Source organism: Mus musculus, chromosome 13 (genome assembly GCF_000001635.26).
Source record: "Mus musculus strain C57BL/6J chromosome 13, GRCm38.p6 C57BL/6J".
Lineage (NCBI taxonomy): Eukaryota > Metazoa > Chordata > Mammalia > Rodentia > Muridae > Mus > Mus musculus.
Window position 1 is genome coordinate 65,655,627 of NC_000079.6, and position 69,198 is coordinate 65,724,824.

General features: G+C 40.4%; 1 protein-coding gene, 1 long non-coding RNA gene and 1 pseudogene across 2 annotated transcripts in view; 2 read left to right on the forward strand and 1 right to left on the reverse strand.

The window, feature by feature from the left end:
- Positions 1–4,492, forward strand: part of Gm19448 — a 20,351-nt gene extending 15,859 nt beyond the window's left edge. Inside the window, exon 4 of the long non-coding RNA XR_001780986.1 lies at positions 4,410–4,492. This is a non-coding gene — a long non-coding RNA (predicted gene, 19448). The remainder of the gene's footprint in view (positions 1–4,409) is intronic.
- A 29,486-nt stretch (positions 4,493–33,978) lies between these two features.
- Gm53057 (predicted gene, 53057) lies at positions 33,979–43,575 on the reverse strand. The gene is made up of 4 exons (NM_001384230.1): positions 43,451–43,575; positions 37,249–37,375; positions 36,988–37,048; positions 33,979–35,803 (listed from the first exon to the last, which is right to left on the reverse strand). Exons 1-4 carry the CDS (start codon positions 43,451–43,453, stop codon positions 34,852–34,854), a joined length of 1,143 nt encoding a protein of 380 aa, NP_001371159.1. The 5' UTR covers positions 43,454–43,575; the 3' UTR covers positions 33,979–34,851.
- Positions 41,311–41,526, forward strand: Gm19118 (predicted gene, 19118; annotated as a pseudogene).
- Positions 43,576–69,198: the final 25,623 nt, after the last annotated feature.

Below are 69,198 nucleotides of genomic sequence, written 5' to 3' on the forward strand. Positions count from 1 at the left end.
AATTCTCTTTTGTTGCTGAGTCTTTATTGACTGGATATTTGAGTTAACATGGGTTCACAAAATAAATCAGCCAAAGTTTCTTCTCTTTCAATATTGTTGAATACTTTGAGGAGTATCCTCCTTCTCCTTGAAAGTCTGCTAGGATTCTACCCCAAAACTCATGGCCCTGAGGTATTTTTGGTGGCAGATTTGTAATGACTTCTCTTTTTCTAGGTTTTTAGGTCCGTTTAAGTTACTTATCTTAGTTTGATTTAATTTGATAAGTGGAACCTATTGAGTAAATTATCCATCTCTTAGAATTTCCAATGCAGTGGAGTACATGCTTTTTAAAACTATGTCTTTGTCCTTCTCTGGAATTCTTCATTGTCTTTTATTTTGTCCCCATTTTCATTTTAGATTTCGTTAATTTGGATATTCTCTATTTTTTAATGTTTTTGTCTATCTTGTCTAATAAAAGGCTCAAAGGCCATCTCCATGTTTCATTAATTCTTTGTAGTCTTCTCTTTTTATTTTATTGATTTCATCCCCAATTTGATAATTTCCTGATGTCTACTCCCTTTTTTCATTGCTCCTTCACTTCTTTCTGTTCTAGACTTTAACGAGTGCTGTTAAATTGCCAGTATGAGAGCTCTCCATTTTTTTTTCATGCAGGCATTTTGTTCTATGAACGTTTATCTTAGCACCACTTTCATTTTCTTTGTGTTCCATAAGATTGTGCATGTTGCTCAATTGTCGTCCTTTTCATTGAATTCTACAGAGTCTCTAATTTTTCCTTTATTTCTGTCTTAACATTTCTTTCATTCAGTAGTGAGGTGTGCAGCCTCCCTGAGTTTGTAAGCTTTGTGTTCTCTTTGGTTTTTTGATATCTAGTTGTAATCCATGGTGGCCTGATAAGATACAGTTGTTATTTCAGTTTTCTTGTATGCCTAGAGAATTGCAATGTGTCTGAATATGTGGTCAGTTTATAAATAAGTTTCATGAGGTGCTGAGCAGAAGGTATATTTTCTTATATTTTAGTTGAACATTTTCTAAATATCAGCTGAATTCATATTCATGTCTTCAGTCAGCTGGAGTATTTCTCTGTTTAGTTTTGGTCTGAAGAATTTGTCAATTGGTGGAAGTTGGGTATTAAAATTTCCTAGTATAAATGTATGACAGTCCTTATGTGATTTTAACTGTTTCTTTTACAAAGGTTGGTGATCATATGTTCAAGGCATAGATGTTAAAAATTTAAATGTCATCTATGGTGATTTTTTCCCATTTGAGGAATATATAGTATCTTTCTCCAATTCTTTTGGTTACTTTTTGGTTAAAATCTATTTTGCTGTATTTGTAAATGGCTGTACGTGCTTGCTTCTTTGGTCCATTTTCTTGGAATGTCTTTTTTCCACCCTTTACCTTGAAGTAATGCCTATCCTTGATGTTGAGCTATATTATTTGTATACAATAGAAGGATAGATTATGTGTTAGCATCCATTCTGTTCGCCTGTGTATTTTATTGGTGAACTGAGGTCATTGTTATCAATACCAATGAGGAGTGATGGCTAACTCCTTGTATGTTGTCATTGTTCTTGCTGCTGGTGGTCATGTTGAGGTGTGTGTGTGTGCTTTCCCTTTTTTGCAGCTAATACAACATTATTTACTATTTATTATTACTTATTTACTATCTCTGTTTTCATGTGTATCATTAACCTCCTTGCGTTGGATTCTTCCTTCTTTTCTTTTTTTCTTTTTTAAAAAATGTTTTTTAGATATTTTCTTCCTTTACATTTCAAATGCTATCCCCTTTCCAAGTTTCCTCTGAGAAAGTCCCCTATACCCTCCCAAGCCCTGCTCCCCAAACCACCCACTCCTGCTTCCTGGCCTTGTCATTCCCCTGTACTGGGGCATATAATCTCCGCAAGACAAAGGGCCTCTCCTCCCAATGATGGCTGACTAGGCCATCTTCTACTACATATGCAGCTAGAGACACGAGCTCTGGGGTTACTGGTTAGTGGATATTGTTGTTCCTCCTATAGGGTTGCAGACCCCTTTAGCTCCTTGGGTAGTTTCTCTAGCTTCTTCATTGGGGGCATGTGTTCCATTCAATAGATGACTGTGGGCATTCACTTCTGTACTTGCCAGGCACTGGCATAGCCTCACAAGAGACAGCTATAGCCAGGTTCTGTCAGCAAAATCTTGCTGGCATATGCAGTAGTGTCTGGGTTTGGTGGTTGTTTATGGGATGGATCCCTTGGTGGGGCAGTCTTTGTATGGTCCATCCTTCAGTCTCAGCTCCAAATTTTGTCTCTGTAACTCCTTCCATTGGGTATTTTCTCTCCCCCCCCCCCCCGCTTTCTTTTTGGATAGGGTTCCTCTGTATAGCCCTGGCTGTCCTGGAACTCACAATATAGACCAGGCTGGCCTCGAAACTCAGAAATCCACCTGCCTCTGCCTCCCAAGTGCTAGGATTAAAGGCGTGCGCCACCACTGCCCTGCTTGTTCCCCCTTCTAAGAAGGAACAAAGTATCTACACTTTGGTCTACCTTCTTCTTGAGTTTCATGTGTTTTGCAATTTGTATCTTGGGTGTTTAAATTTCCAGGCTAATATCCACTTATCAGTGAGTGCATATCATGTGTGTTCTTTTGTGATTGGGTTACCTCACTCAGGATGATATCATCCAGATACCCAATTGCCTAAGAATTTCATAAATTCAATCTTTTAATAGCTGAGTAGTACTCCATTGTGTAAAAGTACCACATTTTCTGTATCCATTCCTGTATTGAGGGGCATCTGGGTTCTTTCCACTTCTGACTATTATAAGTAAGGCTGCTTATGAACATAGTGGAGCATGTGTCCTTATTACAAGTTGGAACATCTTCTGGGTATATGCCCAGGAGAGGTATTGCTGGATCTTCTGGTAGTACTATGTCCAGTTTTCTTTGGAACCACCAGACTGACTTCCAGAGTGGTTATACAAGCTTGCAATCCCACCAGTAAAGGAGGAGTGCTCCTCTTTCTCCACATCCTTGTCAGCATATGCTGTCATTGTTTTAGCTCCCTTGTCAAAGATCAAGTGACCATAGGTGCCTGGGTTCCTTTCTGGGTCTTCAATTCTATTCCATTGGTCTACCTGTCTGTCGCTGTACCAGTACCATGCAGGTTTTATCACAATTGCTCTGTAGTACAGCTTGAGGTCAGGCATGGTGATTCCACCAGAGGTTCTTTTATCATTGAAAATAGCTTTTGCTATCCTAGGTTTTTTTGTTATTCCAGATGAATTTGCAAATTGCCTTTTCTAATTCGATGAAGCATTTAGTTGGAATTTTGATGGGGATTGCATGAATCTCAGATTAATTTTGGCATGGTAGCCATTTTTACTATATTGATCCTGCCAGTCCATGAGCATGGGAGATCTTTCCATCTTCTGAGATCTTCTTTAATTTCTGTCTTCAAAGACTTAAAGTTCTTATCATACAGATCTTTCACTTTCTTAGTTAGAATCACACCATGGTATTTCATATTATTTGTGACTAGTGTGAAGTGTGTTGTTTCCCTAATTTCTTTCTCATCCTCTTTATCCTTTGTGTAGAGAAAGGCCTTGGCTTCACTCAATATACTGTGACCAGGGTACATGAGTAAATCAACACTTTTCTCACATGTTTCTTTTGACTATGGTCAAAAATACCTTCATGAAGTTCTCCAGGATGGCGCCCTATATGTAGACATCATTTTCTAAAAATATAATGGCCACCAGATGAATGAAGAAATGAGACATTAATGTTCATGTCTAAAATATCAATGATTAAACAGACTTACCTTCATGTATGGTATACAAGAAACTCTTTTGTGATTATAAACTTGCATTTATGATCGAACTACCAATAGCACCTTTGAAAAAAAAAATGTCACAGAGAACGTGGCCATGCTTAATCGAGCAAGGAAAACACACATGTGAGGTTTTTTCCCTAACAGATTCCTGAAGCTTCCTTTTAAGTAGCTAGAAATCAGTCTGACATTAAAATAGCAGTGACTAAGGAGATTAAAAGCTCATCACATAACACAGTATTATTAAAATGCTGTCCCAGGGACTGATTTCTGTCAAATGCCATCTTCTGCTTTCTTTACGTATGAATCTTATTTGGTCTTATTTAACATTGTAGTTGGAATTACATACACCACTGTTGCACTTACCACAGTTGCCTGGCCGTCGCCTTTTTTTTTCTTTGCTATTTTCTCTTAATTACCATTATCTGACCTTCATGTTCTGTTGTAGTCATCAGAAAAATATTAATTTGATATAATGTAGACATCTTTCCTCTTTTTATTAATCATTTTATTTGTTTACAATTCAAATGATAACCCCTTTCCCTCTTCCCCCTCCACACACCACCCATTCCATCCCCCTCTCTGCCTCCACCCACTCCAGATTCACACTGCTCTAGCATCGCCCTACACTGGGGCATCAAGCCTCCACAGGACCAAGGGCCTCCCCTCCCACTGATGCCAGATGAAGCCATCCTTTGCTACATATAGAGCTGGAGCCATGCATCTCTCCATGTATACTCTCTGATAGGTGGTTTAGTCCCTGGATGCTCTTTATGGTCCAGTGGGTTGATATTGTTCTTCCTATGGGGTTGCAATCCCCTTCAGTTCTGTCAGTCCTTTCCTCTTCTGATGGGGTCTTTCCTGTCTTTAGACAGAAATGATTCTAGGTTAAAAGTTTTGATATGGATGGGTGGCTCAATCCCTCAACTGGTGCCCGTGCCTGTCTACTGGATGTGGCCTCTATACGTTCTGTGTCCCCTCTGTTGGATATTTTGGCTAATGTCATTCCCCTTGGGTCCTGGGAACCTCTCAATTCCCTGGTTTCTTGGACTTTCTAGAGCCTACCCCCAGTTCCCCATCCTCTAGTGCTACATATTTATATTTTCTGATCCTCTGTACTTCTCTCTTGTCTCTTCCCATACCTGATCCTACCCTCCATTTCATTATGTCCCCTTCTACACTCCCTTTTAGGTACCCATGAAGCAACTTCATTGGAAACTTTGCCCCAAGGAATGGCTTATAGCTTTCCATTATGTAAAAAATTTTGTTGCTGCTTCGATACAAGAAGTCAGGACATTGAATCTTTCAGTGTCTATTGTTCATTATATTGATATTTTATCAGCTGATCCCTCTGAAGGAGTTTTACTACAAGCCTTGGCTCTGATACAAGGAGCTTTAAAATTTTGGAGTGGTTGTTGTTCAAAGGCAGTATCTTCTGGCCTCCTCCAAGGGGCTGGCTTCAAGTCTCCAGCTCTGCCCTCTGCAGCACTCTAGGCTCAGGTGGATCCACTTCACTGATGCTGCTATTCTTGGAGATCATACCATGGTACTGGCATCTCTAACAAGTGGGGTCTTCTGCTTCTAATAGGCCCCACCAATAGCCTCTCATAGGCTCTCATCATGCCAATCCTCAACTCTTTTTCATGACCTCTCCATTCTTGAGCTGTCAATTAAAACTGAGGCGGAACCTTCACCAATAGCCCCCATGCCCTGATCCCGTCACCCATGACTACCACGTGCCACAGTGACACCCCACCGAGTGACTCCTGACCCAAAGACACCCCAACCCTGCACTGCTCCTCTGCGCCCCAGGCAGCATACAACCTTAGCAAGGCTTGGGATGAGGATGGGACACAGAGTGGTGAGTGACACCCCTCCTTTCCCGGGAAGACTGGGCCTAGCCATGTGACATGGGGGGGGGGCGCGGAATTCCAATGTCACCAGGGAATCACTGATGCATGTGGTGGGGGCTAGGGGTCAGAACCTGGAGTGCATAGTGGGCAGGGCAGAGGCTGGTTTGGAGTGTGGTGGACAGTGTCAGGGTCTTGTCAGGGTTATAGGACAGTGTCATCCTGGTCACAGGGCAATATAGAGGTCATGATGGGTTCAAAGGTTGGGGTTTACATATGATGTCAGGGTCAGGTCTAAAGTTGGGGTCCAAGTATAGGTAAGGGATCACATAGGTGGCTATTGGTCACTGCTGCCAGGGACCGGGATGACCATGCCATCCAGGAGACCTTGGGTGAACTCTGGCCATCCTCCAGCCCTGCCCCCTCGCCCCGCCCCCAAGACAGCTGTGTGACCTAAGCCCCAGGGGGAATAGAGAGGTGGGAGGGTGTTTAAGGGAGGGCCCTGGCACTGGCAGGACAGACCCGAGGGAGGACACAGCCATGGGTGTGACCCTGCCTGACCCCTATGCTCTCCAAATGGCTATGCCTTTTGCTGGGATCCTGCTGAGAGCTCAGGGTCGCTGCCCTCACCGTTCTGCCCCGCCTCCCTGCCTGTCCCACAGACCCCCGCCATGCCACACGCGTGAACGTGCACAAGTGCTCTGTCCCTGCACCTGGACCCCCATGATCCTAGTTGCGGCAGGCGCTGGCAGCGCTGGTGTGGCGCTGCTATTTCCAGTTCCCATCCCGGGAAGGTTGCCCACTAGTGATGAGCTCTTCCCATTACAGCGCCTGTCCTTGCTTCCCTTCCAATCCTATAAATGCAGCGTCTCTGTCTCCCTCTGAGCGGCCCTGAGAGCAGACCCTCAGCTCTTGAAGACGCCTGGAATGAGAAATGGAAGCAGGATCGCTCATCCAGTCATCACTCCCAAATCTATAAGAAACTTCCATAAGGAATTTTCTTTTCTTCTTTCTTTTAAAGATTTATTTATTTATTAAGTATACAGAGTACTGCCTGCTTTTACACCTGAAGGCCACAAGAGGGAGCCAGATTCCAAGACACGGAGTCATCTGTCCAGCCACCAAAAGAAGGTACAAAATATCACAGCACTGCTGGAATTCAAACTCATGACCTTTGGGAGAACAGTTTGTGCCCTTAACCGCTAAGCTACCTGTTCTCAGTTTTTACATTTGACCTTTTGGCGTCATGGCCGCCTGAGGCGACAAGAATAGGATTGGGAATCTGCGCATGCTCACTCCCCAAAGGCGGATTTAAAGTCTTGTCTCAAGTATTTTTCTTTTTGGAAGAAATGAACATTTTACTTAAACTTTAGAAGAGATGAGAAAGAAAACCCACGTTTTCCTGGGAAGCCGTGAGCGAGCGCCGCAGCCCCCGCCGAACTCCTCCCCTTTCCCCGCGCCAAACCGTGGTGGAGGGCCGGAAGCAGAAACCGAGTCACAGCTTTTTAAAAGATTATTATTATTGATAATTAATAAAGTTCAACCTCTGTCTCGCTGAAACCTGGAAATAAAGTTTCTTCCTCGGTTCATAAATGACTTACAGTGTCCACAGGGAGAAAACAAAGACCGAGGATCTCTCAGAGGCCATGAAATGAATTTCTAACCTGGAGCCAGACTCTTGATCTTGAACAGCGGAGGAGTCTAGCCTCGGCTCAGGATCGGAGTTACACCTGGAAGTGGGGCTATCTGGGAGGCAGGTAATAAACAGACACAGACTGCTTTTTTGGGTGCAAGCTGACAGGTGGCTTTTCAAGGCTTAGAGTTTCTCTCTCACTCTCTGCACTCCTTGCTTGCTTGCTCACAGCTCAAGGCTGCGCGCTCTGCTTTCTTCTGTGTGCTTTTCACACACACGCCTCACATGCTCCTCACACGAGCCTCACAAACACGTCTCACACATGTTTCACATGCCTCACACACACACCTCCAACACCTCACACATGACTCTCACACATGTCTCACATGCCTCACACTAGCTTCACACACACATCACACACACCTCACACACATACCTCACAGGCCTCACACACACACCTCACACATATCTCACATACCACACACACACACACCACACACCTCACACACACACCTCTTATGCCTCACACACGCCTCACACACATACCTCACAGGCCTCACACACACCTCACACATGTCTCACATGCCTCACACTAGCCTCATACACACACGCACAAACACCATACACGCCTCACACACACAACCTCTCATGTCTCACACATGCCTCACACATAGGCCTCACACTAGCCTCACACACACACCACACATGCCTCACACATGCCTCAACATATGCCTCATACGCACCACACACACACACACACACACACACACACACACACACACACACACACTCCGCATGCATTCTTCCTTCACTCACTCGCTCTCCACCGGCTCTTCTCAGGCTCTCTCGCCTTCTTCTTGCCCCAGTCTTTTATTGACACTCCAAAAGCAGGTACAAAAAAAAAGCACTGTATATTCATTGGCAAATCAAATTCAAAATCTGCCAGGCATCAGCCAGAAAGAATCAAGTCAACCCTTAACTCAGCGGTTCCACTGGCTTTCCACCTCAGCACACTGCACACAGTGACCCTCCCGCTTCCCTGTGCTCTGACATAGTTTTAAGAGTATAAGATTTTAAATATTCCAAACTTGCTCATCCAGGAACCACTCTCAACTGCTATGCAAAACTCATTTCATAAGTTATTTCCTTTCCTGGAATCCCGATGTTGGCTGTAGTTCATTTTCTAATCATTTCTCTCAAACATTCTCTGCATGTTAAGCATGAATCCGGAATTGCTATTGTGCAGTTGTTGCATTGTATCCAAGATGAGAGTGCAAGCAAGCACCCGGGCCAGTAGGACTGCTCTTCACTGGGCCCCAGGCCTCAGTTTTTTAATCTTTTAAGAATTGTGACATCAGGGAACATCTAGTTTCACAGAACTCACATCGGTATAATTGAATGATTATGCACATCAGGGGCAACTGAAAAGCAGTCACACACGAATGAAATCTATACAGGCACTGTCCAGGGCTAAGGTTGGAAGATATGGGAACAACTGATTTTTACACGGAGCTGCCACAGGCTCCTGAGATATTTCCATCCTGGCCTGCTGTAGGCAGTCTCTGTCGTGGCATGCTGTCCCCACCAGGCCATTTTCTGCGGAGCCATTCCTCCCAACTGCCCCCCACCTACCATGCCCCTGTGCCCATAGCATCCTGTAGATGACCTCTCTCCTCCCTGTCTCAGACTTCTCAGGCCTCATCTCTGCCCCTCCCCAGTGAGAATCCATCTTTGCTCAGGCAGTCTCTGGCTATTTTACACAGACTGTGAGACGTCCTGTGCCATGTAGAGGATAGAGGTCCCCACGAGTCATCTTCATCTTCTGAGTCATTGTCCACCACACTCACAGGGACACAGCCTGAAAATTCACCCCATGGCTGAGCTCGGGGGACACCAGCAACAGAGCAAGCAGGCCCCTGTGCTGTCTTTTCATGTTTTTCAGGGGGTCCTGTGGACTGGCTCCTGTTTCAATGCCCACAGTAGACCCTTTATGTTCACAATGTTTTGTGAATTTATTTTCTGAGTCAGATTCCTCCTCTGAGGTCAGTTCTCCTCTTGAGTGGCCACGGCCCTGTCCTGAGCCACTTTTCTCAGGCTTTTCTGTGAAGGAATAAACATGTTTCTCAACCCTGAGAGAGGTCCTGGCAGCACATGGGAGTCCCCTCAGTCCTGGGCACCTGTGGCTTCTTTGTCTCCTGCCTGTGCCTTCCTCACCAGGTTCCCCATAGCAGACACTGTGAGGGGTAGGTCTGGGCCTCCATTCCTTGTGAACTGGATTTTAATATCTCACCCTGCTCTCTCTCACAAGTCCACATCTAACATTATGACAGAAGACAGTTAGGTGCCAGTGCCCACCTCAGTGCCTGTCTCTTTAAGAGTCTGCTCCATAATGTTTGTGAGGAACTCTGTCTGCAGACTCACTGTGTGCCATCCTGAGAGAGGCCCACTAAGTGCACACACCCCAGAGCTGATGGCTCCTGACCTAAGACAGGTGCTCCTGGTGGATTTCAACAGAACAGTTAGGCCCTGAAGCCACTTACCATGCCCCTCTGCTGATGGAAGCTGGCCATAAAAACCAGAGCTGACAGCTCCTGGCCTCACCTGGGCACTGATATGGCACCCAATATCAACCTGTGCTGATGGTAGTGAAAGACTGCCATTTCTGGGGAGACCCTCGCTCAAATCCCAGGATTAGCCGACGCTCCTATACCTCGAGAAAAACATTTCTTGATGCAATATTGCATGAGGTTTATTCTAATATTATCAGCATGCTGATACTGAGCTCGTAGCCCACACTGGGCAGAGGAGATCGACCCCCAGCAGTTGTAGTGCAGGTTTTTAAAGAATGAACCATAAAGTGAGGGAAGGACAGGATAAGCATCATAAAAATGGGGATGGTGAATTACAGCTCATCTCTCCCCGAAAGTGAGGGGAGGATTAGATCACAAAGACTGGGGAAGTTGTGTAAATGTTCTTGGTCCCTTACACAATGGGTCAGATGCCTAGGTAGTCACCCATCTCACCTTTCTTTAGGGCTGATGGCAAAAGAACAAAGAACTCCATCCTGGACTTTGTTTCTAGGGGCCTAAGAAACACAATGAGTTGGGGTCTTACAGCAGGAGGCAACATCGACTGTTTTTCACCCACCAAGGGTCTGAGAAGCGCAGTCCACCACAGCTGTCTGTGAATGACAGGGCATTTCTGTGGAACAGGAGGAACTGAGAGTCAGACTCCATTTTTTAAAAGGCTTTTTAAATCTAAGCCTTGCGTTGTCTGATTTCAAGCCCTGGGTGTTCTAAACTCATGAGACACAGCATCCCATCTGTGAAAGTTCTCCCGGGTCAGGCTGAGGCATAAATCACAGTGAGAATGAAGCCTGCCCATGGGAATCAAGACTGACATTCCAAAATACAGGACACCAGGGGTGACATATGTGTGTTTAAATCACACAAAGGCTCCTCAGGGCTTGATTCCCAGGCTGAGATGAGCGCAGGAAGGCAGGCAAGGCTTTGTCATGGAAAATGTTGGTAGGTTACCCTAATGTTGGTAGGAAGAGGAAGGAGCTTTTGTTAGGGAATTAAACAATCCTTATCCTACTTCTAGGTGAAAGAAAATTAAAATTCAAGGTCCGTGACTCATGCAGCTTGGTAGTTAGGAAGGTTTTTTTGGGCCTAGAGCAAAGAACAAAGTCTGTAAAGTCATCCTAGGAACTGGCTAGCCATAAAGATAGAGAAGACATACAAGAATGTACAGATTGGCCAGGCGCCTCCCTATCTCCTGCCCTTCCTACCTGGGTTAAAAGTTAACCAGATGTTCTGCTGACTGAGATAAGCACCTGGCCCTCAGAATTCCTGACGCCACAACCTACACATACTCTTTTTCTGATGTGTAATCATTCTGCTGGTGTTTAAATGAACCAATCGTGTGAAACCGTGCCAATTCCTCCCCCAGCGCCAGACCCTTTCCTATAAAAGCTTTCGAGCCTTGTGGTCAATAATCTCTGTCTCCCGTGTGAGATACATGTTGGCTCAGAGCTGCATCATTAAACTACCTCGTGATTTTGCATCAAGATGCTCTCTCGTGATTCCTTGGGTGCACTCTGATTCGGGAATTGAGTGGGCGGTTTCCCTACTAGGTTCTTTCAATCTTGACGAGAAAAAAACTAAAGAAAAATCCTAAACAAATGCTTCTAATACTAGTAAGTAGTACATACATAAGCCTGAAATTTCATTAAAAAAAAGACTGCCCAGATGATTCAACTCAATGATACAAAATTATCACAACCCAAAAGTTAGTATGTTTACCTACATGAAGGGAGGAGAGTTACTTGAACAGAAGAACAGAAAGTCTGAAGACACAGGATACCAGAAGTTTCCCCTTAACAAACAACAAAAAGATATGGAAAATATTCAGAATCCCTCATCTATATGAGATAACAGATTCCTCAATTTAAGATAGTCTTCCCTGTATATTGCAACTTATACCAAATAGCAGGTTTCTAATTTCCCAACACCTGTGTTAATGGACTCCAGGCAATTTGAACAAAGGGATAAATTTGACTGAGAAATATCAAAATATTTTCCAAAGCATACATTGTTATCAATTCAGATGCACACACACACACACACACACACACACACACACACACACACACATTTATATGTGTGTCAATTTTCTTAAACAAGAATACAGACCTTTGAGATCTGCCAGTTCTTATACCTCCTGAGATAAAGAAGCAATCAATATCAACATGCCTTACAGAGCTATGATATCTGGGTTCACTCAATACTGACATATTGCCTAAAAGGAAAAAAAAAAAGAACATTCAAACCCAGATGAATTTTTCTCACTGAAAACAGATTTAGTTAATTTTAGAAATCACATTTAAGGAGAATGTTATCTTAGCATAATATAGAATATTTTGCCCTTCCACTCCACTCGAGCACCGGGGTATCTTGCCAGCTGAGTCGCACGACACCCGCAAGGGCCCAGACAGGATTCCCCACGGGATCCTAAGACCTCTGGTGAGTGGAACACAGTGTCTGCCCCAATCCAATCGCGCAGAACCTGAGACTGCGATAAATAGGGAAGCAGACTACCCGGGCCTGACCTGGGGCACAAGTCCCTTCCACTCCACTCGAGCACCGGGGTGCCTTGCCAGCGGAGTCACCTGACACCTGCAAGGGCCCACACAGGATTCCCCACGGAATCCTAAGACCTCTAGTGAGTGGAACACAACTTCTGCCAGGAGGCAGGTTCGAACACCAGACATCTGGGTACCTTCCCTGCCAGAAGAGAGCTTGCCTGCAGAGAATACTCTGCCCACTGAAACTGAGGAGAGAGCTAGCCTCCCAGGTCTGCTTATAGAGGCTAACAGATTCACCTAAAGAACAAACTCTTACCAGAGACAACTATAACAGCAAACTTCAGAAATTACCAGATGGCAAAAGGCAAACGTAAGAATCCTACTAACAGAAATCAAGACCACTCACCATCATCAGAACACAGCACTCCCACCCCACCTAGTCCTGGGCACCCCAACACAACCGAAAATCTAGACCCAGATTTAAAAACATTTCTCATGATGATGATAAAGGACATCAAGAAGGACTTTCATAAGTCACTTAAAGAATTACAGGAGAGCACTGCTAAAGAGTTACAGGCCCTTAAAGAAAAGCAGGAAAACACAACCAAACAGGTAGAAGTCCTTAAAGAAAAACAGGAAAACACATCCAAACAGGTGATGGAAATGAACAAAACCATACTAGAACTAAAAAGGGAAGTAGACACAATAAAGAATACCCAAAGGGAGGCAATGCTGGAGATAGAAACCCTCGGAAAGAGATCTGGAATCATAGATGCGAGCATCAGCAACAGAATACAAGAAATGGAAGAGAGAATCTCAATGCAGAAGATTCCATAGAGAACATCGACACAACAGTCAAAGAAAATACAAAATGCAAAAGGATCCTAACTCAAAACATCCAGGAAATCCAGGACACAATGAGAAGACCAAACCTACGGATAATAGGAGTTGAAGAGAATGAAGATTTTCAACTTAAAGGGCCAGCTAATATCTTCAACAAAATAATAGAAGAAAACTTCCCAAACATAAAGAAAGAGATGCCCATGATCATACAAGAAGCCTACAGAACTCCAAATAGACTGGACCAGAAAAGAAATTCCTCCTGACACATAATAATCAGAACAACAAATGCACTAAATAAAGATAGAATATTAAAAGCAGTAAGGGAGAAAGGTCAAGTAACATATAAAGGAAGGCCTATCAGAATTACACCAGACTTTTCACCAGAGACTATGAAAGCCAGAAGAGTCTGGACAGATGTTATACAGACACTAAGAGAACACAAATGCCAGCCCAGGCTACTATACCCTGCCAAACTCTCAATTACCATAGATGGTGAAACCAAAGTATTCCACGACAAAACCAAATTCACACATTATCTTTCCACGAATCCAGCCCTTCAAAGGATAATAACAGAAAAGAAGCAATACAAGGACGGAAATCACGCCTTAGAACAAGCAAGAAAGTAATCCCTCAACAAACCAAAAAGAAGACAGCCACAAGAACAGAATGCCAACTCTAACAACAAAAATAAAAGGAAGCAACAATTACTTTTCCTTAATATCTCTTAATATCAATGGACTCAATTCCCCAATAAAAAGACATAGACTAACAGACTGGCTAAACAAACAGGACCCAACATTCTGCTGCTTACAGGAAACTCATCTCAGGGAAAAAGACAGACACTACCTCAGAGTGAAAGGCTGGAAAACAATTTTCCAAGCAAATGGTCTGAAGAAACAAGCTGGAGTAGCCATTCTAATATCGGATAAAATCGACTTCCAACCCAAAGTTATCAAAAAAGACAAGGAGGGACACTTCATACTCATCAAAGGTAAAAATCCTCCAAGAGGAACTCTCGATTCTGAATATCTACGCTCCAAATGCAAGGGCAGCCACATTCATTAAAGACACTTTAGTAAAGCTCAAAGCACACATTGCACCTCACACAATAATAGTGGGAGACTTCAACACACCACTTTCATCAATGGACAGATCGTGGAAACAGAAACTAAACAGGGACACAGTGAAACTAACAGAAGTTATGAAACAAATGGACCTGACAGATATCTACAGAACATTTTATCCTAAAACAAAAGGATATACCTTCTTCTCAGCACCTCACGGGACCTTCTCCAAAATTGACCATATAATTGGTCACAAAACAGGCCTCAACAGATACAAAAATATTGAAATTGTCCCATGTATCCTATCAGACCACCATGGCCTAAGACTGATCTTCAATAACAACATAAATAATGGAAAGCCAACATTCACGTGGAAACTGAACAACACTCTTCTCAATGATACCTTGGTCAAGCAAGGAATAAAGAAAGAAATTAAAGACTTTTTAGAGTTTAATGAAAATGAAGCCACATGTACCCAAACCTATGGGACACAATGAAAGCATTTCTAAGAGGGAAAGTCATAGCTCTGAGTGCCTCCAAGAAGAAACGGGAGAGAGCACATACTAGCAGCTTGACAACACATCTAAAAGCTCTAGAAAAAAAGGAAGCAAATTCACCCAAGAGGAGTAGACGGCAGGAAATAATCAAACTCAGGGGTGAAATCAACCAAGTGGAAACAAGAAGAACTATTCAAAGAATTAACCAAACGAGGAGTTGGTTCTTTGAGAAAATCAACAAGATAGATAAACCCTTAGCTAGACTCACTAGAGGGCACAGGGACAGCATCCTAATTAAAAAAATCAGAAATGAAAAGGGAGACATAACAACAGATCCTGAAGAAATCCAAAACACCATCAGATCCTTCTACAAAAGGCTATACTCAACAAAACTGGAAAACCTGGACGAAATGGACAAATTTCTGGACAGATACCAGGTACCAAAGTTGAATCAGGATCAAGTTGACCATCTAAACAGTCCCATATCACCTAAAGAAATAGAAGCAGTTATTAATAGTCTCCCACCCAAAAAAAGCCCAGGACCAGACGGGTTTAGTGCAGAGTTCTATCAGACCTTCAAAGAAGATCTAATTCCAGTTCTGCACAAACTATTTCACAAAATAGAAGTAGAAGGTACTCTACACAACTCATTTTATGAAGCCACTATTACTCTGATACCTAAACCACAGAAAGATCCAACAAAGATAGAGAACTTCAGACCAATTTCTCTTATGAATATCGATGCAAAAATCCTCAATAAAATTCTCGCCAACCGAATCCAAGAACACATTAAAGCAATCATCCATCCTGACCAAGTAGGTTTTATTCCAGGGATGCAGGGATGGTTTAATATACGAAAATCCATCAATGTAATCCATTATATAAACAAACTCAAAGACAAAAACCACATGATCATCTTGTTAGATGCAGAAAAAGCATTTGACAAGATCCAACACCCATTCATGATAAAAGTCTTGAAAAGATCAGGAATTCAAGGCCCATACCTAAACATGATAAAAGCAATCTACATCAAACCAGTAGCCAACATCAAAGTAAATGGAGAGAAGCTGGAAGCAATCCCACTAAAATCAGGGACTAGAGAAGGCTGCCTACTTTCTCCCTACCTTTTCAACATAGTACTTGAAGTATTAGCCAGAGCAGTTCGACAACAAAAGGAGATCAAGGGGATACAAATTGGAAAAGATGAAGTCAAAATATCACTTTTTGCAGATGATATGATAGTATATATAAGTGACCCTAAACATTCCACCAGAGAATTCCTAAACCTGATAAACAGCTTCGGTGAAGTAGCTGGATATAAAATAAACTCAAACAAGTCAATGGCCTTTCTCTACACAAAGAATAAACAGGCTGAGAAAGAAATTAGGGAAACAACCCCTTCTCAATAGTCACAAATAATATAAAATATCTCGGCGTGACTCTAACTAAGGAAGTGAAAGATCTGTATGATAAAAACTTCAAGTCTCTGAAGAAAGAAATTAAAGAAGATCTCAGAAGATGGAAAGATCTCCCATGCTCATGGATTGGCAGGATCAACATTGTAAAAATGGCTATCTTGCCAAAAGCAATCTACAGATTCAATGCAATCCCCATCAAAATTCCAACTCAATTCTTCAACGAATTAGAAGGAGCAATTTGCAAATTCATCTGGAATAACAAAAAACCTAGGATAGCAAAAACTCTTCTCAAGGATAAAAGAACCTCTGGTGGAATCACCATGCCTGACCTAAAGCTTTACTACAGAGCAATTGTGATAAAAACTGCATGGTACTGGTATAGAGACAGACAAGTAGACCAATGGAATAGAATTGAAGACCCAGAAATGAACCCACACACCTATGGTCACTTGATCTTCGACAAGGGAGCTAAAACCATCCAGTGGAAGAAAGACAGCGTTTTCAACAAATGGTGCTGGCACAACTGGTTGTTATCATGTAGAAGAATGTGAATCGATCCATACTTATCTCCTTGTACTAAGGTCAAATCTAAGTGGATCAAGGAACTTCATATAAAATCAGAGACACTGAAACTTATAGAGGAGAAAGTGGGGAAAACCCTTGAAGATATGGGCACAGGGGAAAAATTCCTGAACAGAACAGCAATGGCATGTGCTGTAAGATCGAGAATTGACAAATGGGACCTAATGAAACTCCAAAGTTTCTGCAAGGCAAAAGACACCGTCAATAAGACAAAAAGAGAGAAAAATGACCCTGACCTTCAACACCTGATGTAAAGAACAATGTGTATGTGTTTTATGTGCATGTTTGTGTGTGATATTGAACTGAAATAATCTTTAGTCTCATATTTTGATAAAATTTATGGAGACCCTTCATCTAGAGTGATTTATATGTCCATAGAATTTACTGACCTCACTGTGGTGAAGTTCTTGTGGGAAATATTTCCATTAGTGATTTTTCTCACTTAATGAAACACAGTCACGTTATAATGAAACTGTCTTTTCACATACATTTACAAAGCCTTATTTTGCAGGTACAATTTGAATCTCTATGTCCTTTTCATAGAATGTTCCCTTCTTTGTATGGTATCTGGTATTCTTAGCATCTCCCTAGTACATTGGAAAGCTATCCCAAAGTGCAGTGCTTCTGTGCTATCATATGCATTACTGTCACGGTGCTTCTCACTCTGCTAACATGCATTCTTGTTTCTCTTTTAAAATCAGAGCCCTTTATTACATCAGGAATCTATGATATTCAAAATCCCAACAGAGGCAATTTACCATTTAGGTGATGTCTTAGATTCTGTTGCTGTAAAAACCACCATAGCCAAAGAAACATGTGAGAAAAGTGTTTATTTACTTATGTACCTTGGTCACAGTATATTGTGTGAAGCCAAGGCCTTATACTCTACACAAAGGATAATCCGGATGAGAAAGAAATTAGGGAAACAACACCCTTTACAATAGGTACAAATAATATGAAATACCTTGGTGTGATTCTATCTAAGAAAGTGAAAGATATGTATGATAAGAACTTGAATTCTCTGAAAAAAGAAATCAAAGAAGATCTCAGAAGATGGAAAGATCTCCCATGCTCATAGATTGGCAAGATCAATATAGTAAAAATGGCTATCTTGCCAAAAGCAATCTACAGATTCAATGCAATCCCCATCAAAATCACAACTCAATTCTTCATCTAATTAGAAAGGGCAATTTGCAAATTCATCTCGAATCACAAGAAGACCTAGGATAGCAAAAGCTATTCTCAATGATAAAAGAACCTCTGCTGGGATCACCATGCCTGACCTCAAGCTGTACTACAGAGCAATTGTGATAAAAACTGCTAGGTACTAGTACAGTGACAAACAGCTAGAACAATGGAATAGAATTGGAGACCCAGAAATGAACTCACACACCTAAGGTCACTAGATCTTTGACAAGGGAGCTAAAACCATCCAGTGGAAAAAAAGACAGCATTTTCAACAAATGGTGCAGGCACAACTGGCAGTTATCATGTAGAAGGGTGCGAATTGATTCATTCTTGTCTCCTTGTACAAAGCTCAAGTCTAAATGGATCAAGGAATTCCAGTTAAAACCAGAGACACTGAAACTTATAGTGGAGAAAATAGGGAAAAGCCTCAAAGATATGGGCACAGGGGAAAAATTCCTGAATAGAACATCAATGGCTTGTGCTGTAAGATTGAGAATTGACAAATGGGACCTCATAAAATTGCAAAGCTTCTGTAACGCAAAGGACACTGTCAATAAGACAAAAAAGCCACCAACAGATTGGGAAAGGATCTTTACCAATTTTAAATCAGACAGGGGACTAATATCCAATATATACAAAGAACTCAATTAGCTGGACTCCAGATAATCAAATAACCCAACTTAAGAATGGGGTACAGAGCTCAACAAAGAATTCACAACTGAGAGTTCTGAATGGCTGTGAAGCACCTAAATAAATGTTCAACATCCTTAATCATCAGGGGAATGCAAATCAAAACAACGCTGAAATTCCACCTCACACCAGTCAGAATGGCTAACATCAAAAACTCATGTGATAGCAGATGCTGGCGAGGATGTGGAGAAAGAGGAACACTCCTACATTGTTGGTGGGATTGCAAGCTTGTACAAACACTCTGGAAGTCAGTTTGGCAGTTCCTCAGAAAATTAGACATAGTATTACCTTAAGATCCAGCAATAACTCTCCTGGGCATATACCCAGAAGACGTTCCAACTTGTAATAAGGACACATGCTCCACTATGTTCATTGCAGCCTTACTTATAATAGCCAGAAGTGGAAAGAACCCAGAGGAATGGATACAGAAAATGTGGTACTTTTACACAATTGAGTACTACTCAGCTATTAAAAACAATGAATTTATGAAATTCTTAGGCAAATGGATGTATATGGAGGATATCATCCTGAGTGAGGTAACCCAATCACAAAAGAGCACACATGATATGCACTCACTGATAAGTGGATATTAGCCCAGAAACTTAGACTACCCAAGATAAAATTTGCAAAACACATGAAACTCCAGAAGAAGGAAGACCAAAGTATAGATACTTCGTTCCTTCTTAGAAGGGGGAACAAGCTAGGCAGTAGTGGCACATGCCTTTAAACCCAGCACTTGGGAGGCAGAAGCAGGGGGATTTCTCAGTTTCGAGGCCAGCCTGCTCTACATTGTAAGTTCTAGGACTGCCAGGGCTATACAGAGAAACCCTATCAAAAAAAGGGGGGGGGAGGGGGACAAAATACATATGGAAGGAGTTACAGAAACAAAGTTTGGAGCTGAGACGAAGGATGGACCATAAAAAGACTGCCCCACCAGGGGATCCATCCCATAAACAAACACCAAACCCAGACACTACTGCATATGCCAGCAAGATTTTGCTGAGAGGACCTGGCTATAGCTGTCTCTTCTGAGGCTATGCCAGTGCCTGGCAAGCATAGAAGTGGATGCCCACAGTCATCTATTGAATGAAACACACACACCCCCATGGAAGGAGCTAGAGAAACTACCCAAGGAGCTAAAGGTGTCTGCAACCCTATAGGAGGAACAACAATATCAACTAACCAGTACCCCCAGAGATTGTGTATCTAGCTGCATATGTAGCAGAAGATGGCCTAGTTGGCCATCAATGGGAGGAGAGGCCCTTTGTCTTGCAAAGATTATATGTACAGGGGAATGACAAGGCCAGGAAGCATGAGTGGGTGGTTTGGGGAGGAAGGCTGATGAGGGTATAGGGGACTTTCTCAGAGGAAACTAGGAAAGGGGATAGCATTTGAAATGTAAAGGAAGAAAATATCTAATTAAAAAAAACTTTTAAAAAGAAAAAAAAGAGAAGGAAGAATCCAACCCAAGGAAGTTAATGATACACATGAAAACAGAGATAGTAAATAATAAGTAATAATAAATAATAAATAATGTTGTATTAGCTGCAAAAAAGGGAAAGCACACATACCCACAAACCTCAACATGACCTCCAGCAGCAAGAACAATAACAACATACTAGGAGTTAGCCATCACTGCTCTTTGATATTAATATTAATGACCTCAGTTTGCCAATAAAACGACACAGGTGAACAGAATGGGTGCTAAACGTAATCTAACCTTCTATTGTATTCAAATAATATAGCTCAACATCAAGAATAGGCATTACTTCAAGGTAAAGGGTGGTAAAAAGACATTCCCAGAAAATGGACCAAAGAAGCAAACTGGTACAGCCATTTACAAATACAGCAAAACAGATTTTAACCAAAAAGTAATCAAAAGAATTGGAGAAAGACACTATAGATTCCTCAAAGGGAGAAAAAAAAAACACCAAAGATGACATTTAAATTTTTAACATCTATGCCTTAAACATATCGTCACCAACCTTTGTAAAAGAAACAGTTTTAAAGCTAAAATCACATAATGAGTGTCATACATTCATACTCAGATATTTTAATACCCCACTCCCACCAATTGACAAATTCTTCAGACCAAAACTAAACAAAGAATTAGTCCAGTTAACTGACAACATGAACATGAATCCAGCTGGTATTTAGAGAACGTTCAACTGAAATATACGAGAATATACCTTCTGCTCAGCACCTCATGAAACTTACTTATAAACTGACCACACATTCAGACACATTGCAATTCTCTATACATACAATAAAACTGAAAGAACAACTGTATCTTATCAGACCACCATGGATAACAACTGGATATCAAAAAAACAAAGAGAACACAAAGCTTACAAACTCATGGAGGTTACACACCTCACTAATGAATGAAAGAAATGTTAAGACAGAAATAAAGGAAGAAAATAGAGACTTTTTAGAATTCAATGAAAAGGACAACAATTGAGCAACAATGCACAATCTTATGGAACACAAAGAAAATGAAAGTGGTGCTAAGAAAAACATTCATAGAACAGAATGCCTTCATGAAAAAATTGGAGAGCTCTCATACTGGCAATTTAGCAGCATGCTTTAAAGTCTAGAACAGAAAGAAGCGAGGGAGCAATGAAAAAAGGGAGTAGACTTCCGGAAATTATCAAATTGGGGGCTGAAATCAATAAAATAGAAAGAGAAGACTACAAAGAATTAATGAAACATGGAGATGGCCTTTGAGCCTTTTATTAGTCAAGATAGACAACAACTTATTAAAAGATAGAGGATATCCAAATTAATGAAATCTACAATGAAAATGGGGACAAAATAAAAGACAATGAAGAATTCCAGAGAAAGGTAAAGACATAGTTTTAAAAAGCATGTACTCCACTGCATTGGAGATTCTAAGAGATGGATAATTTACTCAATAGGTTCCACTTATCAAATTAAATCAAACTAAGATAAGCAACTTAAACAGACCTAAAAACCTAGAAAAAGAGAAGTCATTACAAATCTGCTACCAAAAAGACCTCAAGGCCATGAGTTTTGGGGTAGAATACTAGCAGACTTTCAAGGAGGAGATAACAAGGATACTCCTCAAAGTATTCAACAATATTGAAAGAGAAGAAACATTGGCCGATTTATTTTGTGAACCCATGTGTAGTGGCTATTCCTGGTTGTCAACTTGACAATATTTGGAATGAACTACAATCCAGAATTGGAAGGCTCACCAGTGACCCTTATCTGGAGGCTTGGAGATCCTTATCTGGATCTTAGTTTGAAGATCTTGAGCCATAGTGGCTATGGATTCCAGAAGATTGAATCTCCGAGTTTAAGGAACACAACTTTAATCTGGGCTACGCCTTTCATCTGGGATTAAAGGTGTGGTGGAACACACCTTTAATCTTGGCTACACCTTCTGCTGGAGATAATATAAGGACATTGGAAGAAGGGAGTCTAGCTCTTGCTCTTGCTCCTTCGCCTGCTTGCCATGTGAGACTGAGTAACTGCTAGATCTTTGGACTTCCATTCACAGCTGCGACTGAACAATTGTAAGGAATTGGGCTGCTGACTGTAAGTCATCAATAAATTCCTTTACTATCTAGAGACTGTCCATAAGTTCTGTGACTCTAGAGAACCCTGACTAATACAGAAGTTGGTACCAGGAGTGGTTCTAGAGTAACAGAAGTACAAGGATGAATCTTTTAAAATACTGGAACTGGCTTGTTGATCCACCAGCACTTTCAACTATTGAAACCTCTCCAGATTCTCTCCCTCCTGGGAGCTTAGAGAATTTTGAAGACCCATGGTTGAAACTATATTCCGAACTTAAAGAAGCTAATGCCCTTGATTTTCTTAATGAATTAGGTGATTCAGTGCACAAAGCTTTCTACAAGATGGGGAAAAAATCGAAAAATGATTTTACTGGCTGGCTGCTCTTAGTATCTGTGGAAAGAATGAATGAAAGGAAGGAGTTGTGTGATAAAATTGAAAGGCTCCAGACACAAGTAAACGATCTAAAAGTTGCTAAGTGTGTCCTTGAAGAAAATCTTCTCTCTTGTAGCAATAGAGCTCAAGTTGCAGAAAATCAAACGGAAACTCTCATTGTAAGGTTGGCTGAACTACAGCGAAAATTCAAGTCTCAGCCTCAGAGTGTGTCGACAGTTAAAGTAAGGGCTCTAATTGGCAAAGAATGGGATCCTACAACATAGGACGGGGATGTGTGGGAAGACCATGTTGAAGCTGAGAATTTTGAATCTTCAGATTCTCAAGGGTTTGCCCCACCTGAGGAAGTAGTACCCTCAGCCCCACCCCTTGAAATAATGCCTTCCCCACATGAGGAAATTAATTTTGCAGAGTCTGATAAACCAGCAATGACTTTCACTACTGATGTTTCTCAAGGCCCACCAATAGTTTCTTCTAGACCTGTGACCAGACTCAAAGCAAAACAGGCTCCTAGAGGGGAGGTAGAAAGTGTAGTCCATGAAGAAACTCGCTACACTACTAAGGAGCTTAATGAATTTGCTAATTCATTCAAGCAGAAACCTGGTGAATATGTGTGGGAATGGATTTTAAGGGTGTGGGATAAGGGTGGAAGGAACATAAGACTAGAGCAGGCTGAGTTTATTGACATGGGTCCTCTGAGTAGAGATTCTAGGTTTAATACGGAAGCTCGCATAGTTAAAAAAGGTGTCAAAAGTTTGTTTGAATGGTTGGCTGAGGTCTTTATCAAAAGATGGCCTACTGGAAATGACTTGGAGATGCCTGATATTCCGTGGCTTAGTGTTGATGAAGGGATTTTAAGACTTAGGGAAATTGCAATGCTAGAGTGGATATATTGTGTAAAGCATAATTGTCCACAATGGGAAGGTCCAGAAGATATGCCTTTCACCAGCTCTATAAGACGCAAATTGGTGAGAGGGGCACCAGCACATTTGAAGGGTTTTGTTCTTTCCCTTTTCCTTGTGCCAGATCTTAGCATTGGAGATGCTTCTGCTCAATTAGATGAATTAAATTCACTGGGTTTAGTTGGATTCCGAGGTAACAAGGGCCAGGTGGCAGCATTGAATCGCCAGAGACAAGGTGATTCTACTTATTATAATGGACAGCGTAGACAAAAGAATGTTTATAATAACATACCCAGTAATGGTCAGCACAGGAAAGGTGAAATTTATAATGGCATGACTCGGTTGGACCTTTGGTACTGGCTAATCAATCATGGTGTTTCCAGGAATGAAATACATAGGAAGCCTACTGCATATTTGTTTGATCTGTATAAGCAGAAAAATTCTCAAACAAATGAAAGAAAGGCTACATTAGATCGTGGTAAACAGCAATCTCGGCCAGTGAATCAATTTCCAGACTTGAGACAGTTTGCAGATCCAGAACCCCTTGAATGAAGGGGTGGCCAGGTTCCGCTGAGGAAGGATCTTGATAAGACACTCAAAGGTTTTGCTGTTACCCTTTCTCCAGTTCTTCCCCAGAGGGACCTATGGCCTTTTACAAGGGTAACTGTACACTGGGGAAAAGGAAATAATCAGACTTTTCGGGGTCTGCTGGATACTGGTTCTGAGTTGACACTGATCCCAGGGGATCCCAAGAAACATTGTGGCCCTCCAGTTAGAGTAGGGGCTTATGGAGGGCAGGTGATTAATGAAGTTTTGACTGATGTCCGACTCACAGTAGGTCCAGTAGGTCCCCGGACACATCCTGTGGTGATTTCCCCAGTTCCAGAATGTATAATTGGGATAGATAGACTCAGAAATTGGCAGAATTGTCATATTGGTTCCCTGAACTGTAGAGTGAGGGCTATTATGGTTGGAAAGGCCAAATGGAAGCCTTTAGAGTTGCCTCTGCCAAAGAAAATAGTGAATCAAAAAGCAGTATCATATTCCTGGAGGAATTGCAGAAATTACTGCCACTATCAAGGACTTGAAAGATGCAGGGGTGGTGGTTCCCACCACATCTCCGTTTAACTCTCCTATCTGGCCAGTGCAGAAAACAGATGGATCATGGAGAATGACAGTTGATTATTGAAAACTAAATCAGGTAGTAACTCCAATTGCAGCTGCTGTACCAGACGTAGTTTCGTTACTTGAGCAAATCAACACATCTGGCACCTGGTATGCGGCTATTGATCTGGCAAATGCCTTCTTCTCAGTACCTGTCCATAAGGACCACCAGAAGCAATTTGCTTTCAGATGGCAAGGCCAACAGTATACCTTCACAGTTTTGCCTCAAGGATATATTAACTCTCCTGCCCTGTGTCATAATTGAGTTAGAAGGGATCTTGATCGTTTGGATCTTCCACAAAATATCACATTGGTGCACTATATTGATGACATTATGCTGATTGGACCAAGTGAGCAGGAAGTAGCAACCACTTTGGACTCATTGGTAACACATATGCGTATCAGAGGATGGGAAATAAATCCAACCAAAATTCAAGGACCATCTACCTCAGTGAAATTCTTAGGAGTCCAGTGGTGTGGGGCATGCAGAGATATTCCTTCTAAGGTGAAAGATAAGTTATTGCACCTGGCCCCTCCTACAACCAAGAAAGAAGCACAACGTTTAGTGGGTCTATTTGGATTCTGGAGACAACACATCCCTCACTTGGGTGTGTTACTTAGGCCTATTTACCAAGTGACTCGGAAAGCTGCTAGCTTTGTGTGGGGCCTGGAACAGGAGAAGGCCCTTCAACAGGTCCAGGCTGCTGTGCAGGCTGCTCTACCACTTGGACCATATGACCCAGCAGACCCGATGGTACTTGAGGTGTCTGTGGCTGATAGAGATGCTGTTTGGAGCCTCTGGCAGGCTCCTGTAGGTGAATCACAGAAAAGACCTTTGGGATTTTGGAGCAAAGCTCTACCATCATCTGCAGACAACTATTCTCCCTTTGAAAAACAGCTCTTGGCCTGCTATTGGGCCTTAGTGGAAACTGAACGTTTGACGATAGGACACCAAGTTACTATGCGACCTGAACTACCCATCATGAGCTGGGTACTATCAGACCCTGCAAATCATAAAGTGGGACGCGCACAGCAGCAGTCTATTATCAAATGGAAGTGGTATATACGTGATCGGGCCAGAGCAGGTCCTGAAGGCACAAGCAAGTTACATGAAGAAGTTGCTCAAATGCCTATGGTTTCTACTCCTGTTACAATGCCATCTGCTGCCAAGCATGCGCCTATAGCCTCATGGGGTGTTCCCTATGATCGACTGACCGAAGAGGAGAAGACTAGGGCCTGGTTTACTGATGGCTCTGCACGTTATGCAGGCACCACCCAGAAGTGGACAGCTGCAGCATTACAACCCCTTTCTGGGACAACCTTGAAAGACACTGGTGAAGGAAAATCTTCACAGTGGGCAGAACTTCGGGCAGTACACATGGTATTACAGTTTGTTTGTAAGAAGAAATGGCCAGATGTACGATTATTCACTGACTCATGGGCTGTAGCCAATGGATTGGCTGGATGGTCAGGCACTTGGAAAGATCACAATTGGAAAATTGGTGAGAAAGACATCTGGGGAAGAAGTATGTGGATAGATCTCTCCAAATGGGCAAAGGATGTGAAGATATTTGTGTTCCATGTAAATGCTCACCAAAAGGTGACTTCAGCCGAGGAGGAGTTCAATAATCAAGTGGATAAGATGACCCGTTCTGTGGACAGTCAGCCTCTCTCCCCAGCCATCCCTGTCATTGCTCAATGGGCACATGAACAAAGTGGCCATGATGGTCGAGATGGAGGTTATGCTTGGGCTCAGCAACACGGGCTTCCACTCACCAAAGCTGACCTGGCTACAGCTGCTGCTGATTGCCAGATCTGCCAACAGCAGAAACCAACACTGAGCCCCAGATATGGCACCATTCCTCGAGGTGACCAGCCAGCAACCTGGTGGCAGGTTGACTACATTGGACCACTTCCTTCATGGAAAGGACAGCGTTTTGTTCTTACTGGAGTAGATACTTATTCTGGTTATGGATTTGCCTTTCCTGCACGTAATGCCTCTGCTAAAACCACCATTCACGGATTGACAGAATGCCTTATCTATCGTCATGGTATTCCACACAGTATTGCTTCTGACCAAGGAACTCATTTCACAGCCAGAGAAGTACGACAGTGGGCCCACGATCATGGAATACACTGGTCTTACCACGTTCCCCATCATCCTGAAGCAGCTGGTCTGATAGAAAGATGGAATGGCCTTTTAAAGACGCAGTTACAGCGCCAATTAGGTGGTAACAGCTTGGAAGGCTGGGGTAGAGTTCTTCAGAAGGCAGTATATGCTTTGAATCAGCGCTCGATATATGGTACAGTTTCTCCCATAGCCAGGATTCATGGGTCCAGGAATCAAGGGGTGGAAAAGGGAATAGTTCCACTTACTATCACTCCTAGTGACCCTCTAGGAAAATTTTTGCTTCCTGTCCCCATAACTCTAGGTTCTGCTGGCCTAGAAGTTTTGGCTCCAGAGAGGGGAGTGCTCCTACCAGGAGCTACAACAAACATTCCATTGAACTGGAAGCTCAGACTTCCCCCTGGTCATTTTGGGCTTCTAATGCCCTTAAACCAACAGGCTAAAAAAGGAATAACAGTGTTAGGAGGGGTGATAGATCCAGATTACCATGGGGAAATTGGATTACCTCTTCACAATGGTGGTAAGCAAGATTATGTCTGGAGTGTAGGAGATCCCTTAGGGCGTCTCTTAGTACTACCATGTCCTGTGATTAAAGTCAATGGGAAACTACAACAGCCTAATCCAAGCAGGATGACAAAGGACACAGACCCATCAGGAATGAAGGTATGGGTCAATCCTCCAAGAAAAGAGCCAAGACCTGCTGAGGTGCTGGCTGAAGGTGAAGGAAATACAGAATGGGTAGTAGAGGAAGGTAGTTATAAATGCCAATTAAGGCCACGTAACCAGTTGCAGAAACGAGGATTATAAAGTAATATGAATGCCCATTGTAAATTTACTAATGCGTTTGTGATTGTACGAGGGATAGTTATATCATGTTAGGCGTATTTACAACCTTGTTATTGTTTCATGTGAACATGAGATATTATTTGTGTCAAGTTGACAAGGGTGGATTGTAGTGGCTATTCCTGGTTGTCAACTTGACAATATTTGGAATGAACTACAATCCAGAATTGGAAGGCTCACCAGTGACCCTTATCTGGAGGCTTGGAGATCCTTATCTGGATCTTAGTTTGAAGATCTTGAGCCATAGTGGCTATGGATTCCAGAAGATTGAATCTCCGAGTTTAAGGAACACACCTTTAATCTGGGCTACGCCTTTCATCTGGGATTAAAGGTGTGGTGGGACACACCTTTAATCTGGGCTACACCTTCTGCTGGAGACAATATAAGGACATTGGAAGAAGGGAGTCTAGCTCTTGCTCTTGCTCCTTCGCCTGCTTGCCATGTGAGACTGAGTAACTGCTAGATCTTTGGACTTCCATTCACAGCTGCGACTGAACGATTGTAAGGAATTGGGCTGCCGACTGTAAGTCATCAATAAATTCCTTTACTATCTAGAGACTGTCCATAAGTTCTGTGACTCTAGAGAACCCTGACTAATACACCATGGTTACTCAAATATCCAGTCAATAAAGACTCAGCAACAAAAGAGAATTGCAGACCAACTTTCCTTAAAGTGACTGACACAAAAACACTTTATAAAGCAAAACAAATAAAAAAAGAAAGAAAATAGAAAAAAATATCAAAAGCTCATCCCCCATGATCAATGAGGTATGCTTCATTAAATAGATGCAGGAATGGTTCAGCAGAATGTGCTTAAAGTGTAAGGAAAAAAAAGAAGTGATCATCTCACCAGATGGTGAAAAATTCTCTGACATGTCCAGCATCACTTTATGATAAAATTCTTGGAGTGATTATGGATACAAGGGACATACCTAAACATAATATTGTTACTTTACAGCAAGCTTAGAGAAAACATTAAATTAAATGGAGAGACAATCAAAAATCCCACTAATTCCCAAACAAGATAAGGTGGTCCATTCTCTCCATATCTATTCAAAATATTATCTAAAAGTTTAACTGGATTAATAAAACTGAAGGAGATGAGGGTAATATGAATTATAAAAAAGGAAGTAAAATTATCTTTATTTGCAGATGAAGTTATAGTATACATAAGTGAACCAAAACTTCCCAAAGGCAATTCCTAGACCTGACAAACACTTTCAGCAAACTTGTGGGGTACAGGATTAACTAAAAAAGAAAAAGAAAAAGCAGTAGCCTTCGAATGTTCAAATGAGCTTGCAAGTGCAAACAAAATAAAGAGATATCATAATGTATGAATTGATTGTTGATGCTTGTCACTTTTTTCCCATAATAATCTTGAGGAACTCAATATAAGTGTGTAGGCTAAAATCTTACCACATTCTTTGTAGTCACAGATTACTTTTGGTATTATTAAAGGTCACCAAAGACTACTGTGATATGTAATAGCTTTGATATATTGAGTCCATACTAAAGAGTTTACTCTTGTTTAAAGATACCAAAAAGTGCAAAACCTTAACCTATTGACTGTGTTTATGGGTTTTCTCTGCATTATGACTTTTTCTCATGGATTCTCAGCTTACTGCTATGTCCAAAGGCTTGAACACATTGCTTATCCATAGGCTTTCTCTCCACGATGTGTTCTTTTATGTTCATAGATAACTGTGCTGTGAACAGCTTTTAATCACATTGATTACATTTAAGATTTTTCTCCAATACGTATTCTGTTATGTATTTGAAGAGAACTATGATATCTAACTGTCAGGAACAAGCAAAAGAAAATTGTCCTAAGAACTGCCTTTTTCTTATCACTCTCCATTTAACCTGAGGTTGAAACTAAGTTCAAGTCCCAAGTCCTAGTGACCTGTGTACTTAACAATATCCGGCCAGGTTTCACTATTCATGTTTTGTTCCCACCAAAATGATGACTGTTCCTAAGTATAATTTCTGTTACTTGTGTTTTATTCCTCAAAACATAGTGCCCGTTCCTAATCACAAAAGAACAAATGGCTATGATATGCTAGACCATAAAACCTACATCTTGTATCATTTGACATAAAGTAACAACAGAGAAAAATCATGATGTGGGGGGGATGTAGCTGTAACTTGGCACAGGATGTTGTGGTTTCAATCCTGCAGCTTATATACTTTTATATAACCTGAAGGTTTGGAAGATGTATAACTTTCTGATTCAAGGAGGGGCTGGGGTATTGCAGCTAAGCTTCTGAGTATATTTTTGGCCCTTATTGATGAGTAGTGACTTGATTATAATAAATTATTATCATTTGCATTGTCCCGTGTTTGAGATGTGTTGGACCTCAGTCACCCCATACCAGAAAGGCTTTATCACATTGCTGGTATTCATAGAATTTCTCTCCAGTATTAATAGTTTCATAATGATTAAAACTATAGAGGTGTGCAAAAGTTTCACCATACTAACTGCATTCACAAAATTTCTTCCCAGTACAAATTCTTATATGATGAAGAAGAATACAGAATTGTGCAGTGGCTTCACTATATTAACTGCACTCACAGGGTTTCTGTCTTAGAATTTCCATTGCTAGGAATAGATTTCATAACCAAGGCAACTCTTGTAAAAGCAAACATTTAACTGGGGCTGGCTTACAGTTTTAGAGGTTTAGTCGATTTTCATCATAGCAGGAAGCATGGGAGGCATGCAGGTAAACATAATGCTGAAGAAGGAACTGAGAGTTCTGCACCTTGATCCACAGGCAGCCAGGAAGAGACTGTCTTCTAGGGATCACACAGGAGGGTCTCTTCAGCACTTGGGGGAACTTCAAAGACCACCCTAACATTGATGCACTTCCTACAACAAGGCCACACCTTCTGACATTGCTACTCGTTGAGTCAACTGATTTCAAGATACGACATTCCACTTGCTGGCCCACATTTCATTGTTCAAACACATGGGTGTAGGGGGACCACACTTACACATAGCATAAAACAAAATACATCAAAATACATGAGATTCAACTTCAAAAGGACTCATCATATATAGCAGTCTCACAAATAAATAAAGTCCAAATTTCATCATCTGAGATTCATCCAATCACCTAACTATAATCCCCTATATTTACAAAAACAAATAGCACATTACATACTTCCAAATTGACAGGATATACTTCCCTTTTCCCTGTGTAGCCGTGGCTGTCGTGGAACTAACTCTGTAAACCAGGCTGGTCTCGAACTCAGAAATCGACCTGTCTTTGCCTCCCATGTGCTGGGATTAAATCGCATACCACCACTGCCCAGCTACTTTTCAATTCCTGAATAGCATTGTGAGGAAATACTGGACCAAAGAAGGTCAATCTCCAAACTCTGCATATCCATGTCTGATTTCAAGTGTTCTTCAAACCCTTTCTGCTTATTTCACTCCAGCACAATTCTTTCTCTTTGGCTGGACTTATTTCAGGAAAGCAGTTTTCCTGAGCAGGTATCCCATAGCTTAGCATCTCAAAATCTTGGGGTCTCCAAGGTAACTACAATATTACATCTTAATGTTCCACTGGCTGGGATCTACACATGATCTTTTGCACTCCTCAAAAGAAAGTGGGTGACTTCTCCAGCTCTTTTCTCTATAGCACCCTAGGTTCTGGTTGACTTCACTCTACAGCTGTTGCTGGTCTTTCTGCTCATCCCATGGGACTTACACCTTCAATATGCTGGGTTTTCCTGCTGTAACAGGGGTGCACTCTCATATACTCTCTTCATTGTGCCATTTCTTAGCTGGTCTACATGACCCCTTCATGCCTTCGAAACTAAGACCACCTGGGTAGTTATCACACATGACCAAGTCCAGAAGCATCACAAGGTACAACTTTGGGCATCTCTGGAACACAGCATCTTTGTCCTTCCAGAAAACACTTACCAGAAGGTTCCACTTCAGTGATGCTGGTTTCTTCTTCATCACCCCTAATTTTTTATCTACAGCTATCCAACATAAATTGTCTAAGTAGTCCCTTCTACGCTTGCCTCTAAAGCCAGAGCCACAGGGACAAAGCTACTTGCTGGAGCTGGACCATGGCCTTTCTATTACATGATCACCAGCTTTCAAATTTTCAACAACTTCACACTGCCTAAGCTTGGCTGTCCTGGAACTTGCTCAGTAGATTTACCTTGAATTCAGAAATCTGTGTATCCCTGTTGATTGAATGCTGGGATAAAAAGCATGGAAAACCATGCCCTACTTAAGCTTTTCTTCACCTAAAATTCTGCACCAGGATGACTTGATCCAGATTATCTGCTTGACTCTTATCTCCTGGGATTAACAGCATGTACCACCATGCCTGAACCTAAGAATTTCCATCTAGATGTTAAATTGAAAACTCAGAACAGTAATCACACTCCATCCCTTGTTAATTTGAAAAATATTTATATCTCCTTATGTCCACATGAAAAGAATAACCAGGTAATAATCACTCCTAATGTTATACAGTTCTTCCTAAAACTGCAAATCCACAAGTTAACCTGGATGGAATCTTGCCTTAACATCACCTTTCCCTTAATGTCATATAATATCTTTGATCACAAGATTTAGGTTCATTCAACATCCTGGTGAGTCTCTCTCTCTCTCTCTCTCTCTCTCTCTCTCTCTCTCTCTCTCTCTCTCTCTCTCTGTCTCTCTCTCTCTCTCTCCTTCCTTCCTTCCTTCCTTCCTTCCATCCTTTCTATCTTTCTTTCTTTTTTTTTTTGAGGCAGATTTCTCTGTGTAGCCCTGTCTATCCTGGAACTCACTTTGTAGACCAGGCTGGCCTTGAACTAAGAAATCTGCCTGCCTCTGCCTCCCAAGTGCTGGGATTAAAGGCACCTGCACCACCATGCCCAGTGAGCCTTTTCTTATTGAACCTTACATTTTACATTTTTCCATTCTAAGATTATTCTTGATCAAAACAATCATCATGAGAGTAAACAAAGGACAAAGGCTATGCTGGCTTTCCTGATAATTCTTTTGTCAATGCAACACTCTTCAGACAAGGTCAAAAAGCAACAACATTCTTAAGCAAAACATCATAAAAAACATATACAGAGTTCAAATCGCTCTCTACTGCCTAGGTGTTCCACATTCCTCCTAGGATGTCACATTAAGTTCCACTTAATGCATGTACAAATCCAAAGTCTAAAATTCCACATTGCTCCAAACAAAAACATGGCCAGGCGTATCATAGCAATACTTAAGTCTGAGGTACTAACTTCTGTCTTAGAAAGAATTTCCATTGCTCAGAAGACAAACTGTGACCAAGGCAACTGTTTTAAAGGTAAATATTTAATTGGGCCTGGCTTACAGTTTCAAATACTTAGTTTATTACCATTATAACAGGAAGCATGGCAGCATGAAGGCAGCTATGATGCTAAAGAAGGAGCTGAGAGTTCTCCACCTTCATGAGAAGGCTGGCAGGAAGAGACTATCTTCCAGCCAAACAGTAGGTGGGGCTGTTTTATACTGGCCAAAGCTCCAAACTCCACAACCCCAGTAATTCACTTCCTTCAAAAAAGTAACATCTATTCCTACAAGACACACCTACTAATAGTGCCACTGCTTAGGGCCAAGCATATTCAAATTAACATAGCTTATATCTACTATAAATACTTTCATACATTTAAGTATGATTAGGACATGCAAAGGCTTTACCACATTGGTTATATTGACAAGGTTTCTCTCTAGTATGTGTTCTTTTATGTATTCAGAGACTACTGTGGCATGTAAAGGATTTTCCAACTTGACAACATTCACAAATGTTGGGAGCCAACCTGCAGCTCACAAGAAACGGGGTACACCTGGGAGGCAGACTGGAGCTGAAAGAGAACTAGATGGTCTGGAGAAATAATGGAGCTAAGTCAAGGTTCCTGATCAAAGCTCAAATGTTTAATAGCAAATGTGCTTATAAAGGGGAGGAGACCCATTCCTGCCAATCCATTCTTTGTGCCTGGAATCAGCTGCAGGTGTGGACAGTACAGGACAGGGTACTGTAGTCTCTGGAATATCTCAGGGGCCTCTCAGCAGGCAGCAACCTCTTGAAGGAGAACAGCAGCAGTGGCTTAACAACAGAGCCATCTAGGCAGGAAGGCTCCACCCAAGGTGGTCTAATTCTCAGTGGCAGCAAGGTCAAAGTCTGGATCAGCCTGCTTCAGGCTGGGAGATCCAGCTCAAAATATTTCTCTCCATTATGTGTTCTTTTATGTCTTTGGGGACTATAGTGATATGCATAGACTTTTCCACATTCATTGCATTTGTAAGGTTTCTCTAAAACGTGTGTTCCTTTAAATATTTAAAGAGTACATTGACACGCAAAGGCTTTAACACATTTATTACAATCAGAGGGCTTCTCTCTACTATGTGCACATTTATGTACTTGGAAATGACTATGATATGCAAAGGTTTTCTCATATCAATTACATTCTTAAGGTTTCTCTCCTTCACATTTTTTTTTCGTGTGTTTGGAGATGACTGTGGCCTCGAAAGGGTTTACCTTATTCATTATATTCATGCAGGTTTTCTGCCATATGTGTTCTTTTATATATGGGGTGATGACTGTGTCACACAAGGGATTAGTACTCTGGAAAAATGGAAAGAGTTACTTTCTTGAATGTGTTCTTTTAAGTAGTTGCAGATGAGAGTAAATTGCCAAGGTTTTTACCACAGTGGTTACAATAATGAGGGTTCTCCCCAGTGTGCTGTATTTTGTGTACGTGGGAAGAATTATGACATGCAAAGGCTTTACTGCATTGATAACCTTCATGAGGTTTCTCTCTTGTATGTGATCTTTTATGTCATTGCAGATGACTGTGACTTGAAATGCTTTACAACACTGATTACATTCATAAAGTTTCTCTCCTGTATGTGTACTGTTAAAATAATGGAGATTACAAAGTTCTAAAGTCTTTACCACATTGATTATATTCATGAGGTTTCTTTCCAGTATGGGATCTTTTATTTTTTGGAGACAAGTGGAACATGCAAAGACTTCATTACCACATTGCATACATTCATAAGGTTACTCTCCAAAATGGGTTCGTTCTTTTATCTTTTTGAGATAATTACTTTGTGAAAAGGCTTTTACTACATTGATTACATTAAGATTTCTCTCAACTATGTGTTATTTTTAATGTCTTTGGAGACTTCTCCCTTGTGAAAAGTCTTTCCACATTGATAATTATCCTAAGATTACTCTCCAGTATGGGTTCTTTTATGACATTGGAGATGACTGGATGTAGCAAAGGCTTTACCACATTGATTACATTCATAAGGTTTCTCTCCAGTATGGGTTCTTTTATGACAATGGAGATGACTGGATGTAGCAAAGGCTTTACCACATTGATTACATTCAAAAGGTTTCTCTCCATTATGGGTTCTTTTATGACATTGGAGATGACTGGGTTTTGCAAAGGCTTTACCACATTGATTACATTCATAAGATTTCTCTCCAGTATGGGTTCTTTTATGATGTCTGAGACCACTGTGACAGGAAAAGGCTTTACCACATTGATTACATTCATAAGGTTTCTCTCCAGTATGGGTTCTTTTATGACATTGGAGATGACTAGATGTAGCAAAGGCTTTACCACATTGATTACATTCATAAGGTTTCTCTCCAGTATGGGTTCTTTTATGACATTGGAGATGACTGGATGTAGCAAAGGCTTTACCACATTGATTACATTCATAAGGTTTTTCTCCAGTATGGGTTCTTTTATGAGATCTGAGACCACTGTGACAGGAAAAGGCTTTACCACATTGATTACATTCAAAAGGTTTCTCTCCAGTATGGGTTCTTTTATGATATCTGAGACCACTGTGACAGGAAAAGGCTTTACCACATTGATTACATTCATAAGGTTTCTCTCCTGTATGGGTTCTTTTATGATATTGGAGATCAGCGGGTCTTGCAAAGGGTTCCCCACATTGATTACATTCATAAGGTTTCTCTCCAGTATGGGTTCTTTTATGATATCTGAGATTACTGTGAGAGGAAAAGGCTTTACCACATTGATTACATTCATAAGGTCTCTCTCCAGTATGGGTTCTTTTATGACATTGGATATGAGCGGGTCTTGCAAAGACTTTACCACATTGATTACATTCATAGAGTTTCTTCCACCTATGACTTCTTCCATGCCTAGAATGATAATTGGCACATGTGAAAGCTTTAACACACTCATTACCTTTATCAATCGTTTTATCCATATTAATTAATTTTACAGGTTGGTCTAATAATAAAGAATTATCAGATCTCAAGCTTTTATCACTTTGCATGTTCATGGTGTTCTCCCTCACTATGGGTTGTTTTCCCTCTTTGAAAACAGCTGTGATGGTAAGAGCATTTATAACATGGCTCATATATATATGTAACAACCTTTTTCTATATGAGATTCCTATATCACCTATTTGCTGTACCTGAAGAACAATGAAACAATGCAGAGCTTTTTACAACTGATAGCATTCATAATTTCCCTGTAGTGTGAATCACAGCAAATTAGCACTGTGAAGGACAAACAGATGAATTTCCACTTTTTTCCTCAGTGTGACTTTGAAGATATTCTCAGTAAAGTAAGAAAACCAATTAATCAAAAACTCCTATCATCTTCAGAAAGTCTAACAAAGTCAGAAAACTACATATCTTCTCATTGTTTTGGAAAGAGGTGTGTTGCTATTTTCAATGTTCATAGACTCTCATGGTTTTGTCCATTTGTCACTTGATATACCCATTAAAATAAGAACAAATGAAAGTTTTCCACATTGCATTCACAACAGTTGACATTTTGTTCCTTGTAGACATGCTATATATGGATTAAGGTTTCTCCATTCAACGTTCTTGACTCTCATAAACTGACTTCTCAATAAAGTTAGGAATGAGTCTGCAAGAATATAAGTATCACCAACTTTACCTTGGAATATTTGCTTTCTAGAAGGTAATATGTATATGTATATATATATATATATATATATATATATATATATATACACACACACACACACACACAAACATCACTATTCAATGTGCAACATTTAAATATTATGAGACTATACAGAGTGGTAGTTCCATAGCATAGGTTTAATGGAGCTACAAATCAAATAAAGGGATCTCTTAAGGCCTTGTTTCCTTGTTTCCATTCTTAGAGGAATGCCTTGGAACCACAAATCAGATAATAGGCTCTAAGGTACACGGACTAGCGAGAATATCATAATCATAGCTACAGTCAATGGACTGATATTTGACACTCTTGCTTTTCTTTAGAACTTCCAGGACTTATTAAAATTTCCTCACAGACATATTTGTATCAGCTTGAACATGAAAATTACCTTGTATGTCTTCGAGAACTTTGACATGATTCTTCAATATGATGGTCTTCCCATTTGTAGCCTAAAATACAGCAACAGAAAATGAATGATATGTTATTAGAAATTAGGAATAATTGAGGTTACTGTAAATATTCACAGCTGTGGACCTGATTTATTCACCTCAATCTTACTTGTGCTCAATTTAAATAACAGAAGATCATCAATAACCAAAACATATTTGTTCCCTTAATTTGAAAAGCAAAAGAAAATTCACAGTCTTACCTATAGAAGTAAGGTTCCAGTAGGTCTCCAACATAACATCTTTGTAGAGATTCATCTGGGAAGCATCCATCAAATTCCATTCTTCTTTAGTGAAATTCACATGCACATCGTCAAAAGTCACTGCATCCTAAAATATCCCAGAAATGTGTATGATACAAAGCATGATACTAACATCAATACTTATTTCCTGACACAGATATTGTATTCTAATCACCATGTCTTTTTAGAAGGAAATTGAATTATAATGTTCACCTATGTTGCTGTTGAACCTTTTGCCTAGGAGATAGCCTTGCAAGGGAAATGCCAATTGAGAGGGAGATTGCAAGGGGATACAGATCAACAGTACCAAGCCCACATCTGAGAAGCTGTACGAACAATTACTAACTACAAAAATATTGGACAAGATGGGGGTATTTGCTCAGCACTTTAATCCAGAGGCATAGGAAGGTGTATTTCCTCAAGCTGGAGGCCTGCATCATCTATGAAACCGATTCCAGGACAGCAAAAGTTACATATTAAGACTCTCACTCCCCCTGCAAATATCACCCAAGGAAACAGAAATGATAGAAAGAACCCATAGTTCTGCACTGAAATTCCTACAAAGAATTATACATTAACTGCAGTTCTGTATTCATCTTGCAGAAACATGAAGTATACCAGTTTAAATTGCAACATTAATAAAATTTTGCTAAAAGAGAATGAATCTATAAAGAGTTACAAATGGACCAATTAAAATACTAGTAGTATAAATGTTGATCACAAATATGCAAGATAGGGCAGGAGAGATAGCTCAGCTGTGGAAAGCTCTTGCTTGTCTTCCACATAACTGTGGTCAATATTTAGCATTTACATGGGGACCAGCAACTACCTACCCATTACTTCAAGATCAGGCGTTCTGATACCACCTACTGACAACAGTAGAAATGATGCACACATGATATTCATATTCATGCACACAGAAAAATAATTACATTTACTCAAAAATCAAAGAACAAACAAAAGAGTTAGGCAGATCATCATATACCCAGAATTCAATGACTCTGAAGCCTCAGGTTGTATTGGTGTCATGAGCATATGTCATCCTGGAAAACAGAATATACCTATATATTTTGTCAAATTTCAAAATTGAAGATGTGAATAAAGAATTGCACAGAAGCATATGCTTATTGTACAAAAACATGATAGGTGTCTGATGTGGTGTCTATACCTACTAACAGGACAAAAAGGGTTTCACAGAGAAATTTTACCTCAAACAATAAAATCCAAAATAATAAATTTAAAAATATAAAACCACCAGGATTGCAAAATAGTTTAGCATTGAATAGCAAATGTGTCTACTGTATCTTATGTGCTTTAGGGACAGAGAACAAATGGTGAAAGTATGGGTGCATGAGAAGAAAGACCCTCACTCCCCTGCAAATGTCACCCAAGGAAACAAAAATGATTGAAAGAACCCATAGTTCTGCACTGAAGTTCCTACAAAGAATTATACATTAACTGCAGTTCTGTATTCAATTGCAGAAACATGAGGTACACCAGTTTAAACTGTAACATTAATAAAATTTTGCTAAATTTTTGAATTATGAAAATTATGAATCAGTTTAAACCACAACGCTGTAGACACAAAGAACATATTTGTCCTGTCAAAGAGAAATGCAGAGGCAAAGCTGGATCAGAGACTGAGGGAATGGCCAATGAAAACTTGCCCAAATAGAGACATATCCTATTTTATTTGTAACAACTAGAAACTGCAAACAATCCAGATGTCCCTCACCCGAAATACATATACAGAAAATGTGGTTTATTTACAAAATGGAATACTAATAAGCTATTAAAAGCAAGGACATCATGAATTTTCCAGGCCAATGGATACAGGTAGAAACTATCATCCTGAGTGAGGTAACCCAGAAACAAAATGACATGAATATATGTACTCACTTACAAGTGAACATTAACCATAAAGTACAGGATATCCACAGTATATTCCATAGAACCAAAGAAGCTAAACAAGAAGAAAAGCCCTAATAAGCATTGTTGAATCTCATTCAAAAGGGGAATAAAACAGTCAGAGGAGGCAGATGGAAGAAAGAGAGAGAACTGGATGGGAGAGTGGATAAGTAAGGGGAAGGGCGAGTGGCCAGGAACAGGTGTTGTGAGAGACAAGAGATGGTCAGAGAGTCAGGAAAATGAATGGAATTCTGCACCTTAACGGGGAGGGGTATGGAAGGGTGGGGAATCTTTAGGTTGTGCCAGAGACCAGGAATGAGAGGTCACCAAGGATAATATGGGGGTGATCTTAGTTGAGATGCATGGCAGAGAGTTATGGACCCTCAAGAAGGCACATCTTGCTACCAGGAAGGACCTCTAGTGGAGAATTAAGCACAGTAAATGAACCAAATATATTTGCTCCCAAAATTGGTCCTGTCTACAAGAAATGCAGGCACAAAGATGGAGCAGAGACTGAGGGAATGGACAAATCATACCCTGACCAACTTGAGACCCATCCCATGGGCAAGCATGTATCCTGACATAAGTGACGGTCCTTTGTTATACTTGCAGACAGTAGCTTAGCATAACTCTGAGAATCTCCATCCAGCACCTGACTGAAACAGGTGCAGAGACTCACAGCCTATCATTGGACAGGGCTCAGGAAGTCTTTTGGAAGAGTTGGGGGAAAGGATTGAGGGCCTGCAAAGGAACAGGAAGTCCATTAGAAGATCCAGTGAGTCAACTAACCTGTACACTAGGAGATTCTCAGAGAGTGACCCACCAGCCAAAGAGCAAACACAGGGTGGGCCAAGGCCCCACCATATATGTAGTAAATGTGCTTCAGTCTTCACATGGTTCCTGAAACAAATAGAGTGGGGGGATGTCCCTTAAGGTGTTGTCTGTCTTTCCAACCTGTTCCCCTAACTTGGCTGCCTTGTCTGACCTCAGTAGCAGAGACTTGACTTGTCATGTTTGGGGCATACTCAAGTGGTCCCCACTTCCTGGATAGATGAAAAAAAGTTAAGGATGAGGGACTGTGTAATGTGGAAAGGGGAGGGGGTTGCAGTAGGAATGTATATTGAATAAATATATCAATGGGAAAAGTGAAGAAATACATATAAATAGAATAAAAATATACAAATCAGGCAATTATTTTTAAACTTTTCCCTACTCAATATCTCATAGAAAATCCTGAGTAAGAAATATTTTTGGCCAAAATGTTACACAAATGACCTATAGCTAAAGTTTTCACAGAGTCGATTTCCCACGGACATACTGGACCTCCACTTCCTCTGGTTGCATTACTGCCAACACTTGAATCTTTCTGGTTCTATGACTACAACCGTTAAGCTCCATCTACAGCTTTCTCTGACTTTTGACATCTCAATTTTTTATATTTTCCACATTCCTCCAAAAGAGAACATAGATTCTGTCCAGCAGCAAAATCACCTTTATATACCAATTTTTGTTGTTGTTGTTCTAACTTGCTACTCTGCTGCTGAATAGACTCCTGCAAGCAAAAGCATCTCAGGCAGTAGATGGTTGTTGTACGTGATTCAGTCAGATCACTGTCCACCATTCTGGAAAGTTAGAATAGAAACTGGAGCTAGAACATGAAGGAAAAATAATGAAGAACAAACACTGTTTTTTGGCTTGTTCTCTTACTTGGTCACTGTCCCATGCTCAGCTAGCTCTCATCCAGCCCAGGCCCACTTGCTTCAGAATATTGCCTCCCTCAGTAGAAAAGCCTTCCCAAAATATCATCAACACTACCTCTCACAGACATAGCAACCAGCCATTCTGATGAGGGAACACCTTCAATTGAGGTTCCTTACTATGTTTGTAGCTCTGAAATGTTGAGAACCGAAGACAATTATGACATGGAGACAATAATAAATGAGGAAATTGTAAAAACCCAAAACCAATGTGCTAACCATATCAATTACAGGAGCCCCTGTCACCACAAGACAGAGGTGGAGTTGTGGCTGAGCCAGGAAAAAATGGGTAAGTCAATAGATTGGAGCAGGGAAGGATACACTGGAATGAGGAGTTCAGAGGCTTTGCTGCTCTGGTGTGAGGTATCTTCAACCCCTCGTTCCCTGGCTAGTGCTACCAAAGAGGTGGCTAAAGCAGCTGGAAGGTGAACAGAGAAGCACATTGCACCACAAGCCTACAATTAATACGGCTGATCTAATGAGATATGTTAACTTTGTTGCAGTGGATGAAGAACAACTTTCCCTCTAATAACAGTTCCGAGTCCAAAACTACAGAGTCACATATGGACTGGGAGCAGGGTTGATCAGGAGGGGAAAATGAGGTCTTTGTCCTTTCCACCCTGTAAAACAGGATAGGGAGAGCCTGATATTGCCCTGGATTGGGTCTCCAAGAGCTCTCTATAATGGGCAATCTAGTGGGTGTAGGTCCTCTTAGGAAGAAGGATTTAACCCCAGATGATGATTTAGTCACTAAATCAATAGGATGGAAAAAAATCTTATTTCCTCTCTCTCAGTCACAGAATAATAAAGTACCACACACATGAGAGAAAGTCACAAGGTGTCAGTAAAGGCTACCCAGCAGATTCATACATGTGTACAGAGGAGAAGATGAAGACAGGATGGCAGCTGTGACTCATGAAGCAGGGTTTCAAGTCTGCTCTAACCCTCCAAGCACTTTAGACCAAGGGCGCACCATCCTCTATACCAGACTATGGAACATCTTCCAAGGCCCTGTGGCTACAACTCTCCAGTGCACCCACTGTACCATGGTTCCAAGTACGCTTTAGTCATCTCCCTCCACGAATAATCAAGAAAAATATGAAAACCAAGACACACCTACTCAAATGTGACAGACAAGCCATTGATACAAAGAACAACAATGACACATTCTAACAGCTGACCTTTCAACACCTCTGTTCTGAGTCCTGGAATTCTTGGAGTATCAGTCAACACACCAAGATATTATACCCAAGTCACAGGGACCTCAATGACAACCAAGGATCTTATTGAAATTCAAACACACAATGTTTTTATTATGGGCTCAGTAACAAGGTCTGTCACCAGTCAACCTGGCATGAGGTCCAAAATGAGAGACCAAGTCTAGAGGTGCTGGACATATATTGTAGTTACAGCAAGGCTGGGGAATTTCCACGCAATAGATACAGTGGAAAAATGGTTGTGTGCGGTAAGGGAGAGGAGTGAAAACATGGGGTAAGGAATAGATGTGCACAAGAAGACCTGCAGACAGGCACACTAACAGAGACCAGAGAGAGACAGCCACAAGGGTAGGGAAATAGAATGGGGGTTGGGGGAGAGCATGTGCAGAGAACAGAGACAGGGAACAAAGCACAGAGCTGCTGTAGCTGTTGGTCCATGTATATAAAGCACACCTGACAACAGCAGCAGGTGATGGAGACAGGTAACAACTTAAGCATTTGCTAAGTCCCTAAGAGAAGGCCATTGAATGTGCTGTATACTGACAACCACAGAGGCAAGGTTCACCCTTGGTCCAGGAAGGGAAGAGAGACTATCAGGCATTAGAGATGAATGGAAAAAAATGATAAATTGGTCAAAAAATATGGATTCCAAATGTTTCCTGGCACTAAATAACCAGGAATTCTGCAACATATGAGAAGGTGAAAAGTAGAAATTCTTGGAATAGAAGAAGAATATCAGCTCAAAGGTCTAGAAAATATTTTCAGTGAAATTATGAATGAAAAATTTTCTAAACTAAAGAAGAAAATACCTATTAAAATACAAGAAGCATCCAAAATAGCAAATAGATTGGACCAAAAAAGTCCTTTTGCCACATAACAGTCAAAACTCTAAACATGTAAAGCAAAGAAATATGAAAAACTGCAAGAGAAAAAATAAAAAAGTAAATAAAACAAAAACAAGTAACGTATGGAAGCAGACCTATTAGCTTCATATCTGTCTTCTCAATGTCTACTAGTAAAGACATCAGCGTTTGGACCGTTTTGTGCTGCATAGTGAAAGAAACTACCCATGTTTCTACAAGAAAGCAACTGGCGCAAATGTTTTGGACAGATTCAGAATCAGCTATGATAATGAAGTTATTCAGAGGTCACTGCCTGAGACCTCACACGTGTTCCCATCTGGGTGATGCTCCCATGCAGCCCCAGAGAGGACCCACCACCCCACCTCCCCCTGCTCAACCACCTGCCCCTACCCATTGTGGGCAGTGATCCTGTGCTCACCATGTCTAAATCTCAGAACTTCCTGAGGTCCCCTCAATGCACCCGACAGCAGATCTCAGAGCAGGACACAGAGAACCATTCAAGCCTGCACAGCCACAGCGATCTTGTAGAAAGGCACCCGGAAGATCCCGCCTCTTTGTCTGACAGGCATGTCTGCCTGGAGACCTTGATTGGCCAGTGAGTCTTACCCCTCTTCAATGTTAAAGTGTGCTTCCTGTCGAAGGCTGGACCTTTTCCAGATCTCTGGAGCCCCTTTCAGCTCATTAGCATTAGTGCTTGCCCTGGGGGAAGAAACCACCATTCCAGCTCAGGCTATTCTGCTGCCAGCTCCTCCCCTCTATGAGCAATAATCCTGACTTCAGACCTTGCCTGAACATTCTTCATAGCACTTGCATTCTTTTCCCTGAAATCAAGGTGAGTAGCTTGAATAGCGCATTACTCTAGCTGCATTGTAGGTATCAATCTGACCCAAGAATGGAAGGGTGGCCAGGCTATTAACATTAAAAAGGAATTTTAGAAAACAAGAGGCTTTTTAAAATATATGTAGATTGCCAAAAGAAACTATAGCCTAGATTAAATGTGGATCTGAACATCTCAAAAGATCAAGAATAAAAAAGGGTTTCTCACCTCAAAAGGTATAATTAAGAAATATCCCCCACAGTAAGCAGGGTTAGAATCAGGATTAGGAGATTAGAGGGTTATGGTAAGGATTAGGATAAGGGTTGTTAGGATTAGGGTTAGGGTAGTTAGGAAAATAAGGGTTGAGGTTTAAGAAAGGGTAAGAGGTTGGGGGTAAGTCCCAGGGTTAGGCTCAGGGTTAGGGCCAAGGTGGCCACCATTATTCTTGATTGTTCTACTGAGTCAATAGTATCCTGTTACACAAAGAAGAAATATCATGGTTAGGGCTAGGCTCAAAGTTAGGGCAATGGATTTGCTGTGCTATGTGAAATCAGCTTCTATCTTTTCTCTCATCTGCCTTCCTAGTCCTCTTTTTCATAATATCATCATCTATTTTCCTGCCCCCAGGAAAGTGGAAAGGAGGTTATCCAAGAATCTGGAACTTCCTGATGGGAAATTTCTTTACATTGCCATGGGGCCCAATTCACATAGAACAGAAAACCACTACTGCATTGGTTGTTCTAAGTTTCACTTGGGGATCCTCCTAAGATGAAAGCAATTATGGAACTTGGTGCTCTTCTTTGATAATGATATCATAAATATAGCATAGGCCATGTGTCAACACAGATTTAGTTAATATAACCATGTGGTTCAAGACAAAATGGTGGACAACATGATTCTTGATGGTACAACTGAATCAGTAGTATCCCGATTATACAAAAAAGAAATATTTTTTTTCCATTTTTTATTAGGTATTTAGCTCATTTACATTTCCAATGCTATACCAAAAGTCCCCCATACCCACCCACCCCCACTCCCCTACCCACTCACTCCCTTTTTTTGTCCCTGGCGTTCCCCTGTACTAGGGCATATAAAGTTTGCGTGTCCAATGGGCCTCTCTTTCCAGTGATGGCCGACTAGGCCATCTTTTGATACATATGCAGCTAGAGTCAAGAGCTCCGGGGTACTGGTTAGTTCATAATGTTGTTCCACCTATAGGGTTGCAGATCCCTTTAGCTCCTTGGGTACTTTCTCTAGCTCCTCCATTGGGAGCCCTGTGATCCATCCATTAGCTGACTGTGAGCATCCACTTCTGTGTTTGCTAGGCCCCGGCATAGTCTCACAAGAGACAGCTACATCACAAGGTGTCAGTAAAGGCTACCCAGCAGATTCATACATGTGTACAGAGGAGAAGATGAAGACAGGATGGCAGCTGTGAGTCATGAAGCAGGGTTTCAAGTCTGCTCTAACTCTCCAAGCACTTTAGACCAAGGGCGCACCATCCTCTATACCAGACTATGGAACATCTTCCAAGGCACTGTGGCAACAACTCTCCAGTGCACCCACTGTACCATGGTTCCAAGTACACTTGAATCATCTCCCTCTATGAATAATCAAGAAAAATAATAAAACCAAGACACACGAACACAAATGTGACAGACAAGCCAATGATACAAAGAACAACAATGACACATTCTAACAGCTGGCCTTTCAACACCTCTGTTCTGAGTCCTGGAGGTCTTGGAGTTTCAGTCAACGCACCAAGATATTATACCCAAGTCACAGGAACCTCAATGACAACCAAGGATCTTATTGCAATGCAAACACACAAGGTTTTGTATTATGGGCTCAGTAAAAAGATCTGTCACCAGTCAACCTGGCATCAAGTCCAAAATGAGAGACCAAGTCTAGAGGTGCTGGATATATATTGTAGTTACGGCAAGGCTGGGGAATTTCCATACAGGTCAGCAACCTAATATTTTGAAAATATTATCTGGCATAATCTGCAGGAACCAAACATGAAGCAAAAACTATCTGACAACCATGATGGCTAAGCTACCATTTTTTTTTCCCTGCAAGATGTATTAGTTATCTATATGTAGCTTGACCCTGCTGCTGTACCTTCACTGGCTGCTCATAGGATGTTTGCTCAGGTGTTCTTTGTGCACTCTCAAAAACGCATTTGGTTGAGCTTTACAATTCACCCTTGTGCCTGAGCCCATTATTATTGGAAAATAGTCCTTTTCAACCACAAGCCATGCCTGTCATTAGACTAGGTAATTTGACCAAAGACCTACCTCACTATCTATTACTGCAGACTCTAATATCAGTTACCCTTACCACTGGACAAAATACCAGTACAAGTTTCCTCTCCCTCTGTGCATGCCTCCTGTAGCTACCACAGATAATCCCCACCTACCCTTCCTTTCCTGCCTCATCCTTCAGTCTCAGCCCCCACTTGGGCAGACACATACTGCTCAACCACATGCCATGCCTGAAAGGACACCAGGTAAGCTTCCATAGATCTACCACACTATGTGCTATCCCAGATGTAATTTTCACAGTTGTCCCTAGCACTTTACCAAACAGCAAAGGCAGCTTAATCTCTCTCCTGACTATGTCTCCTTGTGGGTTGCTAAGATCATCTCTTTCTGCCTGCCTCTTTTTCCATCTTTCAACATTAGTAAGCATTCCCCCTTGAACATACCTCCAAACAGGTCCATCAAAGAAGCAACCCTCAGTCAACACTGTGAGAATCCCGGTATCAGCTGGGCATGGTGGCACACACATTTATTCCCAGCACTTAGGAGGCAGAGGCAGGCGGTATTCTGAGTTCAAGGCCAACCTGGTCTACAGAGTGAATTACAGGACAGGCAGGGCTACACAGAGAAACCCTGTTTCAGAAAACCAAAAATAAATAAATAAATAAATAAATAAATAAATAAATAAATAAATAAATCTATATATCAACCAGTGACCCAGGTATAAAACTCCCACCCAAACAGCACAAACCCAGAAACCAAATCACCTCAAACACAGAGGCCTAGACACCAGCAAATGAATATAATGAATAATAGCCAGGAAAATATATCACCAAGAAATCCAAGCTATCCTATCACAGCAGGCCCTAGAAATTAAAACATGCAATAGATACAGTGGAGAAATGGTTGTTTGGGGGAAGGGAAAGGAGTGAAAACATGGGGGAAGGTATAGCTGTGCACAAAAGAGCTTTAGACAGGCACACAGACAGAGAGCAGAGAGAGACAGCCACAAGGGTAGGGAAATAGAGGGGGGGGCGAGCATGTGCAGAGAACAGAGACAGGGAACAAAGCACAGAGCTGCTGTAGCTGTGGTTCATGTATATAAAGCACACCTGACAACAGCAGCAGGTGATGGAGACAGGTAACGACTTAAGCATTTGCTAATTCCCTAAGAGAAAGCCATTGAATTTGCTGTACACTGATAACCACAGAGGCAAGGTTCACCCATGGGCCAGGAAGGGAAGAGAGACTCTCAGGCATTAAAGATGAATAGAAAACAATGATAAATTGGTCAAAAAATATGGATTCCAAATGTTTCCTGGCACTAAATAACCAGGAATTCTGCAACATATGAGAAGGTGAAAAGTAGAAATTATTGGAATAGAAGAAGAATATCAGCTCAAAGGTCTAGAAAATATTATCAGTGAAATCATAAATGAAAAATTTTCTAAAGAAGAAAATACCTATTAAAGTACAAAATAGCATCCAAAATAGCAAACATATTGGACCAAAAAAGTCTTTGTGCAACAAACTGTCAAAACTCTAAACATATAAAGCAAAGAAATATGAAAAACTGCAACAGAAAGAAACTAAAAGCTAAACAAAACAAAAACAAGTAACGTATGGAAGCAGACCTATTAGCTTCATATCTGTCTTCTCAATGTCTACTAGAAAAGACAACAGTGTTTGGACCGTTTTGTGCTGCAGAGTCAAAGAAACCACCCATGTTTCTACAAGAAAGCAACTGGTGCAAATGTTTTGGACAGATTCAGAATCAGCTATGATAATGAAGTTATTCAGAGGTCACTGCCTGAGACCTCACAGGTGGTCATATTTGGATGATGCTTCCCATGCAGCCCCAGAAAGGACCCACCACCCCATCTCCCACGGCTCAACAACCTGCCCCTACCCATTGTGGGCAGTGATCCTGTGCTCACCATGTCTACATCTCAGAACTTCCTGAGGTCCCCTCAATGCACCCGACAGCAGATCTCAGAGCAGGACACAGAGAACCATTCAAGCCTGCACAGCCACAGCGATCTTGTAGAAAGGCACCCGGAAGATCCCGCCTCTTTGTCTGACTGGCATGTCTCCCTGGAGACCTTGATTGGCCAGTGAGTCTTACCCCTCCTCAATGTTAATGTGTGCTTCCTGTCGAAGACTGGACTTTTTCCAGATCTCCGGAGCCCTTTTCAGCTCATTAGCATTTGTGCTTGCCCTGGGGAAGAATCCACCATTCCAGCTCAGGCTGTTCTGCTGCCAGCTCCTCCCCTCTGTGAGCAATGATCCTGACTTCAGTCCTTGCCTGAACATTCCTTATAGCACTTGCCTACTTTTTCCTGAAATCAAGGTGAGTAGCTTGAATAGCCCATTACTCTAGTTGCATTGTAGGTATCAATCTGACCCAGGAATGGAAGGATGACCAGGCTATTAACATTAAAAAGGAATTTTAGAATACAACAGGCTTGTTCATGACTTCACCTTGTCTCAGGGAAATTGCAGGTCCCTTTCACCAGATGATAAGTATCAATGCATGCTGGGAGAACAGCAGGATACAAAAGGGAAGCACTGTTGAGCACTACTATTAGCCAACATCTTCATCAGTGGTAATGTGGAGAAAAGCCAAAGTTGGATTATCACAGGATCTCTAGGTAAACATCTCAAGTCATAGAGAGAATGATCTCTCAATGTATGTCAAAAAAATTATTTAATATAATGTCTGAATAAAGGCTGTTGGCCAAGGGAAATTACAAAATCAAGGACTGGTTGATTTCAAGTTACAGGATATTACAGCTGATATTCTGTATGTACCAGAATTTTAAAGAAATAAGTACTGACTAATGCCAGTTTTAAAAATACAAACAAACAAGTCACTTTTGTTTTGTAAAAAAGTAGGGCAAGTACAAAAAACAAAACAACTACCCTATTCAATGTTTTTTTATATATGTGGATTGCCAAGAATAATTATAACCTAGATTAAAGATGGATCTGAACATCTCAAAAGATCAAGATTAAAAAAGGGTTTCTCACCTCAAAAGGTATAATTAAGAAATATCCCCCACAGTAAGCAGGGTTAGAATCAGGATTAGGCGATTAGAGGGTTATGGTAAGGATTAGGATAAGGGTTGTTAGGATTAGGGTTAGGGTAGTTAGGAAAATAAGGGTTGAGGTTTAAGATAGGGTAAGAGGTTGGGGGTAAGTCCCAGGGTTAGGCTCAGGGTTAGGGCTAAGGTGGCCACCATTATTCTTGATTGTTCTACTGAGTCAATAGTATCCCTGTTACACAAAGAAGAAATATCATGGTTAGGACTAGGCTCAAAGTTAGGGCAATGGATTTGCTGTGCTATGTGAAATCAGCTTCTATCTTTTCTCTCATCTGCCTTCCTAGTCCTCTTTTTCATAATATCATCATCTATTTTCCTGCCCCCAGGAAAGTGGAAAGGAGGTTATCCAAGAATCTGGAACTTCCTGATGGGAAATGTCTTTACTTTACCAAGGGGCCCAATTCACATAGAACAGAAAACCACTACTGCATTGGTTGATCTAAGTTTCACTTGGGGAATCCTCAAAAGATGGAAGCAATCAGGGAACTTGTAGCCCTTCTTTGATAATGATATCATAAATACAGCATAGGCCATGTGCCTTCACCACAGATTCAGTTAATATAACCATATGGTTCAAGACAAAATGGTGGACAACCTGATTCTTGATGGTACAACTGAATCAGTAGTATCCCCATTATACAAAGAAGAAATATTAGGCCTACTATATCTTAATGTTTTGTTTTGTTCTTATTCTTATAGATTCTACCTTCCATACTTAATGGCTTCTCAAATGAACCTTAAGGTTTTTCCAGCCATATAATTACAAAAGTAGCATCCTAACAAAGGAAGCAAAGACTTTGATAATCACAAAACCAAACAGATAATCAAAGAATAAGTTTCAAAAGCCAGTCAGACTGCTACCAGCAAAGACCATTTGTGCTACCCTCTTCTGGGCCTCACTGTCAGTTATTTACAGAGCTAATTTTCCTATGAAATAAAATGCCCTTCAGTATTCTTTTACTTTAGACATGTCTGGTTTACTTTCTACCCAAACAAAAAATATACTTACTAAAGATCTCCATGTTAAGTTTTCACATGATAATCAAAATTATGAAAAAGGAATCTCACAAGCAATACACACAAAATTATGGTTTATTATTTGCTTTTTATTAATATACACATATTCACATGTTTTAGAATATACTCATGGTGTGTCATTCACATCATGTAATTAATAGCAAACAAATTACAAGTAATGTAACTGGTTAACTTGGCCAAAGTTAATTTTACTCATAATAAACTAAATTTAAAAGTAATATGAATAAACAAAATATATTTAATGAATAAATCCCCAAAGGTAAAATAAATTTTAAATGATAATATTGGTATGAATCTTTCTTTGGAATAGCTAACATGAGAATATATATTTAATTTTAATGTCTACTTTTAAGGACATGATATTTGTAAGCCTTCAGATCTAGTCACAGTGATATTTTTTGAACCCTATCCCAATCCTAGCTTACTTGTAGATTCTAAATTAGTTTTAAAGAGTTTAGTTCTGTTAGACCAGGAAATAATATTCATACAGGACACTATCTTCACTCATATAAGAATAACATATCTGTTCTTTTGAAGATGGAATATACACATATGAATGATTATTCAGACATAAACACTTTAATAATTTAAACAGTATTTATATCCAGTGAGGCCTCATTGAAAACAAATGAATATGCAAAGATTGGAAGATCAGCAAAAGGCTGGTGTTTTATCATCTAAATTAAACAACAACCATTTTCATACTTTCAGCTCTATTGAATTAAAATAATCACAGCAGACCTTTTAAACGTCACTAAAACTCTACAAAATAAGGGACATGGCTGGCCAATATTTGTACAATTTGGAAGGGGAATAACTACTTAGGTAATGCAATTTTTCTTCAGATGTACTGAATAAAGCATTGTTAATGTACCAATTGCAGGATATCTACAGTCTCATAAGAAAAACTTTGTCAATTTGCTGTAATTTCACTTTTATCCTAGGGTGTTCTTTGACAATTTTAAAATGTGGTACCATTGATAACTTAGGAAGAGGGAATATATATTGCTTATTCCCAACCCCTGAATAAATATTCTCACAGTACTTTGTGAGTTTATATGTTAAATCTATTGTAACTTATGGTATTATGCTTCTCCCATTAGTTGGTGTATTTGACTGTGACAGGGGGACTTGCCTTGTCTAACGTTCATGTCTCAACTTGCCAACCAGGAAGTCAGTTGCCCACATGTACATCTCCACATGCACATGCCCACATCCAAGTAGGATGTCAGTTCCTGGGAAAGTCTTGGAACTTACACTTTACTAGAACCCATCAAATCGGTGCAGGTTTCTCTCTTATGTTGGCATCCATTCCAGGGCAGCTTATAAGAGCATAAGCCATAAAAGCGTATACATAGGTGGGTGCAGGAAATGCTGCTGGGTGGTCTGTTCCAGTCCAAAGCTTATTCAGGGTAACTATAGAACAAAGGAAGCAGGTTGACCAGCTTCTATTGTGATTGGTCTTCTGAAAAAGCAGAACCCAACAGAATAGGTAATCAACTCTGGGAGTAACTGCAGAAGCATCATATGACAAAGTGTCCTTGTAATATTAGTAACCGCAGAAAATGGCAGAGTAACCAGGTAAGAGTTACCTAGTCCTTAACGAATCTGACCTAAGGCTTCACATTCCATCTAGGTCTTACTATTTGACCTAGACCTTAACTGCCAGCAGCTTTGCCCTCTGAGCCACCGCATGCACATGCATGTATAGATGGATGAATATGTTTTTCTATATTTATTTATTCATTTATGAGAGGCAAAGTCTCTCTACATGGTTCCAAAACATATTAGATAGTCCAGGCAGGCCTTTCAAGTGAGTCCTGCCTCTGCCTCTACCACTTCATAGGGATCCTCTTAGAAAACTCAGAACCTTCCCTTTTACAAGCAGTAAAAGTGATTTGAAGCCAGGTGTCATGACACATGCCTTTAATTCCTGGGGAGGCAGAGACAAGAGGACCTCTGTGAGTTTGAGGTAGCCTAGAGTACAAAATGAGTCCAGGACAGCCAGCATTAGACAATAAATCCTGTCTTAAAAAAAAAAAAAACTGGAAAAAAAGTGATTTGAGAAGCTGTGACTAGGATAACTATGAAAAGCATTCATTAAGAATTCATAATCAGTGTTAGGATATTCATTATGGAATGATGTTATTTTTGTCATGACAGGGTTTCTCTGTGTAACAGCCCAGCTCTCCTAGAACTTGCTTTGCAGACCAGGCTGACCTCTAACTCACAGACATGCTTGCCTCTGCCTCCTGAGTGCTGGGATAAAAGGCATGCACCACTATAACCCAGCTAGATAATCTTTTTAGTCAGATGACAAACTAAGTCAGAAATTGTGGTAGGATGAATGGTGTGGGTGCTGTGGTCCCAGGGTGGGGCCTGGTAGACAGTTAGGGAGGCTCCCATACAGCTCTGACTGTATGAGTGCCCATGTCTGTGGCATACTGAGTGTCTTAGTCAGGGTTTCTATTCCTGCACAAACATCATGACCAAGAAGCAAGTTGGGGAGGAAAGGGTTTATTCGGCTTACACTTCCATACTGCTGTTCATCACCAAGGAAGTCAGGACTGGAACTCATGCAGGTCAGGAAGCAGGAGCTGATGCAGAGGCCATGGAGGGATGTTCTTTACTGGCTTGCCTCACCTGGCTTGCTCAGCCTGCTCTCTTATAGAACCCAAGACTACCAGCCCAGAGATCTTCCCACCCACAAGGGGCCTTTCCCCCTTGATCACTAATTGAGAAAATGCCTTACAGTTGGATCTCATGGAGGCATTTCCTCAACTGAAGCTCCTTTCTCTGTGATAACTCCAGCTCTGTCAAGTTGACACAAAACTAGCCAGTACACTGAGTAACAAAAGATAGAGGATCCTTGCAAATTAGTGAGCCTGAGTTTGGGCCTGAAACACAGTGGTGGCTGCTTTCCCCATCTGCACAGAAGTCCTGTCTGGTGTTAGCCTCCCTATAGTGATAGTGGAATGGTTAGCTACCCCAGAGCTCTTATGGATTCCCCATTGGTCCGAAGGCTGTATAAAAATGCCTGATGCTATTACACAATACAACAGACATGCACCTCAGTGTTTGTCTCCTGAGTCTGTATCCCATGATAGCAACTCTGCCTTCTGCACCCCTTCCTGGATCCCTGTTCCCACAGGATGAAAGATATTTTCATACAGAGCACAGGATATCCAAACTAACAAAACCTCTGCATGGGGAAATTGATGCTGAGTGGTGAAATACACTATTTTAAATATAACCCACTAATTTAATCAAAACCTGAGGGATAGGTGATTTAGTCAGCAAAGTCTTTGTCCTCAGAACTCTTGCTTTAAACAACAACTACCTCAACAAAACTGCTAGATGGGGCGGTGTACGTGGTAATATAAGTGCTGGAGAGGCAGAAAGAGACAGATCCTTGAAGATTACTGTCCAACCAGCCTGGCTGTTTAGTTTCAGGCCAATGACAGTTTCTGTCTCAGAAAGGAAGTGAGAAGGGGTGGGGCATGAAAGGGTCTGGGGAGGTGACTCAGTGGGGTGAGTGGACACTTTCTGCACTAGTGTGAGGACCAGATTTTAGGTACCCAGAACTCACATCAGTATCTGGTGGGCATGGTGGTCTTCCTGTAATTGCAGCCTAGGAAAGTAAAGACAGGTAATCCCCAAAGGAAGCTGATCAATAAAACAGGCAACTCTGGCCTGTTCTGGCTTTGACTAAGAGACCCTGACTCACTGAAGAAAGTACAAATGGGAGCAAGGATAATTCTTGACATCAACCTTAGGCCTCCAGGTGCACATGAATCCATACCTATGTGTGCCCCCAAGTGCTCATATCTATGCAAACATGCGCAACCATACACACATCTCACACACAATTACACACACACACACACACACACACACACAGGAGAAAGCTCTACTGTACCTTATGAATGACACCTGAGGTTATCCTCTGGCCTTCACATGTACATAACCTCAGCTGGGATACAGGTAGTTAACATTCCTGAGGAAATAAGCAAGTATTGGACAGAGTAAGGAAGAAAGCACTGCTTTTCATATGTTCCCTGGTGGTATACTTAATATTTAGCTGTTTCTAACAAATTATTTCAAGTGCTATTTTCTGGTTAGCTCATTACTATGAGCAAATACAAGAGAAAAATAACTTAGTGGAAGCAAGCATTGGTCTTGGAGGATTTCACCTGTGGTTAGTTGTCTTCATTGGTCATGAGGCAGAATAGCCTTGCAGGATCACGTTGGTGGAGCAAAACAGCTCACCTCGAGATTATCAAAGAGAGAAGTGATCAGGGTCCCAATGTCTACTCTGAGGGCATGTTTCCAGTGACTTCTCTTTCTCTTTCTACATCCTAAATATTCCACCACCACCCAATAGTACCACTATCTGGCAACCAAGCATTTTGCAAATGGCCTTTGGGAGACATTTGCTCTGATGCTAACAAATACCTAAAAATGTGAGAAACAAGAGTATATATTTGATATATTCTAGAGAGCTTGAGAGTGCTGTTCGTGTCCACTGCAAACATAAGAAGCATGTCCCAATCGATGAGCCCTGAGCAATAGTCACACTTTGCCTATCACATACCAAGGCCATACATCCCATCATCCCAGGTGAGAAAATGCCTGTCTATCAATCTGAACTCAAGGATTCTGACTCTGGCAGTTCTATGCTTTTTTTCCCATCACCCTGCTCAAGCTTGTCTTTTCAGTGGGAACCTTCTATGAGCTCCCACCTATGCTGAGATCCCTGGGCAGAAGGGATCTAAAACACCTCACCCCCGACACAGGATAGAATACTCACTCTTACCTGTCATGCAGGAAAACGCTAGTCACAGGTAGAAGAACTGAGCAAGATGATTCTACCCTGGTAAACAAGAGAGAAGAAAGAAAAAAATGGGGAGGGAAACAAGGACTAACTGATAAAGGCTAACTAGATCACGTTTTTAATATATTTGAAAATCACATTTATTTGTCTGTGTGTGTCTGCGTGTGTAGAGTGAGAGTGAGTTAGTTTCTGTACTTTATTTTTCCTAAACCTAATGTATCCTGCAAGCAATGTTTTTCAACCTATACTGAATTTGTCACCTCATGATGTGTACCCACCCCTTTGCCTTGCTAAACTCCTGAACCCCTGTGGTGACCCCCCTTCCATGTGATGTATTCCTGCACTTATCTACCACTTAGGCAGCCTTGAGGCCTGAGTCCCCATTCTTCTGTTCAGGTGCTAACAGCCAACTATCTCAACAGCTGTTTTCTATCAACCCTAACCCATCCCCATAAAGGGGACCTCAAAAGCCAGTAAGGGGCTGTTCTTTGAAACTCCAACTAAGCAGGAGGCAATCAGTTGTCTGGTCAGTTCCTTGGGCACAGCTTGCTTTAAGCAGAAAGTTATGAGAATGTTTTTTTTCCTCAGGTCTGACAGAGCTATCTCATTGGCCACATATCCTGTATGGTTGGTTGGCTGGTTGGCTGGTTTGGTTGGAGACAGGGCCTCCATATGCAGCTGTGGAACATACTATGTAAACCAAGCTGGGCTTCAAACTCACAGAGATCTGCTTGCCCCTGTCTCCCAAGCAATGGAATTAGAGGTTTGTGCCACCATGCCTGGCTTTCACTGGATCCTAATTTTCTTTTATTTTAAGTAAATTATTCATTTATTTACATTCCAAATGTTGCCCCCTTTTCTGGTTCCCCTCCCCAAGTTCTTCACCCCATCCCTCCTGGGTCCTTTTTTTCTTTTTTTTAGATTTATTTATTGATATATGTAAGTTCACTGTAGCTGTCTTCAGACACACCAGAAGAGGTCATCAGATCTCATTATGTATGGTTTTGAGCCACCATGTGGTTGCTGGGACTTGAACTCAGAATCTTCGGGAGAGCAGTCGGGTCTCTTAACCGCTGAGCCATCTCTCCAGCCCTGGGTCCTATTTTTTAAAGGTGAATTCTATGATATATGAATTCTACATCAATGAAATAGTTTAAAACTATGAAGGCTTTACATGCCAATATGGAAAGGCCTTGAGGATATTATTATTTGACTAAAAATCAATATTCGACTCAATATTTGTATCTAATCTTAATATAAAAAGATCAGGTCCTGGGTTATATAAGAAAGCAGACTGAAAAAGCCACAGAAATCGCTGCAGTGAGCCAGGCTCCTCCACAACCTCTGCATCAGCTGCTGCCTCCAGCTTCCTGCCCTACTTGAGTTCCTGCCCTCGCTGCTTTTGATGGTGAACTCTTTTAAGGAACTTTAATGAAATAAACCCTTTCTTTTCCAAGGTGCTTTTGGTCATGGTGTTTCTTCACAGCAATAGTAACTCTAAGACACATATATTTTCCATCTTTTTTTTTTTTTAGACAGCATTTTTCTGTGTAACAGAGCCCTGGCTGTCCTGGAAGCTCTGTAGACCAGGCTAGCCTTAAACTCATAGAAATCTCCCTGCCCCTACCTTATGAGTGCTGGGATTAAAGGCATGTGCACTACTACCCTGATATATTTTACATCTTGAAGTTACATATTGGGCATATGGAGGTTATAGTACAACTCTCTTCTGCTAACTTGTATGATCTACAGATCAAACTCGGGTTATCAGGCCTGCCTTTTAGCTCCTTTATCCACTAACCATCTTCCCAGACCACTCTATATTTCATAAAAACAGTGATAAAGGCCTAAAATAAGGTAATTATGATGGAGAAAAAACCCTAGGGGTCAAGACTCTCAGGATCTAGGCATAGTGGCATACACCCTTAATCCAAATACTCAGGAGGCAGAGGCAAGTGGATCTTTGTTAGTTCAAAACCAGCCAGAGCTACATAGAGAGATTGCTTCTCAATACTTTTAGGAGGTAAAGTTCTACAAATCAGTTCCATTTTCTGATGTTTCCAAAATTTATGAGGGCTGAAGAGAATGCTTAGCCAGTAACAATACTTGTTACTATTTTAGATCAGATTCAGTTCCTAGGACCCATATAGTGACTCACCACCACCTACAACCACAGTTCTAAGAGATCTGACGTCTTCTTTGACCTCTGCAGGCACCAGACATGCACATATTACATATATATGCAGGCAAAACACATACAGACAATAAATCTTAAAAAAAAAACTTAAAGAAGTATTTTATGATATCTATAATTTCTTACCCTTCTATTGATGGAGTTGGGAGAATCAATTGCATGTTTGTTTGGTTGGTTGGTTGGTTGGTTGATTGATTGATTGATTGATTGTTTTATAATACAAGGTTTCTCTGTGTAGCTCTGGCTGTCCTGGAACTCACTCAGTAGTCCAGTCTGACTTCAAACTCCGAGATCCCACTTGCCTCTGCCTCCTCTACTGGAATTAAAGGCATGCACCACCATTGTCCAGATACTAAATGATTCTGTTCTCTACTTCTTTACTGGTTGGTGCTTATTGAGAGCATCTGGGGACATTTTTGATAGAAGCACTGAAAGAAAAATGGACCCCCAGTGAGGATTCTGTGTCCTAAATAACATACTCCAAGACTGACAGTTGATGCCAGCTGGGAACTCAGTCATACTGTATGTCTCTAAAGAATTTTAGCCCTGCTTGGCTTGGTGTGTGGGTTCCAAAAGGAAGGATGACCCAATAATGAACATTCTAGAAAACTCCTCTAAAATCTACAAAGTGCATTACAACATAGCCTCAGAAGTCAAAAATCAGTAGTTCTGCTACATTTTGTTAATGGAATGGTCAGGGAAATCCCAGCATCAGGGGTTGGGTAATAAATTCTACCTCAGTAAGAGATGACGATTTGGAGCAATACTTAGATTTTTCACAGAACTTCAACAACTGGAACAGAAGTGATAGAATTAGGACTTTAAGGTCACCCTCAATCTGCAATATAAAAACTCAATGGACTGAAGAGACAGGAGAGTCCTGGTCTGTGGGACAAAAGCAATATGTGTGCTTTTCTGATAAGTTTAGACTCAGGACCACAGAGGTGAAGCTTCAGAGTTAAAAATACTTGTCAGGATCAGGGGAAATATCACACTAAAGGCATAAGGATGTTATTAGACCATTTACTAGCTCACCATTCACTGTCATTTCTGCCTACGGCAATTTCCTCACAAACAATATCATGGTTTTCTGCCTGATTTCCTGCAAGCACCCTGTCATGTATTATTTTCTCAGATAGCAAAGATGGCCTAAATGGATTTTAAACATAAAATAGTAGCCAGGCATGGTAGGCCACATCTGTATCCGCAGTGATTGGAAGACAGGATGAGCCGCATAGCAAGTTGTAGGCCAGTGTATTAGTCAGGGTTCTCTGGAGAAACAGAACTGATAGAGTGACTTGATAAATAAATGGAATCTATTAGAGTGCCTTACAGATTATAATGTCCAGCTAATCCAACAATGGTTGTCTCCCAATGAAAAGATAAAGAATCCAGTAATTGTTCAGTCCATGAGGCTGATGTCTCAGCTGGTATTCATTAGAAGCCAGAATTCCAAAGAAGCAGGCCATAATGTCAGTGAAAGAATGAACTTGCCAAGAAGAGTGAGGGCAAGCAGGCAAAGATCAAGTTTCCTTTTTCCACATTCTTTATAGGCTGCCACCAGAAGATGTGGCCCAGGTTTAAAGGTGCATTGCCAGGGACTCCGGTGGAGTCAGCTTGACAGATGAAAGTCTGAAAGCTTTCTCATGAGGAAAAAGTTTCAAGGAAACTTACTCCTGGATCTTTGGCTATTTCCCTAACTCATAAAATTAATTTTCCAAATCCACTTTAGTCTAGTGTATGGATCCACGTGCACTCTATATAGCTTTACCTTATAGTAAATGCCTTTTAAGATTGTATTCTAACATAGCTAAAGCCTTTTCCCAGTGTTCTTAGATTCCAGATAGCAGCAAGGAGCTTAACCCATTCAGTAAACAATTAAGCACTTGCCATTTTACTCAGCTGTTTACAGATAGAGACTAAAAGTCTCACTGAGATAGAAATCTTTTACTACAGGCTTCATTCCATGTCAAGTATAAGTTGATATACTACCCTGATAAGGGGAAACTCTCCAGACAAGATAAGTTTTACTAGACCTAAGAATTTAGAGCTCTGTGATAGCGCATTACTTTTAAGGCCTGTCAAGAGTTAACAACCCCCTGATGCTTTTAACCTTAAAGTGTGAAATTCTTGCCTGGCATTAGGCTGATCCTAGGCAGGGCTTGTTATCCCTAATGTAAACATTTAATTAGTCCCTGTAAATTCCTTTCTGCTGTAACTGGTGAATTTCAGTGTATCTTGTCTTTTTGTGATTTGTATCCTCTGATAATTCGTTGTTATATAAGTCTGAAGCTCAACCAGAACATTACATTCAGATTCAACACATCTTTCGTGTATCTGTCATTTTCATCCAAACTCTTTGTCCATCTGCCTAAGAAATCCCGTTCTTCACAGACCAGGGACCCAGAGTGTCTGTGGCAGTTGGCGCCTTCGAACAGGGACAACTGGGCAGATTAGTCTTTTCTTTTCTTTCTTTTTTTCTTTCTATTCTTTATTTTCTCAGGCAAAGATAGGACCCCGTGGGACTGCGCTGCAGGCAGGCGGACTGGCGTGTTCGTTATAAAGACGGGTAAGTATTTATCATGGGGCAATCAGAATCAAAAGGGAAAAAATTGTTCCTGTCAGTGTTTAAACACATGCTGTCTCGAAGAGGCCTAAAAATCTCGGATAAATCTTTACAAGAATTTTATGATTTCGTGCAAAAAATCAGTCCCTGGTTTCCAGAGGAGGGAAGCTTGACACTAGAAGATTGGAAGCGAGTAGGAAAGGATATGAGGAATTTTCACGAGGAAAATTTATCCAGGAACGTTCCTGACAGTGCTTTTATATTGTGGCAACAGATGAGGGATTTATTGACTGAGAAAACAGACCTAGAATTCCTTGCAGAGGAAGCTCCTTCAGAGCTCTCTGATGATCAGAAAGTGAAACCCAATACAGGTAAAAAGAAATCGTATTGTTCAAGAAAAAAAGGGATAAAGCTAGAAAAAAGTGAATCAGAGATCACTGACAGTGAAAATGATGATGAATGGGAAAGGACTAAGGGAATGGCAAAGTGTGTAATTAAGGGAAGAAAGGATCGTTTTAGTAAGCACACAGATAGCAGTGAGGAGGAGTCTTTAATTATAACACCAGCCACCCGCAGACCAGTGCCAAAGCCACGTAGACTTTTGCCGCTGGTAGGCTTTGATGCTGCTGTGGCAGAGGCAAAAAGGCAAGGAGACTTTACACTCACTTGCCAGGTAATCTGTGAAGAAGGGAGTGAGCCACAATGGGAACCTTTGTCGTTAAAAACTCTTAAGGAATTACAGTCAGCAGTAAAAACGCTGGGCCCTACTGCCCATATACTTTACAGGTCCTGGATGCAGTAGCTAGTCAGTGGCTGACCCCTTATGATTGGTACCAAACCGCGAAAGCTACTCTTGCTCCCGGAGATTTCATTCTCTGGAGAACAGAATATGAAGAAAGGGCCAGAAAGTTAGCTCAGGAAAGATCTTCATCAAGAAATGGAGCTAGACCCACAGTCCCTATGCTTCTTGGGCAAAAAGACTATGCTAGACCAGCAGCGCAACTGAATATTCCTAAGGCAGTGTTGGAGAGAATAAATCAGATAGCTATATCTAGCTGGCGGAGTTTACCTGTACCTGGGGCTAAATCCACAGTCCTTTCAGGAATTAGACAAAAGCATGATGAATCTTATGAAAGTTTTGTAGCTAGATTGGAAGAGGCAGTTTCCAGGATGCTTCCTCCCTCGGAAGGTACTAATATACTAATGAAACAATTGGCTTGGGAAAACGCTAGTACCTTGTGTCAAGACCTGATCAGACCAATTCGTAAGACAGGCTCCCTACAAGATTATATTAAAGCATGTGTAGATGCCTCACTGGCTGTAATGCAGAAATTAGCTTACGCCACAGCAAGGAAAGGGAAAAAATTCGGCGCTACGTGTGGAATTACATGTTTCGGTTGCAAGAAACCGGGGCACCTGAGAAAAGATTGTAAAAATCTCTCAGGAGACAAGAAGAGCATTCCTTTGGGTCCCTCCCAGTGTTGTGATAAGCACTGGAGAAGTGAATGTAAATCAAAGTCCCATAAGGATGGGACTCAGCTCACTAGAGAAGCTGGAAAGACAAAGAACTATAGAACTGCATGTTTCGGTTGTGAAAAACCGGGGCACCTGAGTAAGGATTGTAAAAATCCCTCGGGGAAACAAGAAGGGCCTTTCTACAGGTCTCTGTCCAGGCTGAGGTGGAAACCTTGGGGGAATGATTGCAGATCAAAGTCCCATAAGGATGGGACTCTGCTCACTAAGAAGCAGGTAAGGCGAAAGACTAAAGGGGCAGTCTCTTAGCCCCGTTCAGAAACTGTGGAGCTCATTATAGGACACAGCTCCAGTTATAAGAAAAACTTCAAGTTGTAGATTCTGATACTTTAGGCTAAATTAAGAGTTATGGTTAAATTATGGTCAAAGTATAAAAAGAGACTTCATAAAAGTCAAAATATAGGTCATTTCTTACTGTTACCTTATTTACAATTTCCCAATCCTACATTGTGCTAAAAATCCGTAGAAAAGGCTCTATTGAAAGTTAAGTAATCTCCTAAAACATATATAATTCATTCCATAAATGGTATTTTTGTTGGTTGCAGAAAATAGCATTTTTTGCAGGTGACTATAAAATATATGACTAAGTGTGGACTGATGATGGCTTCAAAAAGATTCAGCATGGTAAACTTTTTGGCTATTTGAGACATTTAGCGTATAGAGATTGTGTGTTTTCTCAAAAATTTGCCCTCAGATTAAATAAATTAGAAGTTTGGATGCTTGCCAGAGCTGTTAGAAAATTTTGGGTTTTAATCTTGGTTCAAAAACCTGCCTCTTACAAGCAGGAAAAGAAAGGAAGGGATAAAAGAAAATGGATTTTAGAATTCTCCCAGGGACAGAGAGAAATCGGGGGACGCCCTGTTTCATTCTCTCTGGCCCCTACAGGAGAAATTCTTTGTTGTCTAATATTCGGTGCACCAATCATGTCAATTCATGTATGTCGTTTGTTTCATTGTCTGAATGATTGTGTCGTTGTCTGAATGACTGTTTTATGTTTCATGTTAAAAAAATAAAACAAAAATAATGGTTAAAACTTTACCTGCTGATTCACTCTCAGTTTGCACAAAGGAGGCTGAGAAAGAGCCTTCACTATAGCCATAAATCAAGCACTGCAAGAGAGGCCCTGCTAGAAACTGTTTTTAAAGAAAAGGAATCTGCAACCTCTTAGTTCTAAGGCAAATAAGCTGATAGTTGTTTTTTCCTAAAACTTTCTCTGCAAGTTTGTGATCATTGTGTTTAGCAAATAACAAATTGCTTTTTTATCTTACAAGTATAGCTATAAAAGGTAAAACTCTTTAATTGATCTAAATTTATAAGATTCATGTAGCCACTTCATTTGGTTTTTGATTGGTCTTAAAGGTATAAATATGATCTAACATGTCTTGGTCATAGAGAATTGGTTTATAAGTTATTTGGGTATAATTAAAAAGATGTAACACTGGTTACAAAGTTAAGTTAAAAGTAGTAACTCAGAGATAGAGTCATTTTCAAACAAAAGCACCTGGCATAAATCAGCCCAGAGAACTAGTCCTCTAAAGATACTTCTAAATTGAGATAACATTTTATGTAATTCTTATCCTAAAAGATAGACTTATAAAGATAAGATTTTAAAACAATGTCTCTTTAATAAAACATTAAAATTTAAACTGTCATACATTAATAAAAATTTTGTAACGTAGTAGTGATGTTTTTAGTATTGATTTTAAGGAGAATAAATTGTTTAAAATTGGGTCTTGCTTTCCAAAAGTTATAGATATGTTCTAATATTGCAACAGAAACTTAAAAATTCTGGTCAAAATTGCCAGTGTCCCATTGACTGCAGTTTGCAGTTTAATCAAAAGCTTAAGACTTTTAACTCACCCATAATTAAGATTATTACTAAAATAATCAACTTATAAGAGTGCTAATGCTGCTCACTTGGGACATTCAGCCATACAAAACAAAGTAAAATTAACTAGATATATTCATCTTTGTACAGAAATTAGACCCTCACACAATCAGTTTGACTATGGCTGCGGCCTTGTAGGACCATAAAAGGTCATAAAAGAAAATGTTTAAGGTATAAGTCATCTTAAGAAAGAGTGTCCAAAATCAGAGGCATGGACAAACAGTTAAATTGCTCCTTTAGAATCTGTCCTCATTGCAGGAGGGCAAGATGCTCAAATTAAAAAATATATACATTTGGGTTAATACAAAACTTAAAGCAGCCTCAGAGAAGCTTGTGCAAAGTTTCTTGCATTTTACAGACTGCGCCTAAAAAAGTTCTTGAAACTTCACCCTCCCTGCCTTCAGGGAGAATTTCTTTTAGCTAAACAACATTTTTTCTTTTCAGATCTACCCAGGTGTTGTTCATGATTAACTCTAAACTCAAGATTTATAAAAGGTCAATCAGGCTATAAAACTTATAAAGGCATTACAAAATAACTTGCCTACTTCATGTAAAATTATTATAGATTTAAAAGTCTATTTTTTCCATTTATAAAGAGTTTACTTCTAGTGAACTGGTGACCATTAAAGGTTTTTACCCCTAAGTATGGCTAATATAGTCTTATATTATGTAAGAAATTTTCATTGTCCAGGCTTCAATACAAGAAGCAAAATAGTTTAAATCTTTCAGTATATATTGTTTCCTAAGTGGAAAGTATTTTATTAACTAATGTCTCTAGAGAGAAGTTTAAAGTTCTGGAAAATAGTTGTTGCTTCATAAGATTCAGAGGCAATGTCTTTTTTAATATCTAGAGTTTTAGTTATATTGGAAAATTGGTACAAATTTACTTCAAAATTTTATTTTCAAAAAGCTTCCAAGAGATGTTAATTGACTAAGACCTCACCTTAAATTCACCACAAGAAAACCTAAGCCTTTGTTAGGTACTATCAAGTGAGATTCAAATTAACTGGTGAGAACCAAAAAGGCTTTAACAGAAAATAGAAAAAACTTCTATAATATATTGATATCGATTGTAATTGATGGTAATCAAATATTAGCTACATATTTTAGTTATTGTTATTAAATGTGTCCACAGCTATTCTTTGACAAGAAAAAACATTAATGTAAAAATCATCTTTCTTCACCTCAAAGTTTTAACATCCTATTATATATAAGGCTGCTGTGGTACTAATTAAGAATTAAAAATTCTTTTTTCCAAACAGCTATTAGTTATTACAAAATATTGATATTTGACCTATTGCATACCATCATTTTAAATAAAATTAATATTCATCTTAAAAATAAGCTAATTGCTTATTATACATACTTTTGTAAATTCATACATACATGCATCCCATTTACTGTATTTAAAAACAACCTTTCTATGGAAAGAAAAATATATGTAAATTGGATCACATGTTTATTCTTTTGAGTTTCTGCCTACTTTAGCACAGATAATTAAATTATGTGCTGTAGATAGTGTTTTAAAATGTTAAAGATTGCCTGGTAAAAACCTCTTAAGGTAATGCCATGCCAGGTAAATTATAGATCTTATACAAAAATAATTGCCATATAATCTCATTCTTTACATCATCAAAATAGTAATGGCTCGAAATAATAATTTGGTATTTAAAATAAATAAATTAATAAATAAATTAATTAATTAATGTGCATGTCATATTGTAAAGATTTGATCTCAGTGTCCTCAGTTTCTACCTGTTGCACACATTGGTATTAATTCTTGAGGACGTATACTTAATCAATTATTACAAATAGATACTTTTTAATTTTACAAAAATAAATCATGCACATGTGACTATTGATACCTTTTTAATCTTTCTAATTACAACTGCTCTAATAAAAATAGCAACTAAAAGTATAGTTGCCTATGTTGATTTTTTTTTACTTGGTGTTCCAAATCAATTAAAACTGGCTATTATAGCCAAACATTTGAGATGTTTTATCAGCAATTTAATGTTATCCATGTTACTGAGATTTTTATTATTCCCAAGGAAACAGTACTGTGGAACTTTAAATCTATATCTTTTAAAAATTTAGATGTCAAAAATCTCTCTAAGTGTCTATGGCACCCTACAATCAGACATACTCATGAGATAAAGGGATCCACTTATTGACACATGGTATGATCCTGTTCAGATACTTAATATGGGGGAAAGGAGGCAATATTTCTGTTTTTTCCACAGAATGCTACAAGAGTGTGCTAGCTCCCAAAATGATTCATGTGACAGGCTGACCTGTGAGTTCCTGAGTGCCCTGACAGTGATGACCAAAAAGCTGTATTGAGTGCACAGAGGAAAAAGAAATCAGTCATTCACAAGCAAAATAAAGAAACTCTTCCTATCTCCGCCATGGACTACAACAAGGAGAGCAGACCTGGTGTCAACTTGGAGACAACTAAAACAGCTGACTTGTGAGGTGGAAGGACTGCTACAAAGTATTGGACAAGATTTCATCAGAAACTGTTTTTGGCCATTCAGGCCAACTCCCCTATAGCTATAAAAGCTTGTGTACCTTACCTGTATGCTTATTGTTAAATAATTTTAAGAGTTAAGATCACCAATCTTGACAAGTCTTTTCATATACATTGTAATTCTTGTTATTTAACTAATTGTGTAGATCCTAATTTAAATAAGGAATCTACTGTTATGATTTTGTTAAAAGGATTCTGCTTATGTTTTGCTGCCTGTAGAGTTAAAAATGCTCCTTGGTTTGAGAACTCAGGATTACAAGCTTTAAAAGACTCAGCCAACTTATTAGACCTAAGAGATTTGTAAAAACTTTGATTTTTAGAAATAACTACTTTAATTGCTATTTTAACTTCCTTTACGTTATCCACCACAGCCTTAGTACAGCAACAACATACTGCTCATTTTGTTAATGATATGCATAAGAATATTTCTGTGGCATTGTCAGAATTGTATTTTATAGATAAAAAATTAGAAGCAAAGGTTAACGCCCTAAAAAAAAAAAAAAAAAGTCATGCTGGCAATAGGGCAATATATTGCTAATATCAAGACCAGGTTAGCTACTAAATGTCATGCTTCTTTCCTATACATTTGTGTCACTCCTTTACCTTACAACAACTGATTAGGAAAAGACAAAAACTCATTTACAGGGTATATGGAAAGATACTGATATTTCTCATGACTTAGAACAGTTAAAGGTAAAAATTTCAGATATTAGTAAAAGCCATCTGGACACTTGGAACATTGATGAATTGGCTAGAGATTTAAAGAACAACTTAAGTGCATTAAACCCTCTGGATTGGGTTCAATATATTATCCTACTTGTTATTATTTTTGGCATTACTTTATTAGTAATCATTGTGTTTCCACTCATCTTTAGAGTGCTCCTGAGATCTGTAGCTACGACGAAGCGGAACATCCTGGAACTTCGGCTGAGAAATAAAGATAAATTATCAATTATTAAAAAAAAAAGGGTGGAATGCCAGGGACTCCGGTGGAGTCAGCTTGACAGATGAAAGTCTGAAAGCTTTCTCATGAGGAAAAAGTTTCAAGGAAACTTACTCCTGGATCTTTGGCTATTTCCCTAACCCATAAAATTAATTTTCCAAATCCACTTTAGTCTAGTGTATGGATCCACGTGCACTCTATATAGCTTTACCTTATAGTAAATGCCTTTTAAGATTGTATTCTAACATAGCTAAAGCCTTTTCCCAGTGTTCTTAGATTCCAGATAGCAGCAAGGAGCTTAACCCATTCAGTAAACAATTAAGCACTTGCCATTTTACTCAGCTGTTTACAGATAGAGACTAAAAGTCTCACTGAGATAGAAATCTTTTACTACAGGCTTCATTCCATGCCCTGGGGGGGGGAAAAATCCACCATTCCAGCTCAGGCTATTCTGCTGCCAGCTTCTCCCCTCTGTGAGCAATGTTCCTGACTTCAGACCTTACCTGAACATTCTCCATAGCACTTGCCTTCTTTTCCCTGAAATCAAGGTGAGTAGTTTCAATAGCCCATTACTCTAGCTGCATTGTAGGTATCAATCTGACCCAGGAATGGAAGGGTGGCCAGGCTATTAACATTAAAAAGGAATTTTAGAAAACAAGAGGCTTTTTAAAATATATGTAGATTGCCAAAAGAAACTATAGCCTAGATTAAATGTGGATCTGAACATCTCAAAAGATCAAGAATAAAAAAGGGTTTCTCACCTCAAAAGGTATAATTAAGAAATATCCCCCACAGTAAGCAGGGTTAGAATCAGGATTAGGAGATTAGAGGGTTATGGTAAGGATTAGGATAAGGGTTGTTAGGATTAGGGTTAGGGTAGTTAGGAAAATAAGGGTTGAGGTTTAAGAAAGGGTAAGAGGTTGAGGGTAAGTCCCAGGGTTAGGCTCAGGGTTAGGGCTAAGGTGGCCACCATTATTCTTGATGGTTCTACTGAGTCAATAGTATCCTGTTACATAAAGAAGAAATATCATGGTTAGGGCTAGGCTCAAAGTTAGGGCAATGGATTTGCTGTGCTATGTGAAATCAGCTTCTATCTCTTCTCTCATCTGCCTCCCTAGTCCTCTTTTTCATAATATCATCATCTATTTTCCTGCCCCCAGGAAAGTGGAAAGGAGGTTATCCAAGAATCTGGAACTTCCTGATGGGAAATTTCTTTACTTTACCAAGGGGCGCAATTCACATAGAACAGAAAACCACTACTGCATTGATTGTTCTAAGTTTCACTTGGGGATCCTCCTAAGATGAAAGCAATTATGGAACTTGGTGCTCTTCTTTGATAGTGATATCATAAATATAGCATAGGCCATGTGTCACCACAGATTTAGTTAATATAACCATGTGGTTCAAGACAAAATGGTGGACAACATGATTCTTGATGGTACAACTGAATCAGTAGTATCCCGATTATACAAAAAAGAAATATTTTTTTTCCATTTTTTATTAGGTATTTAGCTCATTTACATTTCCAATGCTATACCAAAAGTCCCCCATACCCACCCACCCCCACTCCCCTACCCACTCACTCCCTTTTTTTGTCCCTGGCGTTCCCCTGTACTAGGGCATATAAAGTTTGCGTGTCCAATGGGCCTCTCTTTCCAGTGATGGCCGACTAGGCCATCTTTTGATACATATGCAGCTAGAGTCAAGAGCTCCGGGGTACTGGTTAGTTCATAATGTTGTTCCACCTATAGGGTTGCAGATCCCTTTAGCTCCTTGGGTACTTTCTCTAGCTCCTCCATTGGGAGCCCTGTGATCCATCCATTAGCTGACTGTGAGCATCCACTTCTGTGTTTGCTAGGCCCCGGCATAGTCTCACAAGAGACAGCTACATCTGGGTCCTTTCGATAAAATCTTGCTAGTGTATGCAATGGTGTCAGCGTTTGGATGCTGATTATGGGGTGGATCCATGGATATGGCAGTCTCTACATGGTCCATCCTTTCATCTCAGCTCCAAACTTTGTCTCTGTAACTCCTTCCATGGGTGTTTTGTTCCCACTTCTAAGGAGGGACATAGTGTCCACACTTCAATCTTCATTTTTCTTGAGTTGTAGTCTATTTACAGTTAAATGGGTAAAATTTAAGATAAACATTAGCTCACTTTTGGATTATATCTTAGAAAAATACAATCTCGGGGAATTTGTGAAAGTATATGTGAAAGTATATATAATATTAGTATACATACCAGAAAAGCCATAATCTGGAAAGAATTATCTTTTTGGTTTTGTATGTAGGAGGGAGAGAATTTTCTAGAAATATATGTATCTCATAAGAGGCAAAATCAGTATTACTGTTAGTCATTCAGAAGTTATTTGTCTCTTTTACTGGACCTAAATAATTCCAATCATTTTGTTTGTGTGGTAAAATAAAAGGCAGCACATTGAACTGCTAAAAACAAAAC

What these genes read in the sequence shown, in the direction of transcription:
- Gm53057 (NM_001384230.1), bottom strand. An exon ending in CTGGAACCTTACTTCTATAG is followed by an intron (nt 37,049 to 37,248) that starts GTAAGACTGTGA and finishes GCTGTATTTTAG; the next exon opens with GCTACAAATGGGAAGACCAT. An exon ending in AGTTCTCGAAGACATACAAG is followed by an intron (nt 35,804 to 36,987) that starts GTAATTTTCATG and finishes TTATCATTCTAG; the next exon opens with GCATGGAAGAAGTCATAGGT.